The sequence below is a fragment of the Lepus europaeus genome, chromosome 4 (assembly GCF_033115175.1).
Source record: "Lepus europaeus isolate LE1 chromosome 4, mLepTim1.pri, whole genome shotgun sequence".
NCBI classification, from domain to species: domain Eukaryota; kingdom Metazoa; phylum Chordata; class Mammalia; order Lagomorpha; family Leporidae; genus Lepus; species Lepus europaeus.
Window position 1 is genome coordinate 128,369,757 of NC_084830.1, and position 72,089 is coordinate 128,441,845.

The window sequence follows — 72,089 nt, forward strand, 5'->3', positions numbered from 1 at the left end:
TCCTTTCCTTGTGCTGGGGAAGGGGAGAGTTTGAGGCTATTAGCAAGTGTGAAAATTTCAAAAATTGAGACAACACCTGTGAGATAAAGTAAATCAATCGTAAAGTGGAATTTGACTTGTACAAATTTGATTTACATCATTTTCCTCAACATCTAGCTATCTCATACATCAAGGACAATCTGCAACACTCACACCATGTCTAATAATCACATAATTTCAAGATCGCTACCATGGTAAGCAATCATGAGGCAAATTTATTACTTTGATCCTTGAATGGAAACAATGGGAGATTTAGTATTTGTCCGACAGATCCCTAATTAGCAGATCAATTGCTTAGGACTTAAGGAGGATTATTAGAGGAGGATTAGGGAGGCAGCCTGCGCAGATGGAAAACTCATTGTCTGGGAAGTGGGAGACTTGTGCTCTAGCCCAGCTACACCCCTGGTTCTAATTCACTGAGCAAGTAATTTCTCTTCTCTGGATGCAAATCACCTTCACTAGTTTGAACTAGAAATGCTTTTGCTCAAGTTGAGCTGTCCCATTTTGTCATTTCTTCAATAACTGCAGGCCAGCTGTGTGTCATTTCTCTAATACTCTTCCTTTACATCAACTCACTTTGTAGTGCATACATTTTGAGAAGACATTTTCATTTAAATGTTACAAATGTAAGGCCAGTATCATTTACATTAATGGAAAATAACAACCCAAGTACATATGCAATTATTCAAATTTAAACATGTTCTGTCGGACCCTCGCCAGCGAGGGTCCAACATAGTCACGACACAGTCACTGTTCATTGGTTCTCAAGGAACTTTTACTTGTGGGGGCAGAAGGAAAGCGGGGAGAGGAGAAAAGGAGAGGAGGAGCCGTGGCGGCCCGCCCAGATCCCAATGTCCCTTTATGCTGATATCCAATCAGATGAAAGGGCACGTATAGTCTCAGGTCAAAAGTTCATCTGTTTCACCTGGTTCTTCCTAGTTGTTTATGCAGAGTCCATTCTGTTTCATCTGTTTCACCTGGTTGTTTTCATAGGCCTTGTGGTCGACTGATTGCTGCAAACCATGTAGATGAGGAGGTCCTCACAGGTGGCCAGCCTGCGGTTCCCCACAACGTTCACTTGGGTTCCACAACAAATATCCTTTTGCTGCCACCAGGGGTGTGTGTACCTCATGTTGGAGGACACCAGGCAAAATGATTTTGAGGGCTTCCAGCTCCAACTCAGGACAATCTTAGGGGCAGGCAGCGGCTGAGTAAGGCAGAAGTCGAAGGCCCTCAGATATGAGAGAATCCTCTGCAGGACCCGGTACTCTGCTGCAGGACCCGGTACTCTGCTGCAGGACCCGGTACTCTGCTGGGATCCCTTCCTCGTCTTCCCACCTCTGCCACCCAGACCTTTGACCTTGATCTGCTTGCTTGTCTTTTCAGTAAGCTCCTGCAGACTTCCATCCCCCTGGATCCAAACGCTGCTGTCAGGCTGAGTCTGAGAAGGACTGACCTAATAGTAGCTTCCTACTATTTTGTACCTCCCCAGGAAGCTCTGGAGTTTGATAGATAACTGCCTTCTCACTCTCTCACACACACACAAACACACACGCTTTCTAGTCCCAGTGTGAGAACTTCAGGCAGCGCTGGAAAAGGACATGGAAGACACCAAAACACCATCCTCAAATTTCATCTACATCTCCCGTTTTAACACCTCCCACATCCACCTTCTCTTTGCCGTTCCCTCCCTTGACTCCCATTAACTTTCTGTCTACTCCCTTATTTTTATTTCTCACCAAACTATCCCACCACAACCTCCTCTTTCTCTTCCATCTAATTTTCTCTTTTCCAATTTCAGTGAACATTCGTGTGGCAAATATTCAGTGCCTTCTCAGTGCTGAATGCCCCACACTGCTCCCTCACTGTCCTCCACCACTCATCTCTCTGTGTAGTGACACCACCTATCCCACCATCCATCTCCCCAGTATTTATTCAGCACCCTCTCTGGGCTCCTGCTTCTTTTCCGTCCCCCTTTTCTGGCCCATAGCAGTGGCTGACTGCAGACACAACACCCCTCAGAGGATCTCAGGCAAGGAAGCAGAGCAGTGAGTCTAGCAACACTTATGACAAATGTCCGAGATAGGGCTGAAGCTTGGGAGAGTACAGGGCACAACACCAGTCTCCTGGACCAACTTGGATGGGAGCTGGGCTGATATCTTTCTTTGAATAGAGCCATGAGCTCCTTGCCCTAGCCGGTGACAGATCCAGCAGATCTTAGCCTGATGTCCGGCACAGGCCTGGTCAGACAATTCAGCTCCACAGCTCTCCAGACTGCAAAGGCTGAGGAATGTATTCAGATAGATCCTAGCAGTGGAAGTCTGAGGAAGAAGAGTTGAGACTGCTCAGCCAAGCCTGCTCCATTCACTGATCAGTGAAAGAAAAGAGAGGGGCCAGTGCTGGGGCGTAGCTGGTAAAGCCGCCAGCTGCCAGACAGCATCCCATATGGGTGCTGGTTCGAGTCCTGACTGCTCCACTTCTGATCCAGCTTTCTGCTATGGCCTGGGAAAGTAGTAGAACATGGCCCAAGTCCTTGGGTCCCTGCACCTGCGTAGGAGACCTGGAAGAAGCTCCTGGCTCCTGGCTTCAGATTGGCACAGCTCCAACCATTGTGGCTATTTGGGGAGTGAATCAGCAGATGGAAGACCTCTCTCTGTCTTTCTCTCTTTCTCTCTCTCTGCCTCTCTGTAACTCCGCCTTTCAAATAAATAAATCTTTCAAAAAATTATTTTAAAATAAAAAAAATAAGGTGGACATGTTTGTCACATTTTGAGACTTTCTCCTCTCCTGGGGGGCAGCTTATTTTCATGAAAATAGAACAGGGGCGTAGTGAAAAGAGGATCGGGATGTCTTTCTCTTCACTTATCTGGAGCAAACTTGAATGTGTTTCTGCAAGAGGAAAACCCTCTGAAGCCCGACAAGGAGCACAGGTAGTACAGGCACTGAGCGGCTCAAGGGAGCTCATGAGATAATAAGAACCCTTTCCACTCATGCTGGGATTTAAAGTTCTCAAAACGTTTCATTTAGATCACCTAGTTTGATCCTCCTGCAGTCCTCCGAACAAGGCAGAACAGGAAGCTTTATTCTCAGCCAGGTAAATTGAGTCAGCGGGGAGCTATGTAGGTCAAATAACATCAAAGCCATTCCTGTATTTGCATATTCACTCAGCAGATGTTTACTGGGTGCCTACCGTGTGCTAAGCCAGCTTCAGGCATGGGGAGATGTACAAGACACTGCCCCTAGCCTCAGGGAACATGCATTGGATGGTGAGACCAGTTCAAGCACATAAGAAATGAAAATACAGTCCAGTTAGCACAAAGATTTACATGTGCCAAGGAATTGAAGGAAAGTGAAAGGAAACAGGCAAAAGAAAGCTTAGCCTTAACAGAAGTGGTAATCAGAAGGCTTTCTGTAGGAGGTGGCACCTGTGCGTTGAAGGCTGAGGTCGAATAATCCAGAGAGGAGGAGACATCACAAGCAGAGGGATGGCCTGGAGCAATAGCTGGAGAATGATAACAGGAGTGAGAAGTGAAGAGCAGGATGGAATTTGGGTCTTGAAATCCCTGATGCCCGGCTAAGCTAGCCTGTGGTAAGAGGGCTTGGGAAGGGAATCCTGAAGGTTTTAGGTAAGGGGATACTTTTTTCATCTGGGTTGGAATCAGGGCTTTGATGTTATGGTAAAACACTCTGGTATTCAGATGGGACTCTTCACGGCTGGGGTCATTTGTCATCATTAGACTAAGCCTAGCTCAGGCCCCTGAGACTAGCAGCTTCTACTCAAGGACACCTGAGGACTAGGGGTGTCCAGCACAGGTGACAAAGGCTGTGAGGCCATCGAGCCTTTCTCTGAGCAAGTGCCTTTGTCTCATCTGTTGGGCTGTTATCAAGACCCAACCTCTGCTCGCTCTCAGCCCCCCTGCCTGGCAGCCCTCTCCCTCCAACTGGCTCCCAGCACCCTACCACGGGAGCAGCCTTGGTGCTATGAACGCCTGCTTGGCACTGCCCTTTCCTTGAGTACCAAGGTCCCAAGGACTGCAGGAAGAAAGCTTGCATCCCACCAGCGTGGACTCTACTTCTCAGGTTCCCTCTTCACTGACCTTGTAGTCAATACAAAGCCTCCGCCTCCAGTGTCCTCACTCTGCTCCACACCCCACACTCCCAGCTCCACCGTGGTCTGACAGTACCTTCCTTTTCCATTTCCACAAGAAGAGAAGACTCCAGGGAGACCCAAGCAGAGAGCAGGACCCAGAGCAATCATCTCTCCCCAAATTACTCAGGAAGCCCTTTAGACAGCTGCTTGGATAGAGAAAAAAGGGTGGTTTGGTTTATGGAGAACAGAAATAAGGAAACTGAATCCTAAGGATAGTTACAAACTCTTGCACTCAAACTGGGCCTGAGAAAGATTTGCCCAGGGATGAAGATTTTTAAGGACAATGACCTCATGACCACCACCTGCTCTCTGATGCCTGAAAGACCACCATTGCTTGTACTGACCATCTTCATGGTGACAAAGAACTTTTGCTTGTTCAAAGCTAACTCAGCTTCCTGAATCCTCTTCCAGACCCATCTGTATACTTCATATAGTATCCAGTTCTAGAAAAGAACTGCTAAGACACTTTAACAAGAAACCGATAGCCTGGATATCTGGTCACTCTTGAGATCCACTAGGTGCCTCAGGCTCCACCTTCTCCCTGGAGATGTCTGGTCTCCTGGCCATCCTGCAGGGAATCCTCCTAGGTAGGCTTAGCCAGAATCTCCAGAGTCTCTGATGTGTCCTCTTAGTAATTTTCCCAACCACTGCTCCTTAACTATAAGTCAGCTGTGTTAACCCAGCTAACTGTGCTTTATCAGGGTTGAACCCAATCTGTCTTCCCCATTTCAATACCCCACTACAGTGGTCCCTATAGGTGATGCAGTAGTCCTGGATAGAGTTTTTCTTACTGTGTTGTTCAATGAATATCACTCACTAATTTTTTGATCCCATGATTCTTCCAGGAGGTAAAGAAATTGAGCTCCTCCCCAGCATCCAGCCTGTCTAGGTTTTCCCCCGAGAGCACAGCTGGGGAGAAGGGTGCCATGGTGGCAAAGGATAGCACCTGTCTCCTGGAGTTAGAGAATAGCACAGGCTGAGGCTGCAGAACACTTAGAACCTCAGAGGAGACAGATCAAGAGCGAAGCGGAATGGAAGAGATAAACACCGAGAGGAAATGGGTTAGAGGAATCCTGGTCGAGTTCCCTGGCTGCCACGCTGTGTTATTTCAGCTGGGTGTGTGACTACTCATTCCCAGGCTCCCTTTCCCCATCTGGCAACCGACGGGCACAGGCATCACGAGGTGCTCATCTGACTCCAGCACTCTCTGCAGGTCTGCGTCTCCCTCTCTGGATGTGTTGTCCTTGCTTCCCCAGAGAGAATGCACCAAGTCAGCAGGTAATATGCTGTGAGACCCGGTGCCCGGTGATTTACTGCGAGCCTGCTTGGATACCCAACAACACCTCTGGAACAAACTCGCCATCCACAATCTTGAGTGTCAGCATTATTGGCCTTGCGGGAGAAGTTTGCTTCTTGCCTGCCCTTCAAATCTCAGCCCAAGGTGAAAGTCTCCCACTACTTCCCCTGGGCTCTGTGAGATCTCCATTTCAGAATGCAGGGACAAATCCCAGCGGAGGAGATATGGCCAGCCCCAGACACATTATCAGTGGGATATTGTTCATTCACCCCACTGATCTGTTTTGAGATCTCCTCTATGCCCTTTCTGGCCCTGAGCCCCAGAATCCACTGTCGAGCTGGCCTCCCTTTACCCAGAATGCCTCTTCTCTTCACAGTCTCTGAAATGTCTCTTAGCATTCAAGTTCACTTATACATAGCACCTTCTCTGGGAAGGCTTCCCTGGTGTGCCCACCTAAGTGACTGCGCCTCCCCGTCCTCTGCTCCAGGACCTGCTACCCATACTTCCAGCTTGTTTCAGTCCACCCTGTCCTGCCCTGAGACTTGCACATTTCTCCTTCATCTGACAACTGCAAGCCCACTGAGCTGCAGGAACATAGCATCTCTCCAGTTGATCCCGACCAGCTTCTTGAATTGGGGCCCTGTGTATGTTTTCTCAACTGGAGGAAGACAAGAGAGAAAATCTGAATGGCACATTTGCCAAATCATTGCCTATGGTCAGCAATTATCTACAAAGGGATGTTTTACTAAAGCACACTGTTGCCGCTCTCTCCAGCTCTGTGGTTTTTAATACCAATCCCAGGCTGCTAACTCTCAACATCTGTATTATCTCTGACTTGTACACAGAGCTACAGCACCCTCTATCCCCTTAGATGTCTAGTACACATATCTGATGCCATATATCCAGCAAGAGGAGAGAGAGACACAAAGAGAATATCTTGCCTCCCCAACCCAAAGTGACAGCTGGGGACAAAGGTCAGCTGAGAAATGAAGGCTGCTGCGACATTCTGCCTCCTTCCCCAGTCAACCAGCATCCACGTTCTGGCCTGAGAGCTTCATGCTCAGCTAAGGAAAAAACAAGGACCCAATCGATTCATAATCTTTATAAGAAATAGTAGAAACAAATCCTTTGCATAATTGGTATATAAATCATTTCAGATATGAGTCACGATGCCCACATGGGCAATTTATTTAAATACTGGAGACTTTGTAAGTCTAGTTTAGTTGTATTTAAAATTCTCTCTGAAACTGAAATGAGTTCCTGAGTACCAGCAGTATTGAACCTCAGTCCAGCTGGGCTGCCTGGCAGGGAGGGGGAGGAGTAAGTCAGCAGGCCAAGGTTAGGCTGGATACGCTCCAAGAACCATGCGGAGGTTTGATCTCCACTTGCCAACAGCAGCAAGAATGGTGATGAAGATGCTAATGATGATGGGGGTGAAGATTCCGTTGAAGCCTTACCACTGTAGCTATGATGAGTGCACTGATGGCTGGCACTTCCTGGGCTCTATCCAAGCATGATGATGAGAAGTTTCAAGTTCTTTGTTGCCTTACATCAATTATCTCTGCTAATTCTCAGAAGAAGCTTAACAAGTATTACTACCTTTATTTAGCAAATGAGAACACTGGGCACAGAGAATGCTAAAAATCATTCTGAAACTCACACAGCTATGAATGAAGCAGCCCGGCAGATATTTCTATGCTGTCTATGACACACTTTAAACCATAACCTCATGCAATCAATGTCATGGGAAGAACCGCGGACCATACCAGGTTTTTCTTTGGCCACTGGGATATAGCAAAGAATATATTTCTAGCAGACATCTTGAATACAAGGTATGCTGAATGCATACAGAGAGATGCCAATACTGGGGTGAACCAGAGCATCCAACCACAATTTGGGAGATCGGAATTCTAGTGGGACATGTGCCACTGCCTTGCTGTGTGGCCCAGGTACACTGTTTTCTCTCTTCTGTGTGACCTCAGCGTAAAATGAACAAGAGAAACGAGAGAAGCCAGTTTTTATAGTGCATGGGCATTCATGGAAACTAAATCCTATCCGTCTACTCATATAGATTTAGAAGTAATAGCAGATAGAGCATTTATCTGGATGAAAACACAATACAGATTCCAAAATCCTCACACATTGCTTCAACAATAAGGGGAAGCATCGAGAAAGAACTACTGAGACTCTGCCAGCTTCCACCTACTGACTGCAGGAGAGTTCCTCCCATCCCCAGACCCAGCTTAGTCCTTCAGGGGAATTTCACTGCTGAAGAAAATGGACCAGTATGGGCCAGCGTGGCTCACTTGGTTAATCCTCTACCTGAGGCGCTGACATCCCATATGGGCACAGGGTTCTAGTCCCGGTTGCTCCTCTTCCAGTCCAGCTCTCTGCTGTGGCCCAGGAGGGCAGTGGAGGATGGCCCAAGTACTTGGGTCCCTGCACCCGCATGGGAGACCAGGAGGAAGCACCTGGCTCCTGGCTTTGGGTCAGCGCAGTGCTGGCCAGAGCGGCCATTAGGAGAGTGAACCAACGGAAGGAAGACCTTTCTCTCTGTCTCTCTGTCTTTCTCACTGTCCATAACTCTACCTGTCAAATAAATAAATAAAAATCTAAAAAAACCAAAATGGACCAGTGTGCAGAGCAACCACTTTAAGAGAAAACACTACAACTGCACTAACCAGTAGAAGAAATGCACTTGAAACAAACTTAAAAATAAAACCAACATCTTTGAAAATAAGTTATTTCTTATTTAGTGTACTGTTAACTCCATGGTAATTATACACAGCAACAAGGAGTTAATCAAGTCTGATTACCTTTTTTCAGCATCCTTTAAAAAAAAAAAAAAACAGTAAAAAGCAGGATACCACCATCTTTTCTTCATGTTTGATTTTCACACGTGATAATTAACAAGGTAGTAGGGTTTTAGGCATTTAAGAATAAAACTTTCCCAAAGGTCTCTCACAGTCCTTCAACTAAATATTTTCTTGGGAAGAGATTATTGTCCTTAATCCTCGCTGATTCTTTCTCCTTCAATTATTAACTGAAAACCCAACAGATCCTGATTTACTTAAAACCCAAGTACTTCTCCAATATAACTTTCCACGGCTTCATTAAGTCATCACCTTCCCTACAATTGTTATTCTCACTTTACAATTACTGTGAATTACTTTTGCTTGTATCATTTCATGTCTACAGCACCTATTATCATCAGGGTATCCAACAAAAATATTGATGTAATGGGTGCGGAAACTATTTTTAAGAGAGGAGAAATGCTTCCGTGGGGCTATGTTGCCAGTGGTCCATTCATCAGTGAGTATTTTCTCTTAAAGGCGATTTTTGCTCCTCTGTGCAACCTCAGAATTACACAGCTTTGGGTCACCTGTCATTCTCACCTGATCTCTCAATCTAAGGTTTTCCCGCAAATGTCACCCCACAAAGCCTTCAGTGACAATCTTATTTAAAATGGCATTCCGGGACTGGCCATTCAGCCTGGTGGTTAAGACGCCTGAATCCCCTACCAGAATGCCTGGTTTTGATACCTGGCTCTGACTCCGGCTTACTGCTAATGTGGGCCATAGGAAACAGCAGCGATGGCTCACGTAATTGAGTTCCTGGCACCCACGTGGGAGACCAGCATTGCGATCCCAGGTTTGACCCAGCCCAGTCCCAGCCAGGGCAGGCATCTGAGAAGCGAGGTAGGAGACGGGGTCTCTCTTTCTCCCTTCTCCCCACTCCCCACTCTCTGTCTCTCACATACTTAAATGCATTTGAGTTCCCCAGGTCGACACAAAGGAGCTCATCCCTAACAAGGGGCCTCGGTGTCTAGAGTACTTGGTCATCCTCGGAGTCCAGTCCTCACTGGTCTGCTCTGGTCTGGTTTCCTCAGAAAATGCTCACTGATCACAAACCCCTCTCATGGGTTCCTCAGATGGCTCAGATGTTTCAGGAACAGCTTCCCTTGAAACGGGGTTCCCTTCCTCTGGCCTCAGGCTTTAGCCCTTCTCTCAGACGATGGTCTTATTCCCTCTGCCTCCCCAAGAGAATTGTTCCTCGCCACTCAAGCGAGGACTTGCTCCTGACAAATCTCTATTCTCCGGAAACCCATAGCGGGAAAACTGCAACAGAGCTTTCTCGTACAAATGCTACTGCTCACCACGAACCCAAACTCCGAGAAGCGGATGGCGCTTTCTCTCTGCCTTCCTTCAGAGGGAGCTGGGAGGCTGCCTTCTGACCATCCGTCGAACTTGCAGCAGCACGTGGGGCGCCTGGGAGGGCAGCGAGGAGATGAGACACATCCAACACCACCATCAGCCCCGCAGTCGCCTCCCTCCGCGCTTGCTTTCAGGCCTTGCTCATGGAGAGCTTCCAGTGCTGAGAGAGATCTTTATTAGAAAGATCTTTATTAGAAGATCTTTATTAGGAGAGAGATCTTTATTAGAAAAGTCATCCCAGCGGCCGCAAGGCCCTCTGTACACAGCAAAGTTTGCTCGGCCAATGCGGGGTCACCGAGAGCCTGAAATAAACAGACCCATGCTGAGGTCTCAGTGACCCAGAAAGCTCAGAAGCCTATGGTTTTACAGAGGAGAAAAACAGATATTTTCCACCTGAAATTGCAAATGGCTGTTCTCTCCCCTGCCAAAGGAGCAAAACAATACCTCGAGGAAGACGACGGGAAATGGGGCTCTTTGTAATTCCCCAAGCAGTTCTTGGGGAATGAGGAGTCAGGGGTGGGAGAGAATCCTGAGACCCACACCAAGCAAGGCTGAAGCATAGCCACGTCCATTGCCAGCTGCTCCCCGGCTCCTTGACAATTCTCTGATGGCCGGGCGGTCCTCAGAGATGGCCAGCACTGCGCCTCCTTCAGCACAGCGACCCCAGCCCCTCCCAGACGACCCCGCCCGCCAGGGTGCTGGGGAACTCCCAGCTGCACAAGCCTGTGACTCTGCACCCAGCACAGCTTACTTTCAAAAAGTGCACGAAAAAATGGCACTGTAAGTATTGTGTGGTCAAACACCTTGAAAATCCACAAATAATGATTTCATAATATGTCTTTTTCATGAACTTTTAGAAAGACCTCTATCTCTAATATGTGCAAATTTAAAAACTTTTTACACCAAAACAAGCATGTCTTTTAATTTCATTTTCCACGTGCTTCTTAGAATGCACTGTTGAATGCTACAGGCCTTGACGAGCAATACTTCTCTCTGTTCTGTTTCCTGATATAGTCATCTAACTTTTCAAAATTATTTATTGATTTGAAAGGCAGAGAGCAGACAGGGACAGAGAGACAGAGATCTCCCACCCACTGGTTCTCTCGCCAAAGGCCCATAACATCAGGCCAGGCCAGGCCAAAGCCCAAATCCAGGAACTCAGTTAGGGTCTCCTGTATGGTTGGCAAGGACACAAGCACTTGAACCTCTCGCTCCCCAGGTGTGCATGAGCAGGAAGCTGTGAAAGCAAGTGCATCCCACATGCAAACCCAGGCCCTCCAATGATGGATGCCAGCATCCCAAGCAACAGCAGAAATGCCCACCCGCAACTTGTACTGACAGCTACACAGCAACACTGTGAAAGGGGCCGTTTCTAACACCGCATCCATTCACCCACACAATCTGCTCATGATCCGGGTACTAGCATTTTTACCTCCTATTTCTTTTCTTTTTTTGACAGGCAGATAGTGAGAGAGAGAGACAGAGAGAAAGGTCTTCCTTCCATTGGTTCACCCCCCAAATGGCCACTGTGCCAACCCGAATCCAGGAGCCAGGTGCTTCCTCCTGGTTTCCCACGTGGGTGCAGGGCCCCAGCACCTGGGCCATCCTCCACTGCCTTACTGGGCCACAGCAGAGAGCTGGACTGGAAGAGGAGCAACCGGGACAGAACCAGTGCCCCAACCGGAACTAGAACCCGCAGTGCCGGAGCCGCAGGCAGAGGATTAGCCTAGTGAGCCGTGGCGCCGGCTTCATCTCCTATTTCATAGAGGAGGAAACTGTTACTCAGAGATGCTAAAAAAAACTTTCCTAAGGTCACACCCCAACTGAGACTCAGACTAATCCTATGCACTTAAGCCCTTTTCCCATGGCCCGTTAATGACAGAGTCAGAGATTTCCAGTCTCTAAGACAGTGCTTCCTGAACTGCTGTTCACACAAGTCATCGGGAGATCTGGGCTACAGTCAGTGTCCTTGCATTTCCAACAAGTTCCAATGTGGTTTGCAGACTGCACTTTGGTTGTCGTGTTGTTTAAGGAAACTCTTATTCCCAACGGCCTCCATTTCCAATGTGCTTTGTGGTACGATGCAGTTTCCGGGAATGTCCTTGGGAGCTTGGAGGGAACATGCAGGTTTGGGGACAGAAATGTGAGACGATCCTACGGGCGCTTTAGAAGCAGTGGGTGGTCTAGGGAGGAGCAAGATGGAAAGCGGCAGATCAAATGAGGAGGCTACTGTCCAGGTGCGAGATGATAGCGGCTTGGAGAGGCTCACTCTGCCTCTGGCATAGCTCATCTTATGCTGCTACAACAGAATCCCACAGGCTGGGTCATTTATAATGTACAGAAGCCTATTAATTCACACTTCAGGAGTCGGCAAAGTCCAAGATTGTGGGGCTACATTTGGTGAGTGTCCTCTTGCTGCATTTTCCCATGGCTAAAGGGCCAAAAGTGGACCATAGAGCAAGAGCTCAGACTTAACCCTCAAGTCCTGTTACAACCAGCGATACGCCATTCGCAAACGTGGCAACATGGTGACCTTCAGGCCCTGGCCCGTTAGGCCTCACCTCCTTACACTGTGGCATGGGGAATTAAATTTCCAACACATGTTTCTTTGTAGGACACATCTAAGCTCCCCATGGCAGCTTGTTTGGGTCTAATTTTAATTCTACCACTACAATGCAATAATTAGAATCAAAGGAGCTACAGCAAATGCCAACATGCATTAACGTAATCATGTAATTTTAGAGAGAAATACTGAGTTCAGAGGGAAATTTCTAATTCCATACAGCTTATCTTTAGAGTATTGTTCAAAGTACTCTCTACAATGTGTTAACTGGCACTACACACAAAACAAAAAGTGAAAAGAATTCAGTACTCAGATGTGTTTAAGAGACATTCAACTAAGCAGTGTTAAGCAGGCTTGTTTATCACAGAACTTGTCAGAGCCCTTAATAAGCTCAGCACTTATAATGTTCCTTGTGAATCTCCCAGAATGAGAGAGTAAATATACTTCCCCACCATGGCCAGAGAATTTACTTTAGGGCTGTGTTTCATGGAGAATATTCTGAGAAACGCATGTCTGGCATCCGTCCCTAGGGACAGCCAGCCTGCTATGAACTGTGTCCAACAGGTGCTTCTTCCTGGTGAAGACACAGCCCTCCATCTCCCAGGCCCAGAGCCCTCTGCACAGCCCTCACTGGGCCTATATAACTATTTTCCCTTTAATTTCTCCCCTGTCGCTTTCCTGCAGTTCAAGAAGTGTGAGTGAACTTGGTGGGTCAGTACCGAGTGAGCCCCTAGTGGGGAAAGTTATTTCCAAATCAAGAAAGGCAGTCAGAAGACAGAGTGCAAACTCTGCTTTTGCCAATATCTTTGTATATAATCAGACAAGATATAATCCCACTGGAGATTAACTGTTTTCCCCCTTTTCAGATGATACAGCATAACCAAATTCTCTCTCCTTCCATTCCTAAAACCATATAGGCAATGGCATGGTTAAAGTTTCTTTGTTATCTCTTAGCAAGATTAGAAACTATCTAATGGCCAGAGACATCAAACATCCCTACTGTATGGCCATGTCCTCCCCTTGTAGCCTTCACTACCGTCCCCTAGAAGAACGCTAGCACCATTCCCATCTCCCTTTTCTCCATAAAGTTACACCTTTCTGAGCTGCCTTCTATGCAGAGATGCAGGTGAGGGTTGGGCCTCTGAGGCTGGATCATTGTCACTTTGTTGAGGAGGAAACTGACTGGCCTCATCCCTACTACACAGGCCTCCTGGTTCCTTGCCGAGCTCTCTCTCCTAGGCACCACCACCCTTGGAATGTGCTGAGCAACTCCTCAGTCCCAAGTGCCTCGATAATCACCAAAGCCGCCACCCTTCATAGGCAACATAAATTCCTATCAGGTATGTGCTCTGTCATCACGCGTCTCAGGGCTGACCGTCCAGGCTGCCACAGCCAATGCATGCCACTTTGGTCACGATGCAACAGCCTCGAGGAAAATCCCTGGTTCATTCAGCTTTGCTGCCGCTGCAAGCGAAACCTGCCAGACCTCATTGTCCTCCTCGCTTTCTGCCCTCTTCCTTCTCCTGGTCCACCGGCTTTCAGGCAGGCTTCCCGGGGGAGCGTGGTGTCTCTCGTGGTTGGACTCTGTGCATATAGAAATGCTATCTGCATAATTTATCATTCGCAATGCATTATTCTTCCCTTGACCAAAGGGGAATGGATCTATATCTGTATCAAGGGAGACAGACATTTTTACATATTGAATGTTCCTATGCATAAAAATATGCTACTTTCCAGTCACCACGTAGCCCTATGTTTTAACACTTCCAGGTCATTGTCCAAGCTAGTCCCTTGGTTTCCAGATGACATCCTACCCACCCAGGGAGTTCTATTTACCTGCTCCACAACCCCTCCACCTTGGTAACAAAGACACAACTGCATTTTTCCCTTCAGAGCTACCCTTCTCATATGATCCAGTGCATATGGTTTGTGTGGGGATGCTCGCATGCCCTGGTTCTGGGGTGGGTGCATGATCCACAATTGCAGCCAGAGACTATACTCCCCTAGCCACAGTGATAAGGTCAAGGACATGCAGGTGACCCAAGTGGGCCAGTGGCAGTAAGCTGAGGATTTTACTAGCTCTTGTTCTACTGAGGAGGTCGGAGAGCAGAAAGTATGGCTGCAGTTACAGTAGCTTTCTCTGCCCCAACCTGAGAGCATCAATAAACAGAATACAGAGTCCAGAGTAGCAGACCTATTATTAATGACATTGAACTTCAGAATCCAGTCATTCTTGTTACTGGCTTTATCCACTCACTCTTCAGCCCTGGGAGCTAATAAGTGATGATGATGGTGGTGGTGGTGGTGGTGGTGATGTTGTTGGTGGTGATAATACAATTGTCTAAGTCAACCAAAGCTGGTAGAATGGATGCCGTAGTGTACAACTGATTCTCCTTTATGACTGAAGCACTTACACCCCCGGTGGCCAGGACTGCTATCTGGTGACGGTCCAGCAATGCACTTCACCAAATGAAACTGTTTCACCCAAGGCAGTGTTCCTCCCCAGAAGCAGCTCACATCTGACGACAGATCAGTGGTAGCAATCCAAAGGCCTGGAACGCTCAACTCCATTTCAAGCAATTGTGAAGGGCCATTCAAGCTCCAGACTTCTCTGTGGGATATGCTGAGGTCTCTGCTGCAGATAAATTGCATTAAACACTTCTCTGTCTCACTCTGCCTCCCTTACTGCTACACAGCTGTTGTCCCCAAAAACATACCCAAGAAGCTACCATATGCAAATCTTCATTGTGGAGTCTACTTCCTGGGGAACTAATCAAAGACTGTAGGGTTTCTACAGGGCCACCCTATAGAACTCAACCCAAATGCTACCTCTTCCACAAAGTCTTCAATAACATCACTGCTAAATTCTCACAGCTTGTTACTTGTGCTCATTTAGACTTATCCATTCCTCCTGACATTACACGTGTGCATCTGTCTCTACCCCCAAGCACGAAACTGCAAGCTCTCAAAGATGTTTCTGACCATTGTGCGCGTATGTTGTACTCATCAGAAACTGAGCATCACTGGGAGAAGGGTTCTTAGGAAATCCCTCATGGGGGTCACCACAGGGAGTTGTGGAGGGTTGTATACATTGTCTACTCCTATGTAACAGGTTGTCCAAAAACCTAGAAACTTAAAGCAACAAACATGTATCTTACTAGTGACTGGAGGTAAGAAACCCAGCAGCAGATGACTCACTCACTTGGGTGGTTTTTTGTTTTTGTTTTTATTTTTTGACAGGCAGAGTAGACAGTGAGAGAGAGAGAGAGAGAAAGGTCTTCCTTTTGCCGTTGGTTCACCCTCCAATGGCCGCCGCGGCCGGCATGCTGCGGCCAGCGCATCACGCTGATCCAAAGCCAGGAGCCAGGTGCTTCTCCTGGTCTCCGATGCGGGTGCAGGGCCCAAGGACTTGAGCCATCCTCCACTGCCCTCCCAGGCCACAGCAGAGAGCTGGACTGGAGGAAGAGCAACCAGGACAGAACCCGGAACCCCTGACCAGGACTAGAACCTGGGGTGCAGGCGCCGCAGGCGGAGGATTAGCCTAGTGAGCCATGGCGCCAGCCTCACTTGGGAGTTAACAGGAGTCATCAATCACTCAAACCAAGGGCCTCTTCATGAAACTGCATGAGGGTCTTTACCATGTGGCAGCTGGTTTCTTCCTAAGTAAGTGATTCTAGAGAGAGAGAGAGAGACTAGAAGCCACAAGCCTTTTATGCCCTAATGCCTAATGTTAAGCACCCTATGCATAAGAGAAGAAGGATTAGCATAACCATACCCATACCTTTGAAGGGAGGAGTTTCACAAAAATCTGTATATTTTAAAACCAGCACAAGAATATTGTTTGTAACATGGCATAGCTGCCTCTCTGAGCTATGGTAAAATCCTCTCTAGTGCCAGTACGAAGAATCCTAATATTCGTCCTAGGCAGCTTGGCTGTTTTTACCTCCTGCGCACTATAAATTGAGTAAATGTGCTTATTCTGATCTTTGCTCTTAGAAACTTTAAACCAGATTTGTAGCCCACATCCATTAAAAGTGAAATATTTCGTGGCATGTATTTTTTATATTATCCTCATTTCTAAGTTTTGCTCTTCTCTGATTTTTCTTTTGCAGCCTATTTCCTATTTTAAAATTTACTTTATTTTGCTATATGCTGTGCTTAATAAGATGTCTTAAATCCTTTTTAGGACACAGCAAGGTATAAATAAGTAAGTATAAGCACACAACTGTATAATGTACATACCTAAAATAGGTCTCTTGATTTACCAGTATATATCCCTAGAGTCAGAGCACCCAATCACTAATACAAATCCAGGTCATTTTGCCTGACAGATCCCGGGGCAAGAAGAATAACAGCACCACTTATAATAACCACTAACATCTATTTCTACATTAATGATGTGTCAGGCACTATGCTAAAAAATTTCGTTTCTTTCATTTAACCTTCATGGTGTCCCTTGAAGGTAGGTACTATCTATCAGGCTCCCCATTTTACAGACAAGGTTTAGAGAAGTGAAGACAATTTCTCAAGGTCACAGTTCTAGAATGTGGTAGTTCCAAGATTCAAATATCAAAATACTAGCTGAACCTGGAGCCAAACCATGTGCTACATCTGCATTTTTTGAGCAAATGGAAAATACATTTTAACATGACATCAATGAGATACCTAAATAAGACCTATGGAAGGGACCTAAAAATCATCAAGCAGTTATTCAGCATTTCCAGGTGTCCAATTAAATTTGAAGTCTACAGGAGCACATGTTTCACCCCACAGTTAAATGCCCACATCCCATTTCAGAGTGCTGGGTTCAATTCCCAGTTTCAGCTCCTGACTCCACCTTCCTACCACTGCGCACCCTGGGAGGCAGCACTGATGGCTCAAGGAATTGGGTTCCCGCAACCCACTTGGGAGAGCTGGATTGTGTTCTTGGTCCTGGCTTTGGCCCTGGCCTAGCTGGAGCCATTGCAAGCATTTGGGATGTAAACCAATGGATGGGAGCTCCCTCCCCTTCCCCACCCTCACTCTCCATCTCTCCCTGTCAAGTAAATTAATTACTTTCTTAAAAAGAAGTTTGGATCTAAATCTGTATGTATGAAATACATGAAACTTTTATAACTTAAATAAAGTTTAAAAAGGAAAATTTGGAATATACAAAGGAAGAAGAAATTATAATACTAAGAATTTATATTCAAAGCTGGCACATGAAATTGACACATAGAAAGCAGTAATAAAATAACAATAAAATTTCATAGGTCAAATAAATAAGATACACAAATGTTACGGGTGATCAAAGAAGCCAAAGACTGCATGGCCTAAGATCATGGAAGGCGTCTAGGAAGCAGGGCGGTCTGGGCTGGATCTGGAAGGATGGACTAAAATCAGACAAGTAAGACATGGGAGTAACAGCACTGAAGGAAATACAAAGTTGAAAATTCCCACACATCCTATAAAACTTTTCATACATTTGGCCTCTTAAGAACGACTTGTTAGGCCAACTAGTTAATGTATCTGGTACTTTTGGAGACGAAATGCATTAAACATATGCCTGAAGACACACTTAAGGATTTCAGATGTGGAAAGGAAAAGTCAAAAATCAGCAAGGAACACATTAGCATTAGAATAGCAAACTTAGAAACATTGGAATAAAGAATCTGAAATGGAACAACATTGATTCTCTGAAACAGAAGGGAAAAAAACAAGTATATATAGGGCACAAATGATGTTTCACACACCATTGTATCCTCTGTGCGTTTAAAGGATGATAAGCAAACATGTTTAAACCTCACAGAAAAAGAGATGTTGATGTGGTCATAAATCAGATATCATGATTCCAGTTTGGATGGGGATGATGGGAACATTGCCATCTGTTTGACAATCTGTAAAATGGGAATTGTGCTGATATTTTCTTTGTGAAAATCAAAGTCATATAATTTACATGGGAATGCTTTCTAGACCATCAACCAGAGTTAATGATCCTTACAAAAGTCATCATGAGATATAGAGGTAAGATTTGGAGATACTGGAGATAGCTGTTAGAAACGTCTTTTTTATGTTTGGGTGCCCATGAAAACCTCTGTGACGTCTGCTTGACTTTCTCCAACTGGGGGAATATTCCACCACCCAAGAACATCTATCCCATTTGGGTACAACTTAAACTGAACAAAGAACTGCCTCTTGGAATTGTCACAAGCCTTGTTTTATCATCTTGAATTCAGAAAAAAAAAATTCACTTTTGTGCTTATTAGCTCTTTAGTGTTTACAGCCAACAGTTAAATTAATTGCCTACCTCCCAATCCAATTTGTAGACTTTTCCACAAAACAATTCTACATTCTTCAAAAGCTTTAGCCTCCATCAGACACTTGTAGTTTGCCAATGTGATATCCAGTAGGGGACACTATACAGAGTTTCATGTAGAAGTATGAGATCAACTCCTGGCTACATCAGTCTACACTCCATGCATCTAGAATGTGTTGGTAGGCTGCCTCCAGCGACTTGGTTAAAGAGATACATGCTGGATATCTTAACATTCAATAAACACACTTGAATAAATGAGCACACACCTCCAACAAGTGTACCACAAAGACACTAACCCAAGCAGATATTGAATAAAGCAAGTTAACTAGTCTTTATGGAATACAAGCTATGCTCCCATAAGACAGGCTATATAAGGAAGACATTATTTATTTGTTACTTGTATCTTGTCTCTCTCCATAACCTCAAAACAAGCTCTATGGAAGGAGGAAATTTGTTAATTTGTGTATTTCCAATTCTAAAAACAGTGCTTGACAAACAGAAGGTGCTTGTTACATATTTAATGAATGAATTAATTAATTAATGGGAGGCTGCTCTACAGATAGACTGGAGGAAAAAAGATCATGTAAATAACAATTAGAAATAAAAAAAGAGAGGCAGACAATGTGTGCTAAATGCAGGAGTCTAGGGGCCCACTTGGTGGATTAGCAGGTTAAGCCACCACCTGCACCCCACATGGTGCAGATTCCAGTCCAGGCTGCTCCACTTCTGATCCAGCTGCCTGATAATGTGCCTGTGAAGGCACCTCACACGGAGACCATGGCAGCCCATTTAGGGAATGAACCAGTGGAAGGAAGATTCTCTCTCTCTCTCTCTCTCTCTCTCTCTCTCTCTCTAACGAATAAAAAATAAATCTTAAGAAAAATGAAGGCCTCTAGGAGAAAAGGAACTTCTCTGAGCCCCTCCCTCACTGTTGCTTTTACTGTTTTTTCACTTGTTTTTATTTCATTTGAAAAGCAGAGTGATGGGGCAGTAGAGGACAGAGAGAGATAAATAGCAAGAGAGAGAGATAGACATAAAGAGAGAGAGAGCTTCTACCTGTTGGTTTCCATCTGCAAATGTCTGCAACAGCCAGTGCTGTGCCAGGCCAAAGCAAAGAGCCCAGGACTCCATCTGTGTCTCCCATATGAGCATCAGAGACCTAAGTACTTGAGGAATTACCTGCTGCCTTTCAGGGTGTGCATTAGCAGAAAGATGAATGGGAAATGGAGTAGAGACTGGAATCCAGACATTCTGACATGAGGTGTGGGCATCCCAAGCACTGCCTTAACCCTATGCCAAACACCCATCCCCCAATGTCCCTTTTTCTTCTACCTCAAGCTAATGGGACTTCACTATACTGGTCTCCAGACTCTGGGATATCAATGGGGCTGGTTAGCAAGGACAAAGTGTCACATTCACATTAAGAATTGGCTCCTAAATGTGCCTTTCTCTTTTCTAGTGGGCCAGGGCTGTTGATGTCTAGGGCAATATTGACCAGATGTCACTTTCCCACCATTAAAACATTTAAACTTGTACTAAGTGAAAGCTTTGCACCATAAGTATTAGACTTCTTAGGGGGAAGAAGATGAACAGGATTGAAACATTCCAGTTTCAGAGAGGCTGAAAGTTTTGACCTAAGTTTTAGAGGAGAAATGTAGGTCGGTTGAATGGAGAAAGCTAAAGCAATTGAACAGTAATGCAGTTTGATTTAAGCTGAGTTGAGGATGTGGACAACACAGAACAGATTGCTGAGATGTTTAGATTTTATTTCACAGGGAGAGAGAAGCTAAAAGGATGCTGAGCATGGGAGTGGTGTGTTGACAACATATTTTTTGGAAAGAAGAATCTTCAGCTACCTTCATGATACTTCTCAGGGGTGGGGAACATTCAGACAACCAGCCATATAAGGCCCACCAAAACATCTGATCTGTCCCTGCCAAGGTAACCACAGTTGCGAATTGAGATCCTATTACTCTATAGCAAATTTTTAAGATGATTATTTTGTATGGCCTTGAATAATGTTACAAATATCCAAATGGCCCTTGACAGAAAAAAGATTTCCCATGCCTGAGAAGAAATTCCTGAGGGCTGGCGCTGTAGCACAATAGGATAAAGCCCTGGCCTGCAGTGCCAGCATCACATATGAGTGCCTGTTCAAGTCCTGACTGCTCCACTTGTGATCCAGCTCCTTGCTAATGTGCCTGGGAAAGCAGTGGAGGATGGCCCAAGGCTTTGGACCCCTGTACCCATGTGGGAGACCCAGAAGAAGCTCTTAGCTCCTGGCTTTGGATCTGCTCAGCTCCAGCCATTGCGGCCATTTGAGGAGTGAACCAATGGATGGAAGACTCTCTCTGTTTTTGTCTCTACCTTTATCTGTAACTCTTTCAAATAAATAAAATAAATCTTAAAAAAAAAGAGAATTTCTGAAGGGACTTAAATCAAGAGCAAAAGATTCTAACCTAAGCTCTGCCATTAATATACAGGTTTTAAATTCCTTTATTTTCATGAGCCTAACTTTCCTTGTATATCAAAAAAGAAGAAATGAGGATAGTCAATGTGTCTCATTATGACTCCACACACTCAGCACTGAGTCCCTGGAGTGCTATGTTTAGAAGAATTTTGAGGGCCTGAGTGCAAAATAAGAGTGCTGCTATCAGCTAGTAATGTCTGCCATGGGTGTGTAAAGGGGTGGAAGCAGACACAACACACATTTGGTGTGTGGTGGTTGATTGAGAGGCAAATTTAACAGCTTTGAAGCCATTTTCTCAGGATCGACATCACTCAATATCATTCTCTTCTCACCAGCCCTAGCTGTTTCCTGTACCTTATCAATCTGAAGTCTAGTATAGGAATTTTCACTGTTTTCTGTGACACAGTAGAGCACAGAAATGGTCCATAAATTGTCCCCAGCATGACATTCTGTGTTCCCATGAGCTGCCAGTTGGAAGCATGCCTCAGTGACCTCCTGCTCACCCCCCTAACCTGCCCGAAGCCTGACAAATGGCCGGCCATGGGGAGATCTGCCTCAGGAACAAAGGTGAACAAGCCTCTTAATTCCATGCAAATGTCCCCTTCATAGGCAATGAGGTAAACTGCAGCAGCCGGATCTGCTGTGTAAAGCTAAAATGCCTTTAAATAGAATATGGTTCCAAGTTGTCCACAGGCACCTGCATCAGCAAGTCTGTAAGTAAGTCACCAAGGGAAAGCAGCTTTCTCTTGCAGCCTTTGCCCTTAGCAAATCACAGCTGTGCCAAGAGAAGGTATCAAGGAAGGAGATCCGGCCACAGCCTGGGAGGTGCAGAAAGAAGAAAAAGGACGTAAGCATGACACTGGCCTCATCTCACATGGCTTATTCCCCCAAATTTTCTTCTAGACATATTGCGTGCCTTGCACGCTATCTCTTTTTTCCATCATTTGAGCATGCTTTCCCCTCCCTCTGGAATGTTCTGTACTTGTTTAACATGGCTAACCCAAGCTCACCCTTCAGTTACTTACTGGGATGCCTCTTCCTTCAAGAGTAAAGGTCTCCTACATCTTCTCTATCATAGCATTTATAGCACTATATTCTAATTCTTTTTATTTGTCCCGTACTTAGAGTAATACCCAACATCTGTTGAGCACTTATTATGGGTTAGGCACTGTACTAAGCAACTATTATTTCATGAACAGAACAATAATTCCACAAGGTAACATCCTCATTTTACAAAAGCAGAGAGAGTCTTCAGAGGTTAAGAATCTGGACAAAAGTAACACAGGTTATGCACCTGCGAAGTGGCAGAATTGTGTTTAGAACCCAGATTGTCTCACATGCTCTTAACCATCTTGCTACACCACATCCATTTCTGTGTATGTACTGGAGTCTATGGGGCAAAAACCTTGTCTTAACCATACCAATTATCATTTATGATCAACATATATTAGGTGATTGGTTAAAGGTACAGATAAAACACAGCAATCAATGAATAGACTTACTACATATAAGAAATAAAAGACCTTTCTGAAGAAACAGGGCTAATTGGAAGGAACTGCCCTCATGAAAAGGTGTGTTTCTCAGGGAAGCCAGGAAAAAAAAAAATCACCCTAACTGGCAAGGGAAGCCAGAAGTCAGAACCAGAGACACCAGAGACACCGTGCCCACACTCAAGCCAAAGAAGAGGCCGTGAATGGGAGATGAGGCAAGGGTGAAGGGGCTGTGGCAGACAGGAACACACAAGGAGTCAAGTTCTAGGAGGGTCAAAAAAGGGCAGGGCAGAAAAGATGGCCACCCAAGGAAGAGGTGGCAAGCAGGGCTGTCCATATCCTACTGTTTGCCTTACAGAAACAGGTGGACATACAGAGATCTATAATCCACAGAGATCCATACCGCTGGGATCAGAAGCTCACACCCAACCTACACCTTCCGCACTAGCAAATGCTACTCCCTAGCTAATAGCTGGTGCTCACTATCTCTCCCTTTATCTGTAAAAACAGATTCTTTGAACTATTCATTTTTTCACAACTGTTCTGATGGAAGAAGTTTTGAATTGCTCCAGTCCAAGACACAGTAAGTAAAGAAACATGGGGAGGGCTGACACCACGGCTCACTAGGCTAATCCTCTGCCTGCAGTGCTGGCACCCTGGGTTCTAGTCCCAGTTGGGGCGCCGGTTCTGTCCCGTTTGTTCCTCTTCTAGTCCAGCTCTCTGCTATGGCCCGGGAAGGCAGTGGAGGATGGCCCAAGTGCTTGGGCCCTGCACCTGCATGGGAGACCAGGAGGAAGCACCTGGCTCCTGGCTTCAGATCGGCACAGCACCAGCCATAGTGGCCACTTGGGGGGTGAACCAAAGGAAAAAGAAAGACCTTTCTGTCTCTTTCTCTCTCTCTCTCTCTAACTCTGCCTGTCAAAGAAGGGGAAAAAAAAAAAAAAAACATGGACAGGAGTCGGTATTATGTCTTAGTGGCCACTTCCTGTGATACTAGGGTCCCATATGGGTCCTGGCTCATGTACTGGCTGTTCTACTTCTGATTCAGCTCTTGCTAATTGCTGAAAAAACCAGGCTGTAGTGTTTAGGGCCCTGCCACCTATATGGGAGATCCAGATGAAGCTCCTGGCTCTCAGCCCTGGCTGTTGCAGCCAACTGGGTAGTGAAACAGTGAATGGAAGTTCTCTATCTCTCTCAGTCTTTTGAATAAAGAAATAAACCAAAAAGAGAGAGAGAAACATGGTCAAGAATAAGCTTTTAGAGAAATCTGGGATGAATGAATGGGGCTCATTTAAAAGTAGTCTTATTTTAGTACATTGGGACTATTAAGCTCCATTGCTGCAAAGTTCATTTATTATCTATAACTACTGAGAACTTACTTCAGAGCCACAAATGCCCATTTGGTGCCTTTTTATGTGTGACACACTAATGTGAAAGATACAAGAATGAGTAACAAGAAGCTACCTTCTACAAGTGCAGCAAAGGACCCCAGGATAGGCAAAGGAGAGCTAGAGCAGAGTCTGAAATCAGACCAACTGTGCTCAGGGGCAGGTCCTGGGCTAGATCTTTTGGTCTACGATAAAGATCCCTCAGTAATTCCGGGATCTCAGGCAACTTCAACAAGTTCCCTTTGTCCTGTATCCTTCATCTGCAAATTGTAAATTATTACCGCTTTACCTCATAGGGTTGTCAAAAAAATTAAATAAACGAGGACACAAGAAAGCATTCTGCAACAGTTGTAAAGCATCAGGCATATTCAACTGTCATTGCTAGAAATTCCTCTGTCTCTCTACAGTACCACCTCATTTACTAATCAGGCTTAGCCAGAAGTCTAAGACAGAGATTCAAATCCCTTGAACATGGACGTTGATAAATAAAATAACTATCAGTTGAGTCCAACTGATCTTAACCAATGTGTCCTGAGGACCCGTGGCTCATAAAGTGAATAATAATTAAGTCTCAGAATAGCTGTATCAGAGAGGTTCCATTTTCCTACTGTAGAGAAGCTCAGAGAGATGAAGTAGCTTGCCCGAGGTTACAGAACAAGTAAATCGAGCTTGATTTGTGCACAGGTCAGCCAGTCTTCCCTATATTGTGCAGCTTTTGTGAGGGCACAGGGAGGGGAGAGAAGGGGGTGATTGCTTTGTCTGTAATGCTGCCACCTCCAGTCCTAAATAAGTAAGTCCCAGAGAGTCTATCACAACGGACGGACGATTGAACCACTAACCCAATGACATAACTTTTCTCCTCACCTCACAATTACATTATTCTGCAAGAAACCCATGAGGGACAAGCGTATCAGCAGCAAAAGGAAAGGCATACAGAAGCCGGTTTCTTTATCAGCTTCGCCCATGCTTGTGATTTCAGGAGGAAAGGGAGCTGTAAGCAATGCTAATAGCATCATCCAAGGAGCACCAGATACCAGCACCCACAGTCCCGGGGAGGAACTGCTTTTGTGCTGTCTGGGTTTTTGTGACCATACCAGCTAAAGGAGGAGATTCAGAAAAATCATATGTGATGGGCTTACAAACCCCACTAGCTCATGTCAGGCCTAAAACTCACCCTAAGAGGTACAGAGCAACGTAAGGGTTCATCCTGGTATTATCTGAGCAGGCACTTTGTATTTCCTTGCAAAGAAAGGAAGATAAACCACTAGCAAAGAGAATCAGGAAGTATTGAGTGGGAAGGAGGGAAAGCAGGGAGGACAAACCCCTCACTGCTTCTCTGGGGGACAGGAACTGGCCCCTTCTGAGAGATGACTGAAGAGACTGAACTTGAGGGCGAAGCTCCAGGGAGGCAGACTGTATCTCAGTTTGAGAGGAAATCAGTAGACCCGGATGGAGTCGGTTTACTCAAGGGGTCACTCTACCACTACAGTGTTTGAGAAGCTGGGAAAACTTGAGAAAGACTGTCACAGAGCCTATCTATGATGGGAAGATGATCTGATGACAGTCAATTCTGCTCCAAAACCTCTGTGGTACAGTACAAGGATCAGGGTCATAGATTCTACAGCCAGAATTCCTTGTTCTCAACTTCTCAGCCAGGTAAACCTGTACAAGTTACGTATACTCTCTGGACCTCATTTTTCTATGAAACAGGAATCATAACAGCAGTGACCTTACTGAGTTGTTGTGAGAATTAAATGAGTGCCTGTGCAGTACTTAGAGGAATATTTTCCAGGTAGTAAATACTTAGTAGACATGTACTAAGCGCCTACCCCGGGCCAGGCTCACTTCTAGACTACAACATTAGATAACCATAAACAAGAGAGACAGGTCCCTACCTTCATGAATAAATAAGTACATATAATTTCAGATGCTAGGAGCTATGAAGAAAATAATAGACTATAAAACAGTCGCACGTCCTTGAGGAGGGGGCAAGGGGAAGCAGGGAGGGGCTTTCTGGGCTGAGTCGGGGACATGAAGGCAAAGCGGATGGCAAACACAGAGACCTCGCTGTAGATCAAAGCTCAGTATGTTCAAAGCAGGAGGGGGGAAAAAAAGTCTGCCTGTGTGGCTTGGAACAGAATGAGGGAGAAAGGAGAAAACAATGGGAAATTGGATCAAAAAGGCAGGCAAGATTCAATCACACGGGGCCCTGTAGGCCGTGGGGAGGAGTCTGCGGTTGTATTCCATGGCAAGTTGTATTCTATGGCAAGGTTTTAAGCAGTGAGACATGGCACAATTTACATTTTACAGTAATTATGCACTTGCCATAGAAAAGCCTGCCACACAGTCCCTTCCTGTTCTTTCTTCATTTGCAGAAGTCTCAGAGGCCCGGGAAGATCTCCGAGCTGTAAGATAAAAGGTGTCCTCAGAGTCCCTGGATGATCACATGGACAGCCTCCTGCTGGCCAGCAACACTGATGTTAGGTTGCTAGGGAGTGGAAAGCACTTTGTTGTGCTAAACCAAAGGAGGAGGAAAGAAAGGGAAGAGATGGCAAAAGAGGGAGAGGGGGAGAGGGAGGAATATTTTGGCTTCCACAGAAAGCATGCACATGTAGAGTCTGGAAGTAACAGAGGAAGCAGACAGAGACTCTGTTTCCCTTACAACACCTTGACTAGGGGATGTGCTTCAGTTAGGTGCTCAAAAAAATAAATAAATAAGTGCACTTGTCAGGAACCAATTAATCTGTAGCGTACAGCAGTAGCCAATTGCTTGCCTTGTAGCAAAAAACAAAGGTAGTAGACCAGGTTAAGCTGAGACAGTCCCTTAGGTGTCCACTTCCTTCTCCAGAAGCCAGGTTTGAAGCAATTTCCCTCCATCAGACTACAGACTATGTTTTTCAGTGCTGGTCAAATATGCAATATTAGCTTTTACAGCTATAGACTACAAAAAGAATGAGGCATACATGGTTGAGTTTTGGGCTATAATCAAGCAATTGCAAAGCTTAGGCATTCTTTGCTGGATACTGCAACTCCCTAAGCACTTCTATGTGCACAGTTTGTGTAGCCATGTCCATGGTTTATAGAGCTCACACTTGGAACCAAGCACAGTTCCATGGTACTGGCAACATTGAAGTGAACTGAACAGACAGAAGCTCTGCTCTTTTCTTGCTAAATTAGTCAACAACCATGTACAAGACAGATCAGGTCCTCAGTGTCATAGACAAACAAATAAACATCATTTCAGAAGCTAAGAGCAATGAAGAAAATAATAGAGTGTAATAAAATAGAAAAGAACAGGAGGACATAAACTGGGGCAGGCATGGAAGCCAACATTCCGCCTGCGAGGAAAGATACCATAAATAAGCAAGTAAAATGTATCAGATGGTGACAAGGCTATAGCAAAGAAATAAAGCAGGAAGGATGGAGCAATGATGGGAGGATCTTAAAAAGTACAGCAATATACAGGATATCTAGGAGGTCATGTATTCAAGCCTGTGATGTTTTAGGTAAATAGATGAGCAAAAGGAGAGTTGAGGCCAGCATTGTGGCAAAACAGGTTAAACTGCCAACTGCAACACCAGCATCCCATATGGGTGCTCATAGCTCCACTTCCAATCCAGCTCCCTGCTAATGAGCCTGGAAAAGCAGAAGATATCCCAAGTTCTTGGGCCCCTGCACCCACATGGCACACCCAGAAGAAGCTCCTGGCTCCTGGTTTTGGATCTGCCAAGCTCTGGCCATTAAGGCTATTGGGGCAGTGAACCAGTAGATGGAAGATCTCTCTCTCTCTCTCTCTTTCTCTAACTCTGCCTTTCAAATAAATAATCTTTCTTAAAAAGGAAAATCCTCTTTTTAAAAAAATTAATAAAAGAAAAAAAATGGAAGCAGTCAAGGATGCCTGCTCCACTCTGTTTGGGGCAAAGGAAGTGGTGTTATTTACTGAGAAAGATGAAAGAGTAAGGAACCACATTTTTGGATAGAAGACCCTGAGTTTGGTTTTGAATATTCCTCTGAGATGTTCAAACAGCACAACCAGGTAGATAAATGACGAATGTCAACGACTTGTGTAGATACTGAAGTTTCAGGTATGGCTGACAGTTCATAAAAATGAGGGTCTACCCTCCCTGGTGGTATAGCACCTCCATGAATTTGTTCATGACCCAGATGCCTTCCGTCTTTATGCCCCACCCCCTTTGTCACGTGGTCCAAGAGGGCTGCTAGAACACCAGCCAGTTAAGACTGGTCAGAGAGGAAGCACACTAATGTCCATGTCTATTCTTGGCTGTTATTTTCCTCCGAGACCTTGGGAAATCCATTTCCCTTCCTGTGATGTATTTTCCCATCTGACAGTCAAGTTCCTTATTGCTCCTGCACACCCTGATGCTGTCAGAGTGGGGGATTGTGTGACTACCATCCCAACAGGGAGCCCGCCTGCTTGTGACATCATTATACATAGTATTGATTTGATTGGGAAACTGACCATGAAATATTCCATTTTCTTATTGGTGCTTCAGATAGAAACTCCCCAGGGAACTAAGAGAGTAATTGCTTTTGCTTCTGCTTTGGAAGGGGCTGACTTTGATGCAATGCTGTTATCGTCTGCAGGTTTAATTTAGCTCTTTTGTCTGCAAGAAACTCCCGGGGAACGATCCTTTATGCAGTGCCAAACGCATCACATGGCTGGCTGTTTCTGGCTGAATTTAGACTTGCCCTTTCCGCTCACAATCCCGGGATGCTCTGCCTGCACAGGGTCAGACAAGCTCACTTCCATCTCCCTGGGGATTTCTCTTCCAGAGCAATGGGTAATCTGGACCAGCCACTGGGTGTCAGCATTGCTTTGTCCAATTAAAGGGAAAATAGCTATTTGTTGGTTTGAGAGTTGTTTATGCAGCTACGTTTGAGCTCTAAAGTGGCCAAGGCCCCCTGGACATTCACATTTCACACAATTCACATTTTTATTGTGCTTGGAGCTCTCCTCTCTATCCTTCCACACAGAGACTTCCCACTCATTCCAGCCCTTCCAGGTCCCTCTCCTGGATCACAGCAACAATCACCACGTCCAGTTGTGTCCCTCAAGTCTAGCTTTTTTATCTACTTACAATCAGGACTGCAAGAGGCTCATCTGTAGATTAATGAGCCTCCTGTCACAAGCGGTTTGCAAACAGAAGTTAAAAAATCACCTGGCTGGAATTTTTATAGAGTAAAGACATATAAAAACAGAGCTTACAAATATAACACATTATATGCCTATGTGTGTGTCTGAGAGAGAAAGAGTGTGTATTTATGCACATATGGCTAAATATGAACAGATCCGATATGATGTTGCTTCGGAGGCAAAGGTGAGTGGGCAAGTTCACACACCTAGCCAGATCTTCTCCCTGTGTGAGAACCTTGAGTGACTCCCTTTCGTCTACAATCAGTCAACTCTATTTACCTTGGCAAACAGCTGTCTACATATGGCTGCTGCAGTCTCCTCCTGTCTTTTCAGGCTTTGAACGAACTTTGCAGAAGAGCACAGCACACTCCCCATGCCTTTGCAGAGTCTCCTTCCCTTTCTAACTAGGCAAGGCCTCCTTCCAGAGCCTCCTCCTGTGAGCTTGCTGGAAGCCCTCTGCCAGTGCCTAGTGCTCAGCCTACTTTCAGAGCCCTTCCTATTGACACCCAGGGCACTCTGGCTGGTGCACAGTTAGCCTCATGTGTCAGTGACCTGTTACACAGCTCTTATCCACTAGATTACAACCTGCCTGAGAAGGGACTTGGAGCTTTTCATTTTTATATCTCTGCCTCCTGCTGCTGCTTCAGGTCCATGCTTGATGCGTAACAAATGTTTGTTTACGCATTTCACCTGAACCCTTGAGGCTTTTAAGTTTATTTTGCTGAGTCTGCAACATCCCTGCCCACAGTTCCAATTGTAGTTATCCGGATGCAGTTTCCCAACCTGTCACTTCCTTAGGCTGATGGCTCTTATCATACCTGTGTACACAGGGCCACTTTAAAAAAAAAAAGAAAAATTTTCTCTTAATACCCAGTTATATTTGTCTCAAATATTTACTTTCAAAGGAAACTTGGTATCACTGCCATAATTAAAAACCTATGTCACTTGCCACAAGACGACAATATAAAAAAACATACTGTAGGAGACAGGCTATTAAATTCTAGCTAGACAATTTCACCTGCTAAAGCAGATATACCGAGACCATTAATGAATCATTCAGACCTTCTTGTATTATGCCTCTTTGCCACATGACTGTGCATTCTTGTCACTAAATAGGCAAAGTACGTGACTCCTTCATTTGATTCTGAATTCAGCCATTACATCTGCTCTGCCCAGTGTTGCGTGAGTGGTTTTTAGAAATATAGAGGCATGAAAATCTCCTGTGTGACTAGGGCCATTCTTCTGTATTGAGAACATGCCCAGGTAGTTTTTGGAAGGCTGTGAGAAACACAGAGCAGACCCCAGGTACCCCAGATCAAGACCAAAGGAACCACTGGCCTTAAGGGCTGACACGCAGACCCTGGCTAATTCAAGTTTTGCTACTGAAAGGCACTGAGATCTTGTTTCATTTTGTTCGCTTTGTTTTGTTTTTAAAACTGAGACAGTGAGACAAACAAATAGAGCTCCCAACCTCTGGTTCACTTCCAACAGCCAGGAGTGGCTTATGCCTGAGCTAGGAGCCAGAACTTAACCTCGGCTCCACACAGGTGACAAGAGACCAAGCACTGGGGCCATGTCCACTGTCTCCCAGGGTCTGCGTTAGTAAAACGCTGGAGTCAGGAGCCACAGCCAGGAATCAAACCCAGGGACTGCAAAGGGGGCAAACACACCTTCTCCTACACCGAGCTCTGTTTAAAATGTTTTCTATGACAATAGACAACTAAGGCCCTGATCTCCCTGATCTGAAGGACTATTGTCTCTAGTAAAAAGGAAGTAGATTGGAAGTGTTAGGGAAGTGCTAAAATACTAGCACCCAGTTGAAAATGTCTCCCTGAGACATGCAAGTCAAAACCACAGTGAGACATCACCTCACCCCTGTGAGAATGGCTGAACTCTCAAACACAGACAGCAACAAATGCTGGCAAGGATGTGGAGAGAAACACTTCTGCCCTGCTGCTGGGAACAGAAGTCAGTGCCGCCACTGTGGGAAACAGGGTGGCGATTTCTTAAAAAACCGAAAGTAGACTAGTCATGTGACCCAGCAGTCCCACTACAGGCTAAATACCCAAAAGACTTGAACACAGTGTATCAAAGAGAAGCCTGCACCACCGTGGTTATAGCAGCACTGGTCACAACAGCCAAAATTTGGAACCAACCAAGCTGTCCATCATCAGATGACTGCATCAAGAAAATGTGGTCTATTTCAACAATGGAATATTATTCACCTATCAAAAAGAATTAAATTCTACCGTTTGCAGCAAATCAGACACAATTAGAAGACATCATATTGAGTAAAATAACCCAGACCCAGAAAGGCAAACCTTTCATGTTCTCCCTTACATGTAGGAGCTAAATTAAAAAAAAAAAAAAAAAAGAAGAAGAAGAAATACCATTGTATATCAATATTGCTGCAAATATCATTTTATAAAACTGTGTTCTATACCTTTATCAAAACAGGGGCTCAGGGCCGGCACCGTGGCTTAACAGGCTAATCCTCTGCCTTGTGGTGCTGGCACACGGGGTTCTAGTCCAGGTTGGGGCGCCAGATTCTATCCCGGTTGCCCCTCTTCCAGACCAGCTCTCTGCTATGGCCCGGGAAGGCAGTGGAGGATGGCCCAAGTCCTTGGGCCCTGCACCCACATGGGAGACCAGAAGAAGCACCTGGCTCCTGGCTTCGGATCAGCGAGATGCGCTGGCCGCAGCGGCCATTGGAGGGTGAACCAACGGCAAAAAGGAAGACCTTTCTCTCTGTCTCTCTCTCTCTCTCACTATCCACTCTGCCTGAAAAAAAAAAAAAAAAAAAACAGGAGTTAAGAATGTTACACTGGGGCCAGTGTTGTGGCATAATGGGTAAAGCCGCTACCTGCAGTGCCAGCATCCCATATGGGCCCAGTTCAAGTCCCAGCTGCTCCACTCCCAACCCAGCTCTCTGTAGTGGCCTGGGAAAGGAGTGGAGGATGGTCAAAGTCCTTGGGCCCCTGCACCCACGTGGGAGACCAAGAAAAAGCTCCTGGCTTCAGATCAGCGCAGCTCCAGCCATTGTGGCCAATTAGGGAGTGAACCAGTGGAATGAAGACCTATCTCTCTCTGTCTCTCCTTCTCTCTTTGTGTAACTGACTTTCAAATGAATAAATAGATCTTAAAAAAAGGAATGTTAGAGTTCGATCGGTAGCGGGAGCGGAGAGCGGACCCCAGAGAGCCCTGAGCAGCCCCACGGCTGCCGCCGGCCTAGTTATCATCACACCCTGGGAGGAGCCGCAGCTGCCACAGCCGGCCCCAGTCACCATCACCGCAACCATGAGCAGCGAGGCCGAGACCCAGCAGCCGCCCGCCGCCCCCGCCCTCAGCGCCGCCGAAACCAAGCCCGGCACCACGGGCAGCGGCACAGGGAGCGGTGGCCCGGGCGGCCTCACATCGGCGGTGCCCGCCGGCGGGGACAAGAAGGTCATCGCAACGAAGGTTTTGGGAACAGTAAAATGGTTCAATGTAAGGAACGGATATGGTTTCATCAACAGGAATGACACCAAGGAAGACGTATTTGTACACCAGACTGCCATAAAGAAGAATAACCCCAGGAAGTACCTTCGCAGTGTAGGAGATGGAGAGACTGTGGAGTTTGATGTTGTTGAAGGAGAAAAGGGTGCGGAGGCAGCAAATGTTACAGGTCCTGGTGGAGTTCCAGTGCGAGGCAGTAAATATGCAGCAGACCGTAACAATTATAGACGCTACCCACGTCGTAGGGGTCCTCCACGCAATTACCAGCAGAATTACCAGAACAGTTAGAGTGGGGAAAAGAATGAGGGGTCGGAGAGCACTCCCGAAGGCCAGGCCCAACAACGCCGGCCCTACCGCAGGCGAAGGTTCCCACCTTACTACATGCGGAGACCCTATGGGCATCGACCACAGTATTCCAACCCTCCTGTGCAGGGAGAAGTGATGGAAGGTGCTGACAACCAGGGTGCAGGAGAACAAGGTAGACCAGTGAGACAGAATATGTATCGGGGTTATAGACCACGATTCCGCAGAGGTCCTCCTCGCCAAAGACAGCCTAGAGAGGACGGCAATGAAGAAGATAAGGAAAACCAAGGAGATGAGACCCAGGGTCAGCAGCCACCTCAGCGTTGGTACCGCCGCAACTTCAATTACCGACGCAGACGCCCAGATAACCCTAAACCACAAGATGGCAAAGAGACAAAAGCAGCCGATCCACCAGCTGAGAATTCGTCCGCTCGCGAGGCTGAGCAGGGCGGGGCTGAGTAAATGACGGCTTAACATCTCTACCATCATCCAGTTTAGTCATCCAACAAGAGGAAATGAATATGAAATTCCAGCAATAAGAAATGAACAAAAGATTGGAGCTGAAGACCTTAAGTGCTTGCTTTTTTCCTGTTGACCAGATTACTAGAACTATCTGCATTATCTATGCAGCATGGGGTTTTTATTATTTTTACCTAAAGATGTCTCTTTTTGGTAACGACAAACGTGTTTTTTAAAAAAGCCTGGTTTTTCTCAATACACCTTTAAAGGTTTTTAAATTGTTTCATATCTGGTCAAGTTGAGATTTTTAAGAACTTCATTTTTAATTTGTAATAAAAGTTTACAACTTGATTTTTTCAAAAAAGTCAACAAACTGCAAGCACCTGCTAATAAAGGTCTTAAATAATAATAATAAAAAAGGAATGTTATACTGCTATAGTTTTAATGATCTGTGATTACTTTAAAATTTACTATATGTGGCTGAAACTGTCATTTTTCCATTAAATTATTGTTGATAGATGCTGTTTATATTCTCACTGAACTAGGGTCCTTTATCTTTGTACTTGTTAAACTTCTTATTTTGTGAAGTATTAATCCTTTTAACTGTACTGTAATTTTAAAATATGTTATCTCAAAAACTAAGAAAGACAGGAAGAAAGAGGGAATGAAGGAGTGTGGGGAGGACAGAGGAGTGAGGAAGGAAGGGAGGGGGCATTATTTTGTTCTCAGAATTCTATCTGCAAACCACATTGAATCTGTTAAAAACTAATTAAGAATTAAAATTTAAAAATTAAAAAAGAACACATCTCCTTGAAATAATCAGACAGAATGAAATGGAAGCGACAAAGGAGTAACTGTATCCTTCATAATTCCATATGATTCGTCACAGTTTACACCTAAAATTTTCTCTATACCTTTCCCACACTGTGACAGACTGCCCTACTTCTAACTTGTTTGTGGTCAAAAGATGTCATTTCCAAAATGGTCTTATGCTCATTGACTAGAAACTAAAACTCACACTTGATTCAAATCCGAGGTGCCCCACCACCTGGTTCTAGTCCTGTCCACTTCGAGATGCTCTCCTCTTTGCATAACTGACCCAACAACTCACGTTACTCAGTGTTCACTGAGCACTTAATGTAGCTACTCGGAGCCAGCCAATCTGGGGGATTGAGGGAGATGATTAAGATGCAGATTTCAGGGGCTGGCACTATGGCATAGTGGGTAAAGCTGCCACCTGTAGTACTGGCATCCCACATGGGCACAGGTTCAGGTCCCAGCTGCTCCACTTCCGATCCTGCTCTCTGCTAATGCCTGGGAAAACAATAAAGGTTGGCTCAAGTCCTTGGACCCCTGCACCCATGTAAGAGACCCAGAAGAAGCTCCTGAATCCTAGCTTCAGATCGGCCTAGCTCTGGCCATTGTGGCTGTTGTTTGGGGAATGAACCAGCAGATGGAAGACCTTGCTTTCTCTCTCTTCTGCCTCTCTGTAACGATGCCTTTCAAATACATAAATAAATCTTTCAAAAAAAAAAAAAGATGCAGACTTCACTTCCAGCAAGTTGCAATGAAAAAAAAATAAGCAACCATAAAATTGTAATGTAGTCTGAGAAAAGCAGGTCCAGAAAGCTATAGAAACCCACAGGACTGGGAGGTAATATAAACAGCCAGGAACAGGAGAAGCCTGAAGGGAGATGGTGCTCTTGGATATAACGAAAACTCTCCTGTTCTTCCGTTACAATCTGGAGTAATTGTGTATATTTCTGTACTTCTATACCACTTCATAACACATCATATATTATTTGTACTCAATTTATCTATTCTCTTCGAGCATTGATCATTCATCTTTGTAACAGCCACAGCAATAGTAGGACATGAGCCAAACATTGGACACTAAAATATGTGTGGTTGATGGATCAGTGGACAGATGCATAAATGGATGGATAAATGGAAGGGCACCAGAAAGGTAAATTAAATTATAAAAAACCCTTTTGGCATTAAGTCATTCCATTTAAGTGATTCCTTAATCCAGTGGTTTCCGAATCTAGCCACCCACAAGATATACCTAGGGAGTTTTAAAACATGTATCCTTGGCATCTGTTTCCTTAGGCTCTTATGTACCAACATACACAGATGGATCCTAACCTACTTTTTACATGCTCCCCAGAAGATTCTGATTCAGGGAAGCTAAGAAACCTTGATGTAGTAAAGTTGGAATTCAAATCCAGTTCTCTTGGACCTCAGAGCCCCGTGATCATAGCGTGTGAAGATCATATCTCTAAGGATTGCATATGTATCCAGTCTGAGAAGAAAATAAGTAGCTATGTGTCAAGTTAGAGCAGAGCAAACCTCAGGTAGATTAAAGAAAACCATACCTTGATGGAAGAGAATGCCAGGAAATGAACAGAGCACTAGATATAGAGTTAAGCTATCTGGACATTTGGACTCGGACACCAGTACTGTAAACATGGAGAAGATAAAGGGTAAGTACTTACATACAGCTGACCACACACAGCCGCTTCTCCAAGGGCTTTACACGTAGCAACTGACTTAGTCTTCATTACAGCCCAGCATGTAAACACCATTAGTACCACCCTTTTACAGGGGAGGTAGCAAGAGGTTAAGAAACTTTCCCATTGTCACACAGTCAGGACACAGCAGAGCTGGGACTGAAATCCAGGGCAAACAGCTCTGGAGCCCACACTCATGGCCACCACCCTACATAGTAGTTAATCAAGGTTGCCATGCAGACTTCAAGTACAAAAAGAATGAGCTGGTTTAAATAACCCTCACAATCTCTTCCAACTTTGATATTTTTAGTGTGATTTTACTCAAAGGTCATAGAGAGTGTGGAGTCCCCTTTTCTCTAAGATGTTCTAATAATACATGACTGAAATTAAGATACCTCTTGAGACACTTGCAACCCATGTCAGAGTGGCTGGTTTGGGTTTCAGATTCACCTCCAATTCCAGCTGCCTGCTATTGCACATCTCATGAGGCAGTGAGTAACTACTCAACAACTTGGGAACCTGACACCCACAGAGGAGACCTAGACTGAGTTCTAGTGCCTGGCTCCAGCTTGGTCCAGCTCTGACTACTGTAGGCACTGCAGTAGTGAACCAGCAGATGGAAGTGCTCGCTCACTCGCTCTCGCTCTCTCTCTCTCTCTGAAATAAAATAACATAAATACAAAAAAGTAGATGCTTTCTTGAGGAAGGATTAGATAAAGTCTTACTTGATATCGGGAAGTGAGGAAGACACTCTGTCAAGGGCATTACATGACGATATCACAACCCATAGGTAATTTCTAGGGGCCAAAAAAATGAACCTTACTAAGTCATGTTATAGTCAAGAACCTTATAGCTCACTGCCCATCACTCAACATTTGACAGGCCCAATTATCCCAACTGCTTTGAGAGACACAAGCTGTGAGATTTCAACTCAAGCAAACAAGAATTTCAAAAGAGCCAAGGTTGTTGTTTTAAATCTCAGCTTGATTATGCATACGCTTTGTGACATTGGAGAAGTTACTTAACCTCTCTTAGTCTTGAATTCTGCGTTAGCATTAGGAGATAATCACAATGCCTTTTCACAGGATTGTCATGAAATTTAAGAAAGGTAATATAAGTACAAATAGAAGTAGTATTTTTTTTACCATTTCCTCTCCCAATTTTTTTAACTTTCATTTAATAAATATAAATTTCCAAGGTACAGCTTTTGGATTACAATGGCTTTTCCCCCCCATAACTTCCCTCCCACCCGCAGCCCTCCCACCTCCCACTCCCTCTCTCATTCTATTCACATCAAGATTCATTTTCAATTATCTTTATAAACAGATCAATTTAGTATATATTAAGTAAAGATTTCAACAGTTTGCACTCACACAGAAACACAAAGTGTAAAGTACTGTTTGAGTACTAGTTATAGCATTAATTCACATTGTACAACACATTAAGGACAGAGATCCTACATGGGGAGTAAGTGCACAGTGACTCCTGTTGTTGACTTAACAAATTGACACTCTTGTTTATGGTGTCAGTAATCACCCTAGGCTCTTGTCAAGGGTTGCCAAGGCTATGGAAGCCTTTTGAGTTCGCCGAATCCAATCTTATTTAGACAAGGTTATAGTTAAAGTGGAAGTTCTCTCCTCCCTTCAGAGAAAGGTACCTCCTTCTTTGTTGGCCCCATTCTTTGCACTGGGATCTCACTCGCAGAGATCTTTCATTTAGGTCTTCTTTTTTTTTTCTTTTGCTAGAGTGTCTTGGCTTTCTATGCTATGTATCCCGTAGAAGCATTATTAATAAGAAAAACCGACAATAATGTTATAATTAAGCTATTACAAATTGATTATGTGGTACCAGGTATTGTTCTAAGGAGTTTTCAAACTCCCAAAAACAAACTTAAGACATCTTTGAAAAATATATGACATCTTTGGTCTTGAACCTACAATGATAAGTAACTCAGTAATCCCCGGCATATCTCTCCAGCATGTGGTCTTTCTACGAGCAGAAGTCAATCCTTCACATGTAGTGCTGTATCTCCAGTTCCTAGACATCCTTTCCCCAATAGTTTCTCAAAAACCATGTGAATGAGCTATAAAAAGGACTAACCACTCTGTAGGTTCCTTATTGTTATTAATGAAAATAGTTCCTATCGACTGAGTATAACATTAACAATTACTAGCCATAATAGCCAACACTAACTGAACACACAACAGAAATGATCTCATTTATGCAAAAATAATAACTCAACAAGGTATGTACTATTTATTAGCCCTTTTATTATATTATAGAAATACACACTGTGGCACAGAGAGGCTAAATAACCTGTCCCAATGCCCCAGACCTGTACATGGTAGAGGAGCGACTCAGCCAGGCAGTCTGACTCCAGCATACATGCTCTCACAATGCCATATTATCTCCAGGGGGCACAACCCAGCAAGGAACACAGCAGTGCCATCCTTCACTTTGTGGTATTCTGCTTCTCATCAAAAAATGTTTTGACCTCCTCCGCAGTAAAGTGCAGACAGCCAGAACTTTAAAGACCTCAATGTCTTGTTGCCCGTCATATATTTACATTGAGCTTCCCGGATCCTAACTTAAATAACAGATGATGCCCTCTGGTTCAGGTTCTGCGCAAAGTTGCCGATGATGGGTTGCTGGTTAGCACGTCAGCTGAAGGACAATATATTTTAATGCAAATGCAATGAGCTGGAACGACAGTATTTTCTCCAAGAGCTTTAACTAGGTTAGCATGACCTCCAAAGGGGCCAGAATTCTAACAGCAAAATTGGAATAGAAAGGCTTATGGAGATTTCTATGCTAATCAGCCGTGTTTTACTGGAATGATTATGTTTAGCACAATGGCCATTTGCCAGCTTCAGCCAGGGCATCATTTGATCAGGTGACCAACAAAAAGTCATGACTATGACTCAGAAAGTGCTAGGGAGACCACAGGAAGGCAATGGTGCCCTGAAAGTGACGGCAGAGGTGCAATAAAGAGATAGGGCCCCAAAGAAAGATGATTTCCAAAAGGAATTCCAGCATGCACCTTTCCGACTTTGCAGTTTGCTGCTGCAGTAAAAATCCTGCTGGAGCACGGATAAGAGCAATGCGCCCCTGGGATCTGAAAATGGGGTTAAGGAAGGAAAAACAGAACAAACCAAAAAAAAAAAAAATGTCCTAACTAGACCGAGGGTTTCCCCCTCACATCTAAACCATGCTCTTGGTTTGGAGACTGTATTCTACTGAAGTCAAGGAGAGGTGCCATTTTCTTTAACTTGGACCAACAAAAAGCTCATCATTCCTTGTATTTGCTTTGTTTTTGAATTAGGGAACTGGCAGCAATTGAGCCTGTTAGACACAGCACTTTGCATGGAGAAAAAAACAAAGACCAATCAAGTCTGACTTCTCTGGTCTACCCGCAGGTGTGCCTGTGAGAGCCCACAACAGAAGGAAAGAAACAACTGAAGATACCACACAGCGCCCCTTGGCATTTACAGCGCCGACCCAACAAAAGTTTCTAATGGCTTCCAAAAGATGCCTTGGTACCTCCACAGAAATAATGAATCATACTCACAAGGGGAAACAGAGGAGAAATAACCCGTCTTCTTAAGCAAGCTGCCCAGATGATCTGGATGCATGACCAGGTTTGAGAATCTCTGCATGAATGAACCATCCTCATTTCACTCCGGGAAAGCAGAGATGCCATTCTGGGTACATCTTGCCCAATATTTAGACTTTAATTCTACTACCAAGAGTTGTGATCTAAGGCAATAGTTGTTATCTTTCCTGACATTGACCCCAAGCAACATTAAAATAATTAATATTCACCTATCACCTAATATGTGCCAGGAACTTTACATATATTATCTTGTTTCAGTCAAAGGTTAATGCTGCTTAAATATTGAAACCATTCAATATTTAGATGTCTTACCCTCAGTCAGAAGTGTTTAACAGCATCATATGTAATTGACTCACATAATTTTGTTCATACTTCTGCCTGGATGAAGATGGAAAATGAATTTATTCTGCCTCTAACTGAACTTTCTATAATCTTTATCTGATAGTTGGTAGAAAAATGAACTAAGTGACCAAACTAACAAATTTGGTCTGTCTGTCCTATAATCTGAATGACCACTTTAGGTACTGTCAGTCTCCCTTGATCAAATATTTTTTTGACAGGTAGAGATAGTGAGAGAGACAGAGAGAAAGGTCTTCTTTCTGTTGGTTCACCCCCCAAATGGCCACTACGGCCGGCGCTGTGCCGATCCGAAGCCAGGAGCCAAAACGCTTTCAGGTTACTTTTTTTTAAAGATTTGATTATTGATTTGAAAGGCAGAGTGACACAGAGAAAGAGAGAGAGAGAGAGAGAAAGAGATCTTCTAACTACCATCCACAAGAGCCAGAGCTGGGCCAGGCTGAAGCTAGAGTAGAGGCAGGAACCCCATCCAGGTCTCCTACACCCATAGCAGGAATCCGAGAACTTGGGGCATCACCTGCTACTTCACAGGCACATTAGCAGGAAGCTGAACTGGAAGTGGAGCAACCATAATAACTCAAACAGCATTTCCATTGATACGATATGCAGGCTTCCCAAGTGGTGGTTTAACCTGCTGCACCGTAACACCCACTCCTCAAGTTACTGCTGAGTCCAGGCTGCACCATGCAAGACCTGTAGATTCACCTTGTGCTCTAGCCTGAGGAAGTTGCAAATCTCCTTGCAGAGTTGTCCCAACTTGTCTAATGAGTGCCCAGCTTCCTGTGCCAAAGCCAACAGAGGGATGAGAAAATTAAGACCATTTCTCCTTATTCTGTTTTCCTGCTCTCTTCTCTCCCCTGATTTCCAATACTAGTGAAGCCAGAAAGAGGCAGGCCCTTCTTCTTGGCCTTCTTGTGGAGACCTTGCTTAAAGCAAGCATGCCCTTGATATGCTACACAGGCAGATAAAGGAATTGAGGCAATCCCCTCACAAGACTGCAGCCTCATTATTTCCAGCTGTTCCTTTGGATCATACCCTTTGTCTGACATTCCTAATCTCCACCCTTTCTCCAGTCAGCTAGGGCAGGTTACCCATGGGATTAGGAAGACAAATGAATACATAAATGATTTTTAAAACAATTTACTTCATTTATATGTCCATTATTTCTTTATGATTTCCAAAATGAGCTTTATTTTGTAAGGAAGGCAAAACAGAAATTATTATCTATATTTTCCAGATCAATACGTGGAGGCACAGATTGTCATGTGATCAGTAAATGGCCCAGGGTTTATTCCCAGAGCTGTCTTCTTTGCATGGTACAGGCAGACAAATATGATTAAATTGATTAGATTTGTAAGCTGGAGACCACAACTCTTTGGTCTTGCCCCCTGTGTGATCTCATATCCCTACCTGACCCCACCTGTATGGCCGCCTGCCCATCAGACCAAGTAACCACTACCCTTTGGAAGCGGATAAAAGGCCTACAGCATGGTGTCCACCCCACCAATTTTGCTGTCCTGTGCCTACGGGCACGTGGCCTTCTGACCTCCTTTTCTCTACCTTTGTTTTGCTGCCCACGCTAAGTTACCTGTGCCTGCTCCATAGGCATCCGCTTGCTCCATGTGGCTCCTAGCTTGCTCTCTGCCTGGTTTGGACTCAACTTAGCTACTAGACTTCTTTCTCCCCTAATGGAAGCCCTCACTTTCCTGTGCATTTCTTTCACTGAATAAAACCCTTAAAAACCATCATGTCACCTGGTTTATTTGAGTTGCTATTCAGAATTCTTCTCTGAAATGACAGCAAAAACCCACAAAATTATTAAATATTAAAATTATTAATAAGGCTGGACAATATCAACACTTCTTTTATTCATTAGTGAGCATTTTTAGCCAATGCTAAACACACAATTCAATGTGGTGCTATCTTACATTGCTTCTCAGTTATCTATTGCCTGTGAATCTCCTTTTTCAACTAGGCTCTAAGTTGTGTTACAAGTTATTTGCGTATTTTATAACACCCTATTCTAGTGGTTAAGACAAGAGATTCTCAATCTAGACTGGCTTAAGTTCAAATCTTGCTTCTGCTTCTTACGGGCTCTGAGGCTCTGAGATCCTGCTTACGTCACTGGATTGCCCTGAGCCCTGTCTTCTCACACTCCTCCTACACATGGAGACAGTACTATGTCTACTCACAGGTTGGTTGTGAAAATTTAATGAATTAATATACTTAAAGCACTTAGATATTAGCAGGCACTCAGTAAATTCTGTATCCATATTTGATACCTTTATTTTACTTTCTTTAGCACACAACACCAATACTTGTTCATGTTTTTTGTTTTTTTGTTTTTTTTTTGTTTTTTGGTTTTTTTTTGTTTGTTTGTTTGTTTTTTTTTTTTTTTTTTTTTTGACAGGCAGAGTGGACAGTGAGAGAGAGAGACAGGGAGAAAGGTCTTCCTTTTGCCGTTGGTTCACCCTCCAATGGCCGCCGCGGTAGGCGCGCTGTGGCCGGCGCACCGCGCTGATCTGATGGCAGGAGCCAGGTGCTTCTCCTGGTCTCCCATGGGGTGCAGGGCCCAAGGACTTGGGCCATCCTCCACTGCACTCCCTGGCCACAGCAGAGAGCTGGCCTGGAAGAGGGGAAACCGGGACAGGATCAGTGCCCCGACCGGGACTAGAACCTGGTGTGCCAGCGCCGCAAGGCGGAGGATTAGCCTAGTGAGCCGTGGCGCCGGCCTGTTCATGTTTTTGAGTTGAATTTTTTAATTAGCAACAGATTTTGATTTTAGTAACTTTTTTTTTTTTTTATTAAACTTTTATTTAATGAATATAAATTTCCAAAGTATAGCTTATGGGTTACAATGGCTTCCCCCCTCCCATAACTTCCCTCCCGCCCGCAACCCTCCCCCCTCCCGCTCCCTTTCCCCTTCCATTCGTGTAAAGATTCATTTTCAATTCTTTTTGTACACAGAAGATCAGTTTAGTATATATTAGGTAAAGATTTCAACATTTTGCCCATATAGCAACATCAAGTGAAAAAACTACCATTGGATTACTAATTATAGCATAAAATAGCAATGTACAGCACATTAAAGACAGAGATCCTACATAATTTTTTTTTCAAAATAATTAATTTTCTATGCCTTTTCCATTTTAACACCAGGTTGTTGTTTTTTTTTTTTTCATTTCCAATTCTCTTTATACACAGAAGATCACTTCAGTATATAATTAGCAAAGACCTCATCAGTCTGCGCCCACACAGAAACGCAAAGTATAAAAATACTGTTTCAGTACCAGTCGTAGCATCACTTGGCTTTAGACGACACATTGGGGACAGATTCCGCATGGGGTGTAAGTACACTGTGACTCCTGTTGCTGACTTAACAATTTGACACTCCTGTTCATGGCGTCAGTAATCTCCCTGGGCTCCAGTCATGAGTCATTAGGAACATGCTCAATCGGACTGGCCGCAAAAGGTGGAGTTAGAAATGTGCAGGGGATTCCAACACAATTCCATCAAGATGGCATGTACCAATGCCATCGCACTAGTCCAAGTGATCAATTTCAGCTCACAATTGATAGCTCTGATAGGTCTGGGAGTCAAAGAGATCACACAAACAAGATAGGTATCTGCTAATACTGATAGAATCAAAAAGGGAGGGAAAGATCCAACATGGGAAGTGGGATACACAGCAGACTCATAGGATGGCAGATGTCCTAAACAACACTCCGGCCTCAGAATCAGCCCTCAGGGCATTCAGATCTGGCTGAAGAGCCCATGAGAGTATAGCAGGCATGGAAAGCCAAGATACCACGGGAAAAAAAAAAAAAAGACCTAAGTGAATGATCTCTGTGAGTGAGATCCCAGTGGAAAGAACGGGGCCATCAAAGAAGGAGGTACCCTTCTCCGAAGGGAGGAGAGAACATCCACTTTGACTATGACCCTATCGGAATAAGATCAAAGTCAGCGAACCCTAAAGGCTTCCATAGCCCTTGCAACTCATGATTTTAGTAACTTATTTTAAAACATATACTTGCTGAGATGCAAAACGTTAAAGTATCATCATTGAAATTCTTTTTTTTTTTTTTGACAGAGTTAGACAGTGAGAGAGAGAGAGAGAGAGACAGAAAAAAAGCTCTTCTTTTTTCTGTTGGTTCACCCCCCTGGCACACTGCGCCAATCCAAAGCCAGGAGCCAGGTGCTTCCTCCTGATCTCCCATGCAGGTGCAGGGCCCAACGACCTGGGCCATCCTCCACTGCCCTCCCGGACCACAGCAGAGAGCTGGACTGGAAGAGGAGCCATCAGGACAGAATCCAGCACCCCAACTGGGACTAGAACCCGGGGTGATGGTGCTGCAGGCGGAGGATTAGCCTAGTGAGCCACGGCACCAGCCCATCATTGAAATTTTTAATCCTTCAGATACACGAGTCTACAAAAACCTATGCAACAATTTTATCACCAAAAGCACAGTCCTAAATGCTGCACATATACATGTCTACATTTCTCAGAGAAATCAGTTTCTTAATCTTATCCCCTTTAAGCAACCCAATACCTCTGAGAGGTAAGTAAGTCCAGTGAGGGATTGAAAGTCAAACTGTTGGACCATGTCATTGAGGTTTTCCTGGAAGGCAGGAACAAAACCCAGAATCCTTATACTCCCAGATGCCTATCTCTGCTCTTGGCCAGTCAATTACAAAGCACTTCAATGCCTGTGGTCTCACTCGATCCTCACAGTGAATGAATTTCTCAAGATAAGCATCACAAGCTCTAACTGGCAGGCAAGGACTGCAGAGGCCTAGACTAATGCCCAAGTCCTCTGACCCAGAACTCTATGTTCTGTCATGTTCTTATAGCACTCCAACAACAATGTGCAGTACACAGAGGAGGCTACAGCCAGGTGCCTCTGAGGTAGTTTCCTGTCTCATCTATGCCTGGTCCTAGATCTGCTCTCACCATGCGTCACTTTAGGAAAGTTCTTGGTGTTCCTAGGTTTTCTCATCACTAAGATAAAGATAATAGTAGTACTTTCCATACAATGTTGAAAACAGAGTTAAACTGCATAATCTGTGTAGATGCTTGGCACAATACATTGTAAATAGTAAAGAGTTAACCCATATGATTGTGGGAAACACTAATCCTCATTCATGCTTTCCACCGGAGAGGAGACATTTATCAGTGTGTGCTTTGGGAAGTTTACATTGAAGTCCACTCTCAGTCATACAGAAGGCTCAACAAAGAAGGTCTGTAAAACTTCTCTGGGGTACAGGAAGTATTAAGGCATCCACTGTTACCTCCTTCCAAGACCAAATCCTCCAGCTGAACATTGACCAATAAAGGATCTGACATTTTTATATCATTTTTCAAATTCTTGTATCATCTACCTCTTAATTAGTTTTGGACTTAAGAAAAAACCTAAGTACCATCTACGGATCCCCTGAAACCCCAGCAAACATTAGCTGCTGGTATGATTATCACTATCATGTAAACACGGTTTCTGAGCAGAACAGGCGGCAGTCTCCAGCCTTGCTGCAGCCTACCAGATGGTGGGCAGGTCCAAAGGGTTTTGTCGCCACCTTTGGTAGCCATCAACCACCTACAGCATTGGAAGTCAGAGATTAAACAGAGATGGTGGTCCCTAGGGCTTCCCAAACCCAGATCTCAGGAATGTGTACAGGACAGAGCTGACCTGAAATGTTTTCTCGGGGTCTCCTTTTGGGAGTTGCACCCTGTGAGCAGGAACCAAAGCCCAGCTAAATCTCTGTCACTTTGTCAATGTTCTGCTGGGTGAGTGTCACCTTGGATGTCCCCAGGACCTTGTCAGGACAGATGGGGAATTCTAGGAGGGTGACTAGACGTCCATTCTATTTTGGCTCGCTGAATCTCCAGCAGCCTGGTGTCGGAGCCAAGAGAAATGGGGCTGTTTCAGAGTACGAGACAGTGCCAGTGGCAAGGGCTTCCACATGTCTATTTTTGGCTGTCCCCTGATGCTGTGTCATTGGAAGAGCTGTGACATCACAGCCTCTCTCTCCATGTGTCACGTTAGGAGAGTTCTTGGTCTTTCCGAGACACAATTTTCTCATCAGTCAGATAAAGATAATACCAGTACTTTCCATACAGTGCTGAAAACAGATAGTCTGTGTAGATGTATGGCACAGTGCATGACAAATAGGAGGGAGTTACTAGTGAGGAGTCCCTGAGATGGTTCAACAAGAGCCTGGCTCAGGCTTAGGGAGTCACAAAGACTGGGGTTGGGTAGGGGCATGAAGGCAATTAAAGACTATCAGGACTAGAAGTAACTGTAATTGTCCTCTAGTAAAAGCCTCATCTGCAGCCCAAGCCCCTGCTGCCATTTTCCGATGAGTGGACCATCAGGCTCTGCTTGCACACTTCCAAGTTTGTTCACCTCATTACCTCCCAGGGCAGATGTATCAGGATGATCTAAGCCACAGTGATAGTGTATCTAAGAAAACAGGTTCCTAACATCTCACTTAGCAAGACAGCTGAAGGGAAGGGCACTGGGGTTGTTTAGTTGCTCAAGAGAGTCACCAAGAATGAAGGATTTTTCTGTCTTACTGGAAATTAGGGATGGTTTTCCTCATTAGCTCAAGTACCTTTTTCTCATGGGACACTACCGAAACACAAGAAGACAAGTGATACATGCAAGAGTCATTCTCAAATATCCCTCCCTTTAGTCAAGGATAAAACCTTCCCCAAATCCTAGAAGCCTTTCCACAGTACCTCACTGTTCAGAATGGGACTGCATGCCCATCTGTCAATCAATCCTCCCCAGAGTGGTATAGGATGCCACAACTAGCCTTTACCAATTGTGAGCCATGCCTTGGGTCGGACCTCCTGCTCCTGTTTCTACCACAAGCTTTTAGAGCTAAAGCGAGGGCAATACATAGGGCAGAGAGAGCGTCCCTCTGAAGCCTGCAGCTGTGGGACCATGAGGCACAAGTGTCAGAGCCACACTCACTCTGTGATCATGGAAGCTCCCCTCTGTTTCTAGGGGCTTGGTGAAAGCAGCAGCCTATGTACAAGCCCAGAAGACTAGAGCTGAGCCTATCTCTGCTGTATGACTTAGCAAAGGGGCTGAATGGCCAGAGCACAGGCCTTGGCACTACACTTTCATGCCCTGGGGGAACTGGGGCGAGTCCCTTCTGTGTCCTGCAGCTCTAGGACTGGGCCTATTGGAGCTACAAAGCCTAGAGTAACTTGCAACCACCAGTGGGACCTGGAGGGACCATGCTGCATGCCTCTGCATCAGGCTGGTGGCTGCCAATCCGCAACCCCCAGAATAACTGGCACTTGACCTTTGAGACTTGGGTTAGGATCCACTGCATCCTGCCCTTGGATGTGACTTGGTTCTGTAAGTCCCAGATACCTTCACTCTCCAGTGGGACCTGGGAAAGGCCCTAAATGCATTCCTACGCTCCAGACATGCATGTGTTAGTATGCAATCCCCAGTGTAATATGTAATCAGCATGTGGTAACTGGGTAAGTTACATCTGAGTCCTGCAGTACTGGAACTGTGACTGGTGAAGCTGTAGCGCACAGTCTCCTGTGATCACACCAGATCTGGGTAGGGAATAGACTGCACCCCGTAGCTCTGGGTATGTGACTGTTCTGTAAGTCTCATGGGTGCCTGTGCTCATCTATGGGTCCTGTGGAAGACCCTTTCTGCATCTCACTGATCCAGGCTTGTGCCAGCTGGTGCAGAATCTCCAGCATAACCTGTGACCATATGAGATAGGGTTGGGTACCCTCCAAATCCAGAGTTGGGACTGTCAGGCCTATGTTCCAGAGTCACCTGAATTCTCTCCGTAGGTCTTGGAGAGGACTCTATCATCATTCCAGTGCTTCAGACCCTAGCCTGCCCATGCAAAATCCCTGCCATCACCTACACATGAAGCATGACCCCTGGGCGAGGTCTTCACTGAACGCTGCAGCGCTGTGACAGTTTTATTTGTCCCAGGAACTCCTGTGCTTACCCTGTAGTATCTGAGGAAGTCTCTGTTTCCATCCTATTGCTGCATGTCCATGGTTGCCAGTACAGAATCCACAATATAATCTAAGTTTTTCCTATGAGTATTGGACAAGACACCCTTCCTTGTCTGCAGGGATTGTGTCTATTGGTACAATATGCCTGACTGTCACTGGAGCCCACCCTGTTGGACCTAGGGTAGACCTTATCTACATTCCACTGCTCTAGGCCTACAGTTGCCAGTGCACAGTCCATAGCATAACCTATATTCACCACACTGGACCTACACAAGGTCCCTTTCTCATCTCCCAGTGCTGGGACTAGGGCTTTGATGTTATAAACCTATATACCCCAGCAGCACCCATGCCTATGCAGCAGAACTTGGGGAAGGTCTCATCCATATTACAAAGTTCCAAGTCTACATATTTTAGTGCCTCAAGTCAAAGCATCACTCAGGCTTGCCTGGCATTCAAGGGGACTGCCTCACTTGAGTCCTGCAGCACAAAAAACGTGGCAATGTGATCACATTCCTAGTGTGATTAACACCTAACTCCTTGGCGCCTCAAGACTCGCATCTTTGTAAGCCCATGTTCCCTTAAAGTCATACCACCGGCTCCATGAATTGCTGCAGCTATTCAAGGTGGAACTCATCAGACAGGGTGGTACTGATTACAGCTGGAGAGATCACTGGAATTTATAGTTCAGGCTCACCAAGAGCCAAAGGCAAAGAAACTACCCAACTGACACCTTACATTACATGTCAGGAAAAATATCTTTCCAATGAAAGCAGCTTCATAAAAAACCAACCATTATAACAGATGATAGACCTTAATATAGGAACACAGGAAAAATGAAGACGCAATGAAGCACAACACCTCCAAAAGAACACAACCATTCTCCAGAAATAGAGCTTAATTTGAAAGAAATCTATGAAATGCTGAAGAATTTAAACTAATGATTCCTAAGGAAACTCAATGAAACACAAGAGAGTATAGACAGAGTATTCAAAGAAATGAGGGGAACAATAGTTGATATGAATGGGAATTTCAACAGAGATAAAAATCATTAAAATGGAGGCGAGGACGGACTCCGCACCAGCCATGGCCACCTTCGTGGAGCTCAGCACCAAAGCCAAAATGCCCATTGTGGGCCTGGGCACCTTGAAGTCTCCTCCAGGCCAAGTCAAGGACGCAGTGAAGGCAGCCATTGACGCCGGCTATCGCCACATCGACTGCGCCTACGTCTATCAGAATGAGAACGAGGTGGGAGAAGCCATCCAGGAGAAGATCAGAGAGAAGGCCGTGAAGCGGGAGGACCTCTTCATCGTTAGCAAGCTGTGGCCTGCCTTCTTTGAGAGAAAACTGATGAGGGAAGCCTTTCAGAAGACCCTCACGGATCTGAAGCTGGAGTATCTGGACCTGTATCTCATTCACTGGCTACAGGGCCTTCAGCCTGGGAAGGAACTATTCCCCAAAGACGAAAAAGGCAACATCCTCACCAGTAAACTCACGTTCCTGGATGCCTGGGTGGCCCTGGAGGAGCTGGTGGATGAGGGGCTGGTGAAAGCTCTTGGAGTATCCAACTTCAACCATTTTCAGATCGAACAGATCCTGAACAAGCCTGGGCTGAAACATAAGCCAGTGACTAACCAGGTTGAGTGTCACCCATACCTCATGCAAGAGAAACTGATCCAGTACTGCCACTCCAAGGGCATCACTGTCACAGCCTACAGTCCCCTGGGCTCTCCAGACAGACCTTGGGCGAAGCCTGAGGACCCTTCCCTGCTGGAGGATCCCAAGATTAAGGCAATTGCTGCAAAGCACAAGAAAACCGCAGCCCAGGTTCTGATTCACTTCCAAGTCCAGAGGAACGTGATTGTGATTCCCAAGTCTGTGACACCAGCACGCATCATCGAGAACTTTCAGGTCTTTGACTTTAAGCTGAGTGACGAGGAGATGGCCACCATCCTCAGCTTCAACAGAAACTGGAGGGCCTGTCACGTGGACTTCATGTCTCAGGTAGAGGGCTATCCCTTCCATGCCGAGTACTGAAGCTGAGTTCCCCGATGAGGCCACCTGCTGGATTGTATCTTCACTCGAGTGTAACTCCACCTGAGTCCTATGCCGGCCTCGCTTCTCTGCATCTGTTGTAGGCCGGCTCAAGGCAGTGCTGTAGGTTCAAGCAGGCACAGACTGCCAGTGAAGTACAACTAGGAAAGCAAATGGTAAACTTTTTTATCTGATCTGATGCTTGTCCAATGCCAGAAATGCTGCTAATGCTGATTATAAGTACATAAGAAAATAATCATAGTAACCAAAAAAAAAATCATTAAAATGATCAATCAGAAATTTCAGAACTGAACAATTCAATCAATGAAATAAAAAATACAATTGAGACCTTCAACAACAGAATAGACCAAGCAAAACAATGAATTTCTAATCTGGAATACAAAACTTTTGAAATAACCAGTCTGATTAAAATAAGAAAAAATAATTTAAAAGAATAAAGAAAACCTATAGGACAACTGGGACATGTTTAACAAATACTCATTTTTTATTTTAATTTTTAATGTTTTTAACAGATTCAATGTGACTTACAGTTACAATTCTAACAACATAATGCTATTTCCCTCCTTCCTCCTTCCTTCCACCCTTCCTCTTCCTCTCTCCCACATTATTCTTCTCCCTTTTTTTTTCTTAGTTTTTGAGATAATACTTTAAGACTACATTATTCTAAAAAGGCTTCATGCTTCATCAAATAACGAGTAATTTTTAAGTAATCAGATAATTAAAATTACAATAGTATACCATTCTTAACCAGTGGTTTCACAAAGTTATAAAATAATATTTTACAAAACTATATTTGCAGCAACACTGATACACACAGACTTTTTTTCTTTTTTCTTCTACTTTTTGTTTGTTTTTTAAATTTTAGCTTCCACATGTATGGAAGAACATAATTTGTCTTCCTGAGTCGGGTTTATTTCCCTCAACATGATGTCTTTCTGTTGCCTCCATTTTGCTGCAAATGGAAAATTTCTTTTTTTTTTTTTGCTGAATAATATTTTGTTGTTTATAGATACCACATTTTCTTTATCCATTCATCTGCTGATGCACAACTTCGTTGATTCCAAATTTTACTGCTGTGAACAGTGCTGCTATAAACATGATTTAGGTAACTCTTTGATATATTGTATTCAAGTCATCTGGATATATATCCAGTAGTGGGGTTCCTGGATCATTTGGCAAGTCTATTTCTAGTTTTTTAAGAAATCTCCACACTGTTTTACATAGTGGCTGTACTAATTTATATTCCCACCAATAATGCATAAGTGTTCCCCTTTGTCTACATCCTCACCAGCATTCATTACTGTGTTTTGTAGTTTGGTCATTCTGACAGCAGTGAGGTGATATCTCATTGTGATTTTGATTTGCATTTCCCAGACTGCTAGTGATGTTGGGCATTTTTTCATATATTTGTCAATCATTTGTATTTCTTCTTTTGAGAAGTGTCTGTTGAAGTCCTTTGCCCATTTCTCATCTTGATTGATTTTTTCTTGAGTTTTTTAAGTTGCTGATATATTCAGGATATTAATGATTTGTCAGATAAGTAGTTTGCAAATATTTTCTCCCATTTTGTTGGATGTTTCTTCACGCTACTGGTCACTTCCTTTGCCATGCAAAATCTTCTGAGTTTGATATGGTTCCATTTGTTTAGTTTTGCTTTTGTTGCCTGTGCTTTGGGGGTCTTATCCGAGAAGTCATCCCCTACACCAATGTCTTGGTCTGTTTCCCCTTCATTTTTTTCCAGCAACTTTATAGTCTCAGGTCTTAAATTTAGGTCTGTGATTCATGGTGAGAGGTATGGACCTAAATTCATTTTTCCACATATATACATCCAGATTTGCCAACACCATTTGTTGAAGCAATTATCTGTACTCAACTGTATGATATGAGTACTTTGTCAAAATCATTTGGCTGTATGTACATATTTCTGGACTCTCTATTATGTTCCATTGATCTATGTATTGGTTTTTATGGCAGTATCAAGCTGTTTTAATTATTATTGCTTTGTAGTATGTTTTGAAATCAAGTATTGTGATGCCTGAAGTTTGTTCTTTCTTGCTCAGGATCACTTTGGCTATTCTGGGTCTTTTGTGATACCATATGAACTTTAGGGTTGCTTTTTCTAATCTATAGAGAATGGCATTAGTATTTTGATAGGGATTGCATTGAATCTGTAAATTGCCTTACATAATATAGACATTTTTATGATATCAATTCTTCCAGTCCATGAGCAATGAATATCTTTCCTTTTTTTGTATTTTTGATGATTTTTTCATCAATGTTTGATAATTTTCATTGTAGAGATCCTTCACTTCTTTGACTAAATGTATTCGTAAATATTTTGGAATTTTTGTGGCTATTGTGAATGGAATTCCTTTGTTGATTTCTCCTTCTGCGAGTTCATCTTTAAAATGCAGAAACAGCTACTGTTTTTGTATGTTTATTTTGTAATCTGCAAAATTACTAAATTGGTTTATCAATTCTAATATCTTTTTGGTGTTTATGTTTTTCCAAGTAACATCATATCCATAAACATGGATAACTTTACTTCCTCTTTTCCAATTCTGATGTCCTTGATTCTTTCTCCTACCTAATTGGTCTTCTTAAAACTCCCAGTACTATAATGAATAAGAGTGGTGAAAGTGAACATCCTTGTCTTGCTCCATATCTGAGGGAAAATGCTTCCAGCTTTTCCCCATTCAGTGATATTGGTTATTGGTATGTGATAAATATTTCCATAATTCTAAGAAATATCCCTTCTATACCTAATTTTAGGTGTTTATTTTATCATGAAGTGGCATTGAATATTATCAAATGTTTTTTTTTTCTGCAGAGAAAGCAAACATTCATATAACAGGAAGATCTAAAGGAGAAGAGAAAAAAAGCCTTTGATAACCTACTGAATGAAATAATAGTTGAAAACTTCCCAAATCTTGAAATAGATACGGACATTCAGATACAGGAAACTCAAAGACTCCAACCAGACTGAACAAAAAAAAAAACTTTTCTAAGGCATATTATTATCAGATTGTCAGAAGTTAAGATGAAGGAGAGAATTCTAAAGACAGTGAGAGAAAAGCATCAAGTTACATATAAGGTAAAATCTATTAGACTAACAGCAAACTTCTCAACAGAAATCCCACAAGCCAGAAGAGAAAGGAATAAAATATTCAAGATTTTAAAATTAAAAAAAAAAAAGCCTTCCAGCCAAGAATGCTATGTCCAGTGAAGCTATGTTTTGAAAGTAAGGAAGAAATAAAGTATGTTCAAGAAAAACAAAATCTAATGGAATTTATCACCACCAGATTTCTTACAAGAAATTCTAAAAAAATTCCTACATTAGAAGTAAAACAATCAGGGCCAGCACCGTGGTTCACTTGGTTAACCCTCCGCCTACGGCACTGGCATCCCACATGGGCGCTGATTTCTAGTCCCGGCTTTTCCTCTTCCAGTCCAGCTCTCTGCTGTGGCCCAGGAAGGCAGTGGAGGATGGCCCAAATGCTCGGGCCCTGCACCCGCATGTGAGACCAGGAGGAAGCTCCTGGCTGCTGGCTTCGGATCGGTGCAGCGTGCCAGCCGTAGCGGCCATTTGGGGAGTGAACCAACAGAAGGAAGAGCTTTCTCTGTCTCTATCACTGTCTAACTCTACCTGTGTAATAAAAAAAAAATTAAAGAAGAAATAAAATGATCATATCACCACATGAAAACACATGGAAATATGGAATTCACTAGCAGAGCAGATACACTAATGACAAAGAGAAGAGAATTCAGAATTATCATGATAGAAAGCTACCAAAACACAAAGATAAATAGTAAAGAGAAGCAGAAAGAAACAGACTATATGAAGTAAACAGTAAGGAATCAACAAAAACAGAAGTTAGTTATTACATATTAATGTTAACCTGGAGTGTAAATGGTTCAAATTCTCCAGTCAAAAGATTTAGGTTGGTTGAATGGGTTTTAAAAAGCAAAACCCCAGGCGGAGCCAAGATGGCGGATAGTGAGGACATGCGCCGATAGTCTAGAAAATAAAGTTTCATAAAAGTGGAATTACTGTAGCCTCAGGAAAAGATTCAAGAAAAAAACTGCAGAGGAAATGCTTCCGGATCTAGTGGATGTGACACAGAGAACCTACAAGGAGCCCACCACGTGGAAACCCAACCGCAGGAGCCGAGCCGCAGAATCTCCCCAGCACCAGCACGGGAACGAACGGGAGGTAAGACAAAAGCCTCAGAAACGCGAGACATTAGTGGGCAAAGGCAGAGGCCCCTCCCTCCACTTGAGCAAAACAAAGAGCAGGCACCATATTACATATGTAAAGCGGCAATGAGTACACAAACTCAGTAACTTTGGGTCTGTGGTGAAACTTGAGAACACATTGAGGGCTGCATAAACTCTTTGTGTGGTCTCAGGGGTAGATCGAACGAATATTCACAGAGGCCAGATTTCAACTACCCTCAATTCCACTCAGCCATTCGGAATTACTTCCCAACTGAGTTAAAAAAGAGAGAGAGAGAGAGAGAGAGAGAGAGAGAGAGAGGGATCCAGCAAGGAGCAAGGTGAGTCACTTTTTGCACAGCCTTAAACCTGAAGAATCAAGCAGAGCTCTCTGGCCACACCCATCACAGCCTCTAAGGATCCATCAAAGCAGACAGCCCACTTAGAGGCATAGTATAACGAGAAAAAAATCACCACAGCAAAAAAAAAAAAAAAAAAAAAACATAAATTATCTCCAACATGCCAAACAACAAATGTAGAAGCCGAGGTAACAAGAGCAAGGAAGACACTATGATGCCCCCAATGCAAGATTATGAAGATAAAGAGATAGAGGAAATGCAAGAAGCAGATCTCAAAAAACTGATAAGAACATTAAGAAGTTCTTAAAAACAAATTCTTGAACTACAGAAATCCTTAATGGACAAGATAGAAAATCTCTCTCGCAAAAATGAAATATTAAGGAGGAATCTAAATGAAATGAAACAACTAGTAGAACATGAAACTGTGATAGTGACAAGAAACCATAACGAAATGAAGAACTCAATAGATCAAATGACAAACACATTAGAGAGCCTTAAAAACAGAATGGGTGAAGCAGAAGAGAGAATATCAGAATTGGAAGACAGAGAACAGGAAAGGAAACAGGCAAATCAAAGAAAAGAAGAAGAAATCAGAAATCTAAAAAATACTGTCATAAATCTACAGGATACTATTAAAAAACCCAACATTCGGGTTCTAGGAGTTCCTGAAGGCATGGAGAGGGAGAAAGGATTAGAAAGCATTTTCAGTGACATACTAACAGAAAATTTCCCAGGTTTGGAGAAGGACAGAGACATCCTAGTACAGGAAGCTCATAGAACCCCTAATAAACATGACCAAAAGAGATCCTCACCACGACACGTCGTAATCAAACTCACCACAGTGAAACATAAAGAAAAGATCCTAAAATGTGCAAGAGAGAAATGCCAGATTACTCTCAGAGTATCTCCAATTAGACTCACAGCTGACTTCTCATCAGAAACCCTACAAGCCAGGAGAGAATGGCGAGATATAGCCCAGGTACTAAGAGAGAAAAACTGCCAGCCCAGAATATTATATCCTGCAAAGCTCTCATTTATGAATGAAGGTGAAATAAAGACCTTTCACAGCAAACAGAAATTGAAAGAATTTGTCGCCACTCGTCCAGCCCTGCAAAAGATGCTTAAAGATGTCTTACATACAGAAACACAGAAACACGGTCACCAATATGAAAGAAGGTAAAGGAAGGAAACCTCACAGCAAAAGATCACAGGAATCTCAAACCATATATTAGAAAATATCTTTGGCAAATGGCAGGGCAAAGTTACTCCTTCTCAATAGTCACATTGAATGTTAATGGCTTGAACTGTCCAGTTAAAAGACACTGATTGGCTGACTAAGGAACAAAACCCATCTTTTTGCTGCTTACAAGAAACTCATCTTTCCAACAATGATGCATACAGGCTGAAAGTGAAAGGTTGGAAAAAGATATACCATGCCTACAGAAATGAAAAAAGAGTGGGTGTAGCCATCTTAATATTGGACAACATAAACTTTACCACAAAAACTGTTAGGAGAGACAAAGAGGGGCACTATTTAATGATTAAGGGATCCATTCAACAGGAAGATATAATGATTATCAATGTATATGCACCTAATTACAGGGCACCAGCTTATTTAAAAGACTTGTTAAGGGACTTAAAGGGAGACTTAGACCCCAATACAATAGTACTGGGGGACTTCAATACTCCACTCTCAGAGATAGACAGATCAACAGGACAGAAGATCAACAAGGAGACAGTAGATTTAAATGACACTATAGCCCAAATGGATCTAACAGATATCTACAGAACATTTCATCCTACATCTAAGGACTTTACATTCTTCTCAGCAGTACATGGAACCTTCTTTAGGATTGACCACATACTAGGCAATAAAGCAAGTCTCAGCAAATTCAAAAGAATTAGAATCATACCATGCAGCTTCTCAGACCATAAAGGAATGAAATTGGAAATTAGCAACTCGGGAATCCCTAGAACATGTGCAAACACATGGAGATTGAACAACATGCTCCTGAATGAACAATGAATGGGTCATAGAAGAAATTAAAGAGAAATCAAAAATTTTCTGGAAGTAAATGAGGATAACAGCACAACATACCAAAACCTATGGGATACAACAAAAGCAGTGTTAAGAGGAAAGTTTATATCAATAGGTGCCTACATCAAGAAATTGGAAAGGCACCAAATAGATGAGCTTTCAAGTCATCTCAAGGATCTAGAAAATCTGCAGCAAACCAAACCCAAACCCAGTAGGAGAAGAGAAATAATTGAAATCAAAGAAGAAATCAACAGGATTGAATCCAAAAAAAAAACATTACAAAAAATCAGCCAAACGAGGAGCTGGTTTTTTGAAAAAATAAACAAAATTGACACCCCATTGGCCCAACTAACTAAAAAAAGAACAGAAAAGACCCAAATCAATAGGATCAGAGATGAAAAGGGAAACATAACAACAAACACCATAGAAATAAAAAGAATCATCAGAAATTACTACAAGGACTTGTATGCCAGCAAACAGGGAAATCTATCAGAAATGGACAGATTCTTGGACACATACAACCTACCTAAATTGAGCCAGGAAGACATAGAAAACCTAAACAGACCCATAACTGACACAGAAATTGAAACAGTAATAAAGGCCCTCCCAACAAAGAAAAGCCCAGGACCAGATGGATTCACTGCTGAGTTCTAACAGACATTTAGAGAAGAACTAACTCCAATTCTTCTCAAACTATTCAAAACAATTGAAAAAGAGGGAATCCTCCCAAATTCTTTCTATGAAGCCAGCATCACCTTAATTCCTAAGCCGGAAAAAGATGCAGCATTGAAAGAGAATTACAGACCAATATCCCTGATGAACATAGATGCAAAAATACTCAATAAAATTCTGGCCAATAGAATGCAACAACACATCAGAAAGATCATCCACCCAGACCAAGTGGGATTTATCCCTGGTATGCAGGGATGGTTCAACGTTCACAAAACAATCAACGTAATACACTACATTAATAGACTGCAGACGAAAAACCATATGATTCTCTCAATAGACACAGAGAAAGCATTTGATAAAATACAACACCCTTTCATGATGAAAACTCTAAGCAAGCTGTGTATGGAAGGAACATTCCTCAATACAATATAAGCAATATATGAAAAAACCACGGCCAACATCCTATTAAATGGGGAAAAGTTGGAAGCATTTCCGTTGAGATCTGGTACCAGACAGGGATGCCCACCCTCACCACTGCTATTCAATATAGTTCTGGAAGTTTTGGCCAGAGCTATTAGGCAAGAAAAAGAAATTAAAGGGATACAAATTGGGAAGGAAGAACTCAAACTATCCCTCTTTGCAGATGATATGATTCTTTAGGGGACCCAAAGAACTCTACTAAGAGACTGCTGGAAGTCATCGAAGAGTTTGGCAAAGTAGCAGGATATAAAGTCAATGCACAAAAATCAACAGCCTTTGTATACACAGGCAATTACATGGCTGAGGAAGAACTTCTAAGATCAATCCCATTCACAATAGCCACAAAAACAATCAAATACCTTGGAATAAACTTAACCAAGGACGTTAAAGATCTCTACAATGAAAACTACAAAACCTTACAGAAAGAAATAGAAGAGGATACAAAAAAATGGAGAAATCTTCCATGCTCATGGATTGGAAGAATCAATATCATCAAAATGTCTATTCTCCCAAAAGCAATTTATACATTCAATGCAATACCAATCAAGATACCAAAGACGTTCTTCTCAGATCTGGAAAAAATGATGCTGAAATTCATATGGAGACACAGAAGACCTCGAATAGCCAAAGCAATCTTGTACAACAAAAACAAAACCGGAGGCATCACAATACCAGATTTCAGGGCATACTACAGGGCAGTTGTTATCAAAACAGCATGGTACTGGTACAGAAACAGATGGATAGACCAATGGAACAGAATAGAAACACCAGAAATCAATCCAAACATCTACAGCCAACTTATATTCGACCAAAGATCCAAATCTAATCCCTGGAATAAGGACAGTCTATTCAATAAATGGTGCTGGGAAAATTGGATTTCCATGTGCAGAAGCTTGAAGCAAGACCCATACCTTTCACCTTACACAAAAATTCACTCAACGTGGATTAAAGACTTAAATCTATGACCTGAAACCATCAAATTATTAGAGAGCATTGGAGAAACCCTGCAAGATATAGGCACAGGCAAAGACTTCTTGGAAAACACCCCAGGAGCACAGGCAGTCAAAGCCAAAATTAACATTTGGGATTGCATCAGATTGAGAAGTTTCTGTACTTCAAAAGAAACAGTCAGGAAAGTGAAGAGGCAACCAACAGAATGGGAAAAAAAATATTTGCAAACTATACTACAGATAAAGGGTTGATAACCAGAATCTACAAAGAAATCAAGAAAATCCACAACAATAAAACAAACAACCCACTGAAGAGATGGGCCAAGGACCTCAATAGACATTTTTCGAAAGAGGAAATCCAAATGGCCAACAGACACATGAAAAAATGTTCAAGATCACTAGCAATCAGAGAAATGCAAATCAAAACCACAATGAGGTTTCACCTCACCCCGGTGAGAATGGCTCACATCCAGAAATCAACCAACAACAGATGCTGGAGAGGATGTGGGGGAAAAGGGACACTAACCCACTGTTGGTGGGAATGCAAACTGGTTAAGCCACTATGGAAGTCAGTCTGGAGATTCCTCAGAAACCTGAATATAACCCGACCATTCAACCCAGCCATCCCACTCCTTGGAATTTACTCAAAGGAACTTAATTTGGCTAATAAAAAAGCCATCTGCACATTAATGTTTATTGCAGCTCAATTCACAATAGCTAAGACCTGGAACCAACCCAAATGCCCATCAACAGTAGACTGGATAAAGAAATTATGGGACATGTACTCCATAGAATACTATACAGCAGTAAGAAACAACGAAACCTGGTCATTTGCAAGAAGATGGAGGAATCTGGAAAACATCATGCTGAGTGAATTAAGCCAGTCCCAAAGAGACAAATATCATTTGTTTTCCCTGATCAGTGACATCTGAGCACCAAAGGGGAAACCTGTTCAGTGAAATGGACACTATAAGAAACAATGACCTGATCAGCTTTTGTCCTGACTCTAGATGTACAATGTAATACTTTATCCTTTTTAGTATTTGTTGTTGTTGTTGTTGTTCTAATACTAGTGGTTGAACTCTGTAATTAACACACAATTATTCTTAGGTGTTTAAATGTTAACTGAAAAGTGATCCCTGTTAAATTTAAGAGTGGAAAAAGAGAGGGAGGAGATGTACAATTTGGGACATGCTCAATCGGACTTGCCCCAAATGGTGGAGTTAGAAATGTGCCAGGGGATTCCAACACAATCCCATCAAGGTGGCATGTACCAATGCCATCTCACTAGTCCAAGTGATCAATTTCAGCTCACAATTGATGGCTCTGATAGGTCTAAGAGTCAAAGGGATCACACAAACAAGACAAGTGTCTGCTAATACTAACTGATAGAATCAAAAAGGGAGAGAAAGATCCAACATGGGAAGCGGGACACACAGCAGACTCATAGAATGGCAGATGTCCTAAACAACACTCTGGCCTCAGAATTAGCCCTCAAGGATTCGGATCTGGCTGAAGAGCCCATGAGAGTATAGTAGGCATGGAAAGCCGAGATATCATGGAAAAAAAAAAGACCTAAATGAATGATCTCTGTGAGATCCCAGTGGAAAGAACGGGGCCATCAACGAAGGAGGTACCTTTCTCCGAAGGGAGGAGAGAACTTCCACTTTGACTATGACCCTATTGGACTAAGATCAAAGTCAGCGAACTCTAAAGGCTTCCATAGCCATGGCAACTCATGACTAGAGCCTAGGGAGATTACTGATGCCATGAACAGGAGTGTCAAATTGTTAAGTCAGCAACAGGAGTCACTGTGTACTTACACCCCATGTGGGATCTGTCCTTAATGTGCTGTCTAATGTGAAGTGATGCTATAACTTGTCTAACTCTTCTTTAATCACGCAGAGTGAACGCACTAGTCATTGTCCTGCCTGGCCATGCCTTATTCATTAATCAAGCGCCCTCATGGTCCACGTAAGTGCTAGCTGGCCTCAGAAAATTTACAACTAAATCATTAGGGGCAGAGGGCTGAAAGAGCTTAGTCCTGTTCCGTACCCCAGATAAAGTGAAAAGGATCAGATTGTAAACTTCTCATGGGATTCTGACCTACTTATAAATGATTCTCTATTACTAACAGCTTGATACTTTCATGACTGGCTTGAAATATCAAAAAAAAATCACAAATTGGAATAATGAGAGAGAAATGTGCTGCAGGGACTTAGAAAAGTCTTTTTTTTTTTAATTTAATTTTTTTTGACAGGCCGAGTTAGATAGTGAGAGAGACAGAGAGAAAGCTCTTCCTTCCACTGGTTCACCTTCCATATGGCTGCTACGGCCAACGCTGCACCAATCTGAAACCAGGAGCCAAGTGCTTCCTCCTGGCCTCCCATGCAGGTGCAGTGCCCAAGCATCTGGGCCATCCTCCACTGCCTTCCCAGGCCACAGCAGAGACCTAGACTGGAAGAAGAGCAACCGGGACAGATCCGGCACCCCAACCAGGACTAGAACCCAGAGTACTGGCGCTGCAGGCAAAGGATTAGCCTAGTGAGCTGCGGTGCCAACCTAGAAAAGTCATTTTTCTGTCCAGATGTTTTCTTTCCTCCAGCATAACACAAGAGATGCTTAGTATTCCCTCCTAGGTCTGCTACTTCCCTAACTGGAAGCAAATGTAAGTCAGAATTAAGGCATCCTGGATACCCTGATGGTATCTTTCCACACCGCATCCATGTATTGGCATACCACACTATACCCCACAAATACGTACAACAACTCTGCATTCATTAAAAATACAAATATATTTTTAAAAATAAATAGGGAGCTGATGTGATGCAGCAGGTTAAGTTGCTGCTCACAACATCAGCATCCCTTACTGGAGTAATGGTTCAAGTCCCAGTTTCTCCACTTTCTATCCAGCTCCCTGCAAATGCACCTGGCCCCCTGCTAAGCACGTGGGAGATGTGAATGGAGTTCCTTGCTCTTGACTTCAGCCTGGCCCAGCCCCAGCCATTGTGCCATTTGGGGAGTGAACCAGCAGGTGGAAGCCTTCTCTCTCTCTCTCTCCCTGCTACTCTGCCTTTCAGATACATCTGTAAAAAAAAAAATAGAACATCAGGTCAGAATAATAATGACCAACTTCCAAATCTTCACATTTACATTAATACCCTTGCAGGAAGGATGAGTGCTGCCAAAAAGTTTAAAGAAACAAGAGTCAACCCGAGGAAGGCAAGAAGGTGAAAAGAAAATTTGCTCAATGCCCCAACAGTCCAACACAGAGCTGCGTGACACCTCCAATGCCTGTGTTCCAGGAAGCCCACCTACACGGAAGCCCACACGCAGCAAGGTCATCCTCCTGTTCCCACCCACCCTGATGTCCTAGAAGTGACCAAAACAGGAAAGTTGTATCACCAGGTTATGGGCTGTTTTTATTACAAACATCAGGATGTGGGCAGAAGGAAGGGGAGACATTTGACTCTGTGTCCTAAAGGGAGCTCCACCAACTGGAGCAGCTGGACTAACATCAGGCATACAGGGAAAAGAGTGTGCCCAAGTTCTGCATATCAGTCTTTCCTGTGCCTTACCCGGAGTCTTGCTCAAGTGTCTAAGTGTGTGGGAGAGGAGTGTGGTGGAGAGGGCAGCAAGGAATGGAAACTGGATAGGATGGAGATCGGGGTGGGAATTCAAAGGAATATAGGAGGAAAAAAACATTCTTGGGAACAATCAGCCTCCCAGGGTCAGTTACTGGGCTGTCGGAACATAATCCCCTTTGGAGAAACCCTCAGTCTTGTTCCAGCCCTGAATATGCCATGTATATACCTAAATCACTTTGTATCCGTCATCTTATAAGCAAAGGAACATTTTGCCTTTGCACACAAAATGAATGAAAAATGCATTCATGCCATCATTAAATATAAAATATGCTACAAAGTATAAAATATGGAGGGACAGCTTGTTCTAAGGGAGTGCTACCACACTGGAATGTTAAACTCCAGCTTCTATTCCTGGCTTGTTTGTTAATTTATCATTAAAGTATTCATTTATTTGTTCATTCACTCAGTGGATATTGAGAACCCTCTGTGTGCCAGGGATCAGGCTAAACACCAAGGTTCCTCTAGTGAACAGGACAGAACCACTCCCTCCCCCACAGGGAGTGACCAATGCAATGGAGGAGAAAGACTACAAGTGAAATAAGAATAAATGATATACACTTTCAATTCTTGTAAATACAATAGAGCAGGCATGTTCTCTGTTGCTATGAAAACGTTCAGTGATTGCCCATCTTCCACTCAGAGTCAGGCAAAGTTTTCCTGAGTTTGCACAAAGCCCCACCACTGGATCACATGTGTGACGATTCTGAGCAAGTTCCTTTGTCACTAGGCCTAAGTTTGCCTATTTGCAACATGCTAAAACTGTAGTTATGGACTCCAATGTGTCTTCATCACCCTAGGACTGCTGCATGTCTGTTATATTATGATTCATTCATCTGTGCATACACAGGATTCTGTGACATGTATTCACATAGAGATCAATAGGAAACAGAATTTAGGGAAGCTGGCCGAGTAAAAGCAGAACGCCTCTCTCACCACAGAGACCACTAGGAGACAACCTTCACTAGAGAACAATTTCTCCCCCTCAGAACATGGCTATATGCACCCCTCCAATGTCAGAACCATCTCTGGGTCGGCAGCTTGCAAATGTCGTTCCCCTCGCCAAAAGCGTATTTCACCAGGACACAGGCAGGAGTGACAGAATGGGGTTAGGACATGGATAAGAGTGACGTGGATTTTTTTTTTTCATCTGAGGCACTGCAGAGGAGAAGGTGGCAAGGAGCCAATTCTGGCAATACTTGGGGACAAGACAAACAGAGATGCCAACGCGTATGCACAGGCAGGACCAACAGAAGCACAGGGGTTCAGAACTGAGAGAGGGGTACTCAATCAAGATACTCAGGCTTGGAATCAAGCCATAAAGTAAAATTTCTATTCAGTCTTATTCAAGGTCAAAGGCTTTCTCTGGACCTCAAGTACAACCTAAGTAAAATGGAGATTAAAATCATTTCCTCTATTAATGATATAAGCAGAGGCCGGCGCCGTGGCTCACTTGGTCCACCTGCAGCGCTGGCATCCCATATGGGCACCAGATTCTGGTCCTGGTTGCTCCTCTTCCAGTCCATCTCTCTGCTAAAGCCAAGTAAGGCAGTGGAGGATGGCCCAAGTGCTTGGGCCCTGCACCTGCATAGGAGACCAGGAGGGAGCACCTTGCTCCTGGCTTTGGATTAGCATAGCTCCAGCTGTAGCGGCCATTTGTGGGGTGAACCAACGGAAGGAAGACCTTTCTCTCTATCTCTCTCTCACTGTCCAACTCTGTCAAATAAAAAAAAATGATATAAACAGGAAGATATAAATTCTGTGATAAATGTGGTAAAGAGAAAAGGAAACCACTGGAACAGCCATCTCTGAGTCTCACCAGCAAGGACATGGCTCCCACTGTAGCTCAGTGGGCCGACTTCAGTAGAGCCACACAGTAGGGAAACCATTGTGTTGCAGGACTGTTGTGAGAATGCATGCCGAAGTACTTTGCAGACTGTAAAGCACCAAGCAAATGTAAGATACTATACAGCAGTCAAAAACAATGAAACCCAGTCATTTGCAACAAAATGGAGCAATCTGGAAAGCATCATGCTAAGTGAATTAAGCCAGTCCCAAAGAAACAAATATCATTTGTTTTCCCTGATCGGCAACAACTAACTGAGCACCAAAGGGTAACCTGTGGAAGTGTAATGGACACTATGAGAAATAGTGACTTGATCAGCTATGGTGCTGACTATTGATGTACAATGTAACACTTTATCCATTTTAGTATTTTTTTTGTAAACTCTGTAATTAACACACAATTATTCTGAGGTGTCTAAATCTGAACTGAAAAGTGATCCCAGTTAAATATAAGAATGAGAAAAGGAGAGGGAGGAGATGTATAATAGGAGACATGCTCAATTGGATTTGCCCCAAATGATAGAGTTAGAAAAGTTCCAGGGGATTCCGATACAATCCCATCAAGGTGGCATGTACCAATGCCATCTCACCAGCCCAGGTGATCAATTTCAGTTCACAATTGATCACACTGATAGGCCTAAGAGTCAAAGGGATCACACAAACAAGATTAATGTCTGCTAATACTAACTGATAGAATCAAAAAGGGAGAGAAGGATCCAGCATGGGAAGCGGGATACACAGCAGACTCATAGAATGACAGATGTCCTAAATAGCACTCTGGCCTCAGAATCAGCCCTTAAGGCAATTGGATCTGGCTGAAGAGCCTATGAGAGTATTTTAGGCATGGAAAGCCCAGACACGCTAGGGGAAAAAAAAAAAAAAAGATGAAGAAGAAGAAGACCTAAATGAAGGATCTCAGCGAGTGTGATCCCAGTGGAAAGAACGGGGCCATCAAAGTAGAAGGTACCTTTCTCTGAAGGGAGGAGAGAACTTCCACTTTGACTATGGCCTTGTCGGAATAGGATCGAAGTCGGCGAACCCTAAAGGCTTCCATAGCCTCAGCAACTCACGGCTAGAGCCTAGGGAGATTACTGATGCCATAAACAAGAGTGTTAAATTGTTAAATCAACATTAGGAGTCACTGTGTACTTACGTCCCATGTGGGATCTGTCCTTAATAGGTTGTCAAAGGTGAAGTAATGATATAGCTAGTACTGAAACAGTATTTTTACACTTTGTGGTTATGTGTGGGTGCAAACTGATGAAATCTTTACTTAGTATATACTGAAGCGATCTTCTGCATATAAAGATAATTGAAAATGAAAAAAAAAAAAACCTTGGTTTTAAATTGGAAATTACATAGAAAAATAATCAATCTTTTAAAAAAAATATCTTGCAGAATCTCGGTCATTAATGTGATGTACGCTGTTATTTAATGCTATAACTAGTACTCCAACAGTATTTTTGCATTTTGTGTTGCTATGGGAGGACAAACTGTTGAAATCTATATATATACTAAACTGATTTTCTATATATAAAGAGAATTGAAAATGAATCTTGATGGGAATAGAAGGGGAGAGCGAGTAGGAAAGGGGAGGGTTGCGGGTCGGGGGGAAGTTGTGTGGGGGGAAGCCTTTGTAATCCATAAGCTGTACTTTGGAAATTTATATTCACTAAATAAAAAAAGATATTATTACAATTATCATAATTATTTAAAGTGTTATTATGATTATGATCATGGTTGTTATCATAAGTTAATTATTCTTATGCAAGTTGTTGCATGCACAGATCCAGAATTGGAGAAATAGATGGGTATTTCAAAAGTCATATAAAAGCATGTTTTCCATCATCAACCAGAGAGTATAAAACAATCTTCTCTATGACTCTTGCTATGGAGAAATATGAAAGAAATCAGCTCTCTATAAACCTATAAAATATATGAGTTATACTGTTTTAATGATATATAAATGCCAATAAATGAATAGTTTAGAGCAGTTTAATGACCTTTAGTCATCTGATATTTGCAAGATAAGGAATTAGTTAAGGTTGACATTATTATCTCTTTGGGTAAGTAAGACTGAACAATGAGGACCTGAATACTATCTACAAAGTTCTAGACAGAGAATCTAAACTTTTCTTGCATTAAAACCAGGACTCTCTCAAAGACAATATGTAGAATGGGAGAAATATTTGAAAATATGTATCTGATAAATGATCAGTCTTCTCCAAACTATATAAAGAACTACAGAAACTCAATAACAAAAAGCCAAACTCTTTTTTTTTTTTTTTTTTTTGGACAGGCAGAGTGGACAGTGAGAGAGAGACAGAGAAAGGTCTTCCTTTTGCTGTTGGTTCACCCTCCAATGGCCGCCGTGGTAGTGCGCTGCGGCCGGCGCACCGTGCTGATCCGATGGCAGGAGCCAGGTGCTTATCCTGGTCCCCCATGGGGTGCAGGGCCCAAGGACTTGGGCCATCCTCCACTGCACTCCCTGGCCACAGCAGAGAGCTGGCCTGGAAGAGGGGCAACCGGGACAGAATCGGTGCCCCGACCGGGACTAGAACCCAGGGTGCCGGCGCCGCAAGGCGGAGGATTAGCCTAGTGAGCTGCAGCGCCGGCCAAACTCTTTTTTTAATGGGCAAAGGACTTAAATAGATATTTCTTCAAAGAAGACACAGAAACAGTCAACAGGTACATGAAAAGGTGCTCACTCCCTAATCACCAAAGAAATGAAAACCAAAATCACAATGAGGTATTATCCCATACCTCTTTGGATGGCCATCATTTTAAAAAGACAAAAAGAAAATAACAAGTGTGTGTCAGGATAAGGAGAAAATGAAGATTTTGTGCCTTGCTGGTGGGAATGTAAAATAGTGCAGGCGATTTGAAAAATAATATGGAGAGTCCTTTAAAAATTTTAAAACAGAACTACCATATGATCTAGCAATCCTTCTTCTGAATATTTGGCCATTTAAAATGGGATCTTGAGGGGCCAGCACTGTAGCACAACAGGTTAAGCTGCCTCCTGGTTAGAGTCCTGGCTGCTTCACTTCTATTCCAGCCCCCTGTTAATGTACCTGGGAAAGCAGTGGAAGATGTACCAAGTGCTTGGGCCCCTGCCACCCATGTAGGAGACCCAGAGGAAGCTCCTGGATCTGGACTTCAGTCTAGCCCATCCTGGTCATCCCAGCCATTTGGGGAGTGAACCAATACATGGAAGATATCTCTCGGTCTTCTCTCTCTGCAACTCTGCCTTTCAAATAAATAAATAAATCTTTAAAGGAAAATGAGATCTCGTAAATGTATTTGCAGTCCCAGATTCATTACAGCATTATTCACAATAATTAACATGTGGAAACAACTTGAAAATATCCATCAACGAATGAAGGAAATGTGGCATATATATTCAATGGAATATTACCCAGTCATAGAAAAGTAGTAAATCCTGTCTTATGCTACAGTATGGATGAACTTTGGGAACATCATGCTAAGTTAAATAAGCCAACTGACAACAAAGAATACACGATTCTGATAACATGAAATATCTAAATGAGTCAAACTTATTGACACAGAAAGTAATGTGGTAATTTCCAGGAGCTGGTAGAAGAGAGAGAAATGAGGGGCTGCTGCCCAATGAGTATAAAGTTTTAGTTATGTGTGTTGGGAAAATTCTAATGATCTGCTGTACGGCATCATATGTAAGGTTAACAATAACTTACTGCTCACTTAGAATGTGGTAAGAGGGACTATCTCATGTTATGTGTTTTTCCACCATAATAACAATAAGACGTAGAAACAAGTCTCTCTGCACTGCTTTTCTAATTGTTGGGACCAGTTATTTATAGCTTATACATCTTGTATTATAGCACAATGCCCATCTCGGCAAAATTTTAAAAACTATCCTTCTAAACAGCAAGCTAGAACTATAGCTGCTAAGCTTTCAGAAATAAAATTATAAAACATCAGCACTAGAAAAAAGCTTTAGAAATAGGCTAATTTCCCATTTTAGAAATAAAAATCCAAGGAACCAGAGCAGACAAAAGACTTTAATAAGGCTCTAGAACAAATCAGAAAGTTAAAATAACTGAGCTGCCTAGATCAGAATTTTGTTCAGAGAACTTGGTTGGAGCCTCAGTGTCTACCACAATAATCTGGAAATATAAAATGTGAGTGCCTGGGTCCCAGTAGAGCCACTGAAGCCAGAACTGTTATTGGGGGGGGGGGGGGGGGTTGAAACCTGCATTTTAGAGAGCTTCCCTGGTTCTAATGCAGGAAGTCCTCCAACTAGTATTTGTAAACAATCATTTGGGTTAACTCAATCAAACCCTTGATTTATATCAACTGTGTTCTGTCTAATGGAAAACAATAGGCAAACTAGTCTGGCAGATGCTCAGCATGAATCAATCTCAATATAGCCTACCTAAAAGGCTACAGAAGGATTAGCTCACGTGAATATTACTGCTTTTGTGAAAATAAAAGGATAGTGACTGAATGTCAATTGCCTGTGAAATAGCTGTGAGCATCTTATCTGAGATTTTTTTTTTACCTTTTACCTGAAAATGGTGTTTCTGGAACCAACCTCAAAACTTCATGTTTTGTGAAATGGGAGACTCATCGTTTTCACTCTTAGGTTTGCTTCACCAAATCATAGTCACAAGTGACTGCCTGGCAAGGAAACAAGGAGCTCTCTGCAGTGCCCACCCTTCCCACTACAGCAGAAAGTGAGGCACAAGAGCTGTTTATGCTAACATCAGGAGAACACCTGCTGGGTCAAATGCAAATCATCAAAATTCATTTGGAAGAAACAATGACATTTGTTTGATTTGTTTTATCTGTACCACATTTTATATCCATGACCCCTTTTACTCTCCTCGGTGTTGTCTCTACCATGTTGATGTTTAGTGAGATGGCCTAGAGACCCAGAGCCAGTAAACGGTTGGTGTGATTCAAACACTGGCCCTGGAGACCTCAAAGCTTAGGTTTTCTTGACCTCTGTTCATGCTTAGTCCAGGTGAGAAATGTTTGTGTCTCCAATTCCTCTGCCCATAAACAGCCAAAAGGTCAATTCTCAGACAAAGCATAGGCCCAGGAAATGGGTCCTATTTGAGAATTGGCTAAATATGGAAAAAAAAAAAAGTTTGACCATCCATTTGTTATGCTCCTTCCTGACTTTTGATTTTCTTACATTTTAAGAGGAAGTGCTAGAAAAGTCAACATAGTTGTTGGGAATTCAGGTTCTGGTATCTAATAGCCTGAGTTGAACCATGATTTTTTTTTACCACTAACCACAGATTTAAATGTTTTCTGAAAAAGCCTCTAGGATCAGTTATATTTACAAACACAGGATTTACAGTGGGGAAAGGTCAAAGTTAGGAAAGTAATATACACCATTATATATCATCTCTATCCCTAGTAAGATCAGGAGAAATGCTCATTAATCAAATACATAAATATTTCTGCAGTAAAGCCTATGAATAATAACACTGACAGGGACAAATAATTATAAATAGTCTGATATCAGGCCAGAACAGGCATTGCCACAAAATTGGTTCTGGTCAGATCAGGATTTGTTGCCAAAAGTTTTTTTTTAAAAAATACAAAATCTTTCCATTTCAAAGCCTTATGGATTTAATTGACTATAAAGTTGTAGCTTTTGAACATGAGAAAATTAAGTAATTTTGCTGCATTTTCCTTCTTCATTTATAAAATGGGAATAGTATGTGCGCATAGCTCGTAAAAGCCAGACAACAAAAGCAAATCTCTTAGAGTAATAGATAGCTCATAGTAAATATTCAACAACTCAAATATTATCTTCATTTTTTATTATCTCTTTTATCCCTTTCATTTCCAGCATTCCATGATTCTAAACTATCAAATGATATTTAAATAAATTTGTGTTTGCAGTAGGGTAGATTTCATTATGCATGACCTTAACGTAGTAGCTACCATTAATAATTTTACAGAATTAAGTGACTCTAATGGTTGAAATAGAAAGTGAGCACCTCAGGTTATGAAGAATCAAAAAGATTTCATAGAAGAACTGGGATTCAAGGTATCTTGAAAAGCAAATTGGGTTTAGATAGCTGAAAAAGAAGGGAATGTCTTTGGTTAAGCAATGAAAAAGAATAGCTTATATAACCAAAGAGACATGGTTTTGCCCATGGCTCATCTAAGCTGTTTGACCTCAGACAAGTCATTCCACATCCTTGAGAACAAGTTTGTCCCATTTAAAAGGGTAATGATATAAACCCCTCAAAACTAGTGGTAGGCTTAGAAATTGTATAAATAAAGCACAAAAAAACAGTAGTTAGTATCCCTTCAACGACCACTGTTAGAAGAATACAAATACATTTCAGGCTGACATAAGGTGTGCCTTTTTTATCTCCTCTGCTTATTAACCTTGAGATGGTTTATATTGTGAGGTACTGAGTTTCCCATAATCAAAGTTGACACCTAGCTATCTCACTCATTTGAAAGAGGGTTCGGGCTTTAGGTGGTGACAACGTTGGTTTCACCTGCTCCTGTACCTTCAAGTGCTGAGACTTCACCATCAGATATTACAATGACTTATTCTGGAGTCTATTTTACTTCAAGTTTTCCTGGTAAAATGACAAATTCTAGAGCCTGGGAGTTGATGGTCCAACTTGGGTAAGGTTGAGAAGAGAGAAACTTACACATATTGGGTAAAGCCAGCCATAGAAATCTTTTAATGCCAGGAGAGAATTTGGCTTCCAAAGGAAATAAGAGCGACTTTTTTTTTTAAAGAATCTTTGACTCTTCAGGTTCCTTGTACCATTATTTGTATGTGTTCTCTGCTTCCCTACAACAAGGAAATCACAACTCTCTCATCATTTATCTTTTCCATGTCCTCTTCTCAGTTGTCTCTCACCTCTCTCTCTTGCTCTGCTATTTCTCCTCTCAGTGGCCACTATCATTTATTTCCTCTCACATACATTTCAAAACTGACATCATCCTGCATTTGTTTGTACCACAACTTAGAACAATGTGGCAGATTCTCCTTCCCTTTCTATCACAATGTCCTCTCAATTCCTTGGAGGAAAGGCCCTAAATAAACTCACGCTATTATTATCACCAAGTGCTATGGAATATAGAGCGTATTACTGATACCACATAAATAATTCCCCTTGGCAAGTCAACAGAGCGAAGTGTGGCCAGCCTGCAGCCTGACTGGACACGGGTGACACTGAGATGGAGCTTCGGAAGGAGCCATATATCAAAATAATGGCCTAAACTGTCAATGTGGGGCTCTGTCCTTTCAAGTGGTTAGTTTTAAACAACTCAGAATTCATGGAGGAATTGTTGGGAAGAAGTATCCAGTCTCTTTCTTAAAAGTCCAGATTTTGTTCTGTTAAGTTCAACAAGTAACACAACTACCAGCATTCACCATGATGGCACCATTTACTTACTTGGCTTGTCTTTCCTTCTGTTAATACCAAATCTGTGACAGTAGGAAACCAAGATTTAAAAGGCCTAATATTAATATTTATCAGTAATACTACCAGTATTAACAGAACACTGTTTGACACCAAAGTGAGAGGTACTTCACTAAGCATTTAACACGCACTGCTTGATTTAAATCTTACACTAATCCTTCGAAGTCCATATTATCATGCCCATTCTACTATGAAAAAAAAATACAGTCTACACAATATTATTGAAATTTCCTAGGGGCATATAGCTCGTAATTGGTAGAACAGACCATTCTGACTTAAACTTAAGTCACAAACTTAAATACTACTTTAAAATGCTTCCTGTATAAAGGAAAAGTTTATTAAACAAATTAGTACTTTAATATATTCAGAGGAAATGTTTAAGAAACCTTAGAGAAAACTGTGTTCCAAACATTCCTATACAAATTAGAAACACACACTTATGTTTTAATTACATGCTAATTCAATATCATTTGCATCTGCTATTCAGATGAAATTAACCAAGGATACCTATCAAGCAGCACTTAGACTGGTCTTAGTAGGTAAAAGAAAACCACAGGTGTATGTATTTCCTGAGTTGGGCTAGTCT

At 43.2% G+C, this 72,089-nt stretch overlaps 1 protein-coding gene and 1 pseudogene across 1 annotated transcript; both read left to right on the plus strand.

Moving 5' to 3' along the window:
• Positions 1 to 32,343: 32,343 nt before the first annotated feature.
• Positions 32,344 to 33,336, plus strand: LOC133758530 (Y-box-binding protein 1-like; annotated as a pseudogene).
• A 15,527-nt stretch (positions 33,337 to 48,863) lies between these two features.
• On the plus strand, positions 48,864 to 49,960 carry LOC133758531 (aldose reductase-related protein 2-like). Its single transcript, XM_062189706.1, has one exon. The coding sequence runs from the start codon at positions 48,881 to 48,883 to the stop codon at positions 49,829 to 49,831; it is 951 nt and encodes a 316-aa protein (XP_062045690.1). The 5' UTR covers positions 48,864 to 48,880; the 3' UTR covers positions 49,832 to 49,960.
• The last annotated feature ends 22,129 nt before the right edge of the window (positions 49,961 to 72,089 follow it).

Excerpts from the sequence above, each read along its gene's own strand:
- LOC133758531 (XM_062189706.1), top strand. The coding sequence starts at position 48,881 with ATGGCCACCTTCGTGGAGCTCAGCACCAAAGCCAAAATGCCCATTGTG.